The sequence below is a fragment of the Nicotiana tabacum genome, chromosome 5 (assembly GCF_000715075.1).
Source record: "Nicotiana tabacum cultivar K326 chromosome 5, ASM71507v2, whole genome shotgun sequence".
Taxonomy (NCBI): domain Eukaryota; kingdom Viridiplantae; phylum Streptophyta; class Magnoliopsida; order Solanales; family Solanaceae; genus Nicotiana; species Nicotiana tabacum.
Window position 1 is genome coordinate 134,148,094 of NC_134084.1, and position 72,089 is coordinate 134,220,182.

Here is a 72,089-nt window from a genome sequence, read left to right on the forward strand (position 1 = left end):
CGCTCGAATTACCTTCCTTTGAGAAATGGATCGACCTTCATCGTGGAGCCTTATAGCCCTTATCGCTTCAGTCGTCAATTTGGTTTTTATCAAGACATCACTGGTTGCTTAGATCAAGATTTTCGTGAGTGCTCTTAGACAAAGGATTGGAACTTTTACGAACTTGCATTTTGTCTAAAAGCAGGTCAAAAGCCACATTTCCCCCTATTATGTCCAAGATTAAGAAGTATGTCTTGTCCGATTATAAGTCTTGGTGGGAAAGAGTGCATGGAAACTTCCTTGAAAACCACTTGCAATCTTTGGTGAATACCGTTGGGTCAGTTATTGCTACGCTTTCAGAGATCATGCCTCAAGAGCATACCTCCTACTTTAAAATCCAAAGTGGTTGCACCATGAGACGTCAAGGGACCCCATATAAAGAAGTTTGTAAAAAGAAGGGACCTTCTCAGGTTTTCCAAGTCCATGGGAGTTCCTCTCCATTAGGCACCGTTGTCCCTACCTCCAACAAACACCCACCCCAAAACGAGAGTGATAGTAGTCATGGAGATCAAAACTTCAAGCAGGTGAAGCCATAATCAAACAAACAGGGAGATGCTAATTTGGGTGTAGTCGAGATTACTGACAGCATCGGTAGTGCTTCAAGGACTTTGACAGCTATCAAAGAGGTAACGATTAAAACTTTCATATTATCTTATAATATCCAAGTAATTTTACTAACCGTATATTCTTTTCCATGCAGCCAAATGGTGTTCATATTTCAATGGCGTCACACCAGAGCAAGTCACAAGGTAGTAGTGAATCTGTGGCGGAGCCAGATTCGAGGAAATCACTTCCAATACCTAAGTCAGACCTAGAGGCGACTTCCATTCCTAGTCTTGGAGCAAAATCGGGGCCTAATTTTCATCAACAATCAGCACCAACAATGTCTATCTTTGATGGAAGAAAGGTTGTCTTGACTCTTCACAAGGATTACATTTCGAATGCCTGGGCTAAAATTCATGCCAAACTCAAGGATGCTACCACAGACAATGCTTCTTCTCTTCAATTCGCGATCCAAGTGATTCTCGAGGAGATGGACGGAAAGGGTGTGGATATTTCCCCTCTAAAAGACCTATTGACGTCTTTGTTCAAGCTTGCCACTTCATATGACTAGGCACGATCAGCTCTTTCTGACAAGGTTGTGGATGTTGAAAAATTTGAGTCATTTTTAAATGCCAAGGAACATCTTGATCTTGTCTTGATTGAGAAAGGGGAGAAGGTCGAGAAATTGTCTGCCACCAGGCAGTCTCTCAAAGAGGCCAAGGAGAAGGTGAAACAGTTAAGAGCTCTTCGAGTTATTGCCAAGAAAGAGGTTGAAGAGATTGAATCTAAAGTCTCATTTTCTGAAGAGGAGTACCGTAGATGTTCTGATGTTTCCTTGACAACTGCTGATGACTTGGCCGATGTGGAGATAAAAAAACAGAACTTGGAGGCCACCCTTAAGGACTTAGTCAATTACAAGTTGTGTTTAGATTAGCCTATATAGAGTATTTTATCTGCCTCTTATTTTTTTTCTTGCATTTAGTTAACTAGCGAGTATCCTTGAAACTGAAAACTCTACCTGTTCTACTTTACATTGCTCATTTTTTATTGATGTTTCTCCTTCTTTTTTTGACCAGTACCAATAGTTACTTTCTTAGCATGATGCGTTGACGTTTACGTAACAAAACTTGGCTTTCTTTGAGACAATATTTTGAAACTAACTTTATATTGCACCGTGCTGTCAATTCCGGATTTGTGCAGTCTCACCAAAAAATTCATATCTTGGTGTAGAAACGTCGAAATAATGAACCATTTGATTTATTAAAAACTAGACTTCAAGATCTAGAAATATCCAAAATTCTCAATCAAACAACTTTAAAATCGTCCCAGATAATATTTTGAAATCAACTTTATATTGCACCACGCTATCGATTCCAGATTTGCGCAGTCTCACCAAAAAATTCATATCTTGGTGTAGAAACGTCGAAATTACGAACCGTTTAATTTCTTGAAAACTAGACTTCAAAACCTAGAACATATCAAAAATTATCAATCAAAAAACTTTAGAATCATCCCAGATAATATTTTGAAAGCAACTTTATATTGCACAATGCTATCAATTTTAGATTTGCGCAGTCTCACCACAAAATTCATATCTTGGTGTAGAAACGTTGAAATTACGAACCGTTTGATTTTTCAGAAACCAAGCTTCGAAATTTAAATCATATCCAAAATGCAACATTTAATGCCTTAGGATAGTTTTAGATATTATTCCAAAGTCAATGTAAAATTCTGACACGCTGACGATTTTAGATTGCGCGACTTCACCAAAACTTTTGTATCTTGGTATGGAAGCCTCGAGATCGGAAAATGTCTTACTTGCCATCAATAGAAATTTAAGAGCTATATTCTCACAAATATATTGGGTTCAAGTCTCACTGAATTTGAAACATTGTGCCAAACAATCTTTTCCTTATACTTGTATTTCCTTTTGACGCCTCTCTTCTCTTCCCCCCCCCTTTTTTAAGGCAGAGGGCGGACTTGGAGACCAACAAACTTGAAGCTTTGGTGAACTTAAAGACATAGAGAATCCCTAGACTTTAATGCAAATACTTGACATCCTCCTAAAATCGGCCCATTGAAGATATCAATTTATCATGGAGGGTTGCCCCCTTTAAATCAAATGGGATCAAAGTTCAACAAGAGAATGGCGTTTCAGCTTGATTTTACATTTCTCCATACATCACTCGGACAACAATTGGGGAAATATGTATCTTTTGAACTTATGCGACTGAACTTAGAATAAAACTCTAAGCTGCCTACGTACCTCAGTGAAGAGGATCAAGTCATACGTCCTAACTTTTGCCTATGCCGCCTCATTCGAAATTTTCAACCTAGCGGACTCTTTTTTTCTTTTCTTTTTTTGGGTCGTACACAGTTTATACTCTTGCGGGCCAGGAGTGTTGCAACATGCAGTTTAGGCTCATGTGTCAAGGAGCGTTTCAACTTCAAGGATAATACTTCTTTAAAAACATGCCATTGATAGGGCCAATTCTCATGCCATCTACATCAACCAACTTGTAAGCCCCACTTGATTAAGCTTCTTGTATGACATATGGCCCATACCATTTTGAAGTGAACTTCCCTACAGGTTTATGAGAAGTAATTATGGGTTTTCGTACGGCAAGGACTTGATCTCCTACTTGAAAGGATCTCAGGCGAACTTTTTTATTGAAGGCACGAGACAATTGAGCTTGATAACATTCAAGACTCTGTTGAGCTTCCAACCTCTTCTCATCAAGAGCCTCCAACTCTGCTAATCGAAGTCGAGCATTTTCTTCATCAATGATGCCTTCTTGAATAGCCAGTCATAATGAAGGTATTTGACACTCGAGTGGCAAGACGGCTTCGACTCCATAAACGAGTGAATAAGGAGTTTCTTGTGTTGGCGTGCGGTGAGTCATCCTATATTCCCATAGAGCTTCTTCCATACAGTCTTTCCAATCTCGTTTGGATTTGGAGATGACTTTCTTTAACAAGTTGCATAGTGTCTTGTTGAATGCCTCGGCTAGACCATTGACAACAACATTGTATATCAAAGAGTTACGTTGCCTGAAGCCAAAGAGCTCACAAATCTTGTTCATCAACCTATTGTCGAACGGATTTCCATTATTCGTTATTATGAACGGGAATGCCAAAGCGATAGATGATGTTTACTCGGATGAAACTTGCAATATTTTCCTTCTTTACCTCCTTAAGAGCAACAGCGTCAGCCCATTATTAGAAGCAGTCAGTTGCAGCCAAGATGTATAGGTGCCCACTAGAGGACTTTGGTAGTGGTCCAACAACATCCAATCCCCAAGTGTCAAATGACCAGGATGCAACAGTTGGGCGCAAAACTTCAGGAGGTTGATGAATAAAATTCGCATGGAATTGACAAGCCTTGCATCTTCGAGCATAGTCTAAGCAATCTTTTACCATCGTTGGCTAATAATATCCCATCCTTTTTATATGGAAGTGGAGCTTTGGTCCAGACTGGTGTGACCCACATACCCCAGAATGCGCTTCTTGCAAAGCTTGGAGTGCTTCATCTTCCCCTAAGCATCGCAAGAGTACTCCCTCGAATGGTCTTATGTATAGGGTATCTTTGTAGTAAAGGAAGCGAGGTGTACGACAATAGATTTCAATTCTTCTCCACAGATTTTCTGGAAGTATCCCATAGCATAAGTAGTCGATAATGGGTTGTCTCCATTCTTCTTTCTCAACTTCAAAAATAGCGACAAGATGCTTGAGTTCATTTTCTTCACCTTCAGCCTCATTTGGCAGCGGTGCTACCCATTTTTGGCAGACAGTAACTTGCGCTTGATCAGGCAGGGTTAAAGACGAAGCTAGGGCAGTTAAAGCGTCCACCTTCTTATTTTCTTTCCTTGGCACATGCTGAAAAGTCACATCACCGAGCCACCCCATTAAATTTTTAGCGTAATCATGATATGGGCGTAGTTCAGGCTTCTTGACCTCGTAACTACCTAAAAGCTGATTGACCACTAACTGATAGTTACCAAAGAATTGCAATTGCAACCACTTCATTTCGACAACCATTTCGAGCCCAAGTATTAGTGCTTGATACTCAGAAACATTGTTAGAGCAGAGTTGCGTCAAGGTAAAAGAGTAGGGCAGAACTTCACCTTGAGAAGTGACAAATACTACACCAGCACCAGCTCATCCGCGATGTGCAGCACCATCAAAGTACATCTTCCATGGAGGCTGAACTTTGATGACCATGGCGTCCTCATCTGGTAGTTCATCAGTTAGCTCCCAATCATCAGGTATAGGGTGATCTGCCAAGAAGTCCGCTAATGCTTGTCCTATTATAACCTTTTGAGGGATGTACATGATTTCAAATTGTTGAAACTGGAGGTACCACCTTGCTAGTCGATCACTAAGGACAGGTTTTAACATCACGAACTTGATGGGATTTGCTTTAGAAACCAAACGAACGACATGAGCTTGAAATTAGTGTTTCAAATTTTGGATTGAGAAGACTAGCGCCAAACATAACTTTTCAATTGGCGAATAATTCAACTCATTTGGTGTCATCATCCTGCTCAAGTAGTAAAGGGAGTTTTCTTTCCCTTCACTATTTTCTTGGGCCACTAGTGCTCCAACAGACCTTTCTTATGCTGAAATGTATAGTATCAGTGGCTTTCCAAGTATAGGGGCTGCCAAAACTGGAGGCTTTATCAAGTAGGATTTAATTCTCTCAAAGGCATTGCTACACGCTTGGTCCCATTTGAAAGGGACACCTTTCTTCATAAGGCGATTGAATGGTTGGCATCTCCCAGCTAGGTTTGAGATGAATCTCCTAAGGTACGCTAACTTTCCCTGCAGACTTTTCAATTCGTGAATGTCCCGAGGCTCAGGCATTTTCAAGATTGCATCTACTTTGGCTTGATCAATTTCAATACCTCGATGTGGAACAATGAAACCAAGGAACTTTCCGGAAGTAACTGCAAAGGCGCATTTCAATGGGTTCATCCTAAGTTGGTACCTCCGGAGCAACTCAAACACCATTCTCAAGTCTTTCAAGTGGTCGCCCTTCTCTCTTGATTTTACCACCAAGTCATCAACATAGCATTCAACATTCTTTTGGAGAAGATCGTCAAAAATATTCTGCATAGCCCTTTAGTAAGTAGCACCAGCGTTTTTCAAGCCAAAAGGCATTACCTTGTAGCAATAAATACTCTTGGGGGTACGGAATGCAGTAAGTTCTTCATCTTTTGGCGCCATGCAAATTTGGTTATAGCCTGATGAACTGTCCATAAATGACATTGCCTCGTACCCAGTAGTAGCATCGATCATCAATTCTGGAATGGGAAGTGGGAACTCATCTTTCGGACATGCATTGTTAAGATCCCTAAAGTCAACGCACACTCGAATCTGACTATTTTTGTTCCTTACAAGGACAATACTTGAAACCCATGTTGGGTATTTAACTTCACGAATAAAGCCAGCTTCAATTAGTTTGTTAACTTTGATTTCAATCAAGGGAACCAAGTCCGGCCTAAAACGCCTTTGAGCTTGTTTAACGGGGTGAACACCATTTTTGACTGCAAGGTGATGGACTGCTACTTTCGGGTCCAAGCCAGGCATCTCTTTGTAACTCCAAGTGAAGACATCCCTAAACTCCTTGAGTAACTCAATATAAATGCTCTCTTCATCAGCTTCTAGTAAAGCACTTAGGTAGGTGGGTCTTGGTTCCTCATCGGTGCCAAGGTTGACTTCTTTTAAGGCATCAACTATCATCTTCACTGCTTCTTCAAGTTTGGGTGGAGCGTCTTTCGCATCTTCATCTTCTTGAGGGTCCCCATCATTGAAGGATATGTGATAACATGGTGAAACATCCTCCAATTCTGCATTATCCTCCACTGAAGATGGAACACCATTCTCGCTTTGTACAGTAACATGATACGAAGAACCCACACTTTCTTCATCTTTGCCACGTTCCTTAGTGTAGACCAGAGTATATGGCTATACCTTCAGTATTGCTTTATATGAAACAACAAGTTTTGTTTGTCGCCTCATTCTAGAAGGAACCAAACTTTGGAAATCTTTAGAGATCTTCTGGATTTTGGGCGAAGCGGGTGTTCTTATGTTTTGAAAATTTCTTTGGAACTTATTCCCCTTCTTTAATGGACTCAATCTCTCAAATACAGAAGTTCTCACAGTTGATTTTCCAAGTCGATCAAAGATAGAAGGACTATTAGAAGCGGCAGATTTATCATCTACAGTGATATAATTTCTACTCGCCCTTCTTATTGAGATGCGCACTGGTAACGGTTGCTTGTATCCCAAACCTTCACATGGTTGCGTCGTTGCAGCTTTTGATGGGAGCTTCCCTAACTTTGATGGCTCATTGGGATTGTATCCACCTTTTGCAAATAGCTTGTAAGCGTTAGGATCAAAACCTTCGTCTATTCTCTTTGTAGGGAGTGCCACATTCTGCAAACGATTTTGGGCTACAAACCCTACAAGCGGCTTTGAGGACAACTTTACTACCTCAATTCGTTTTACCGGAAGAGTTAACTCCTTTAGCGTCTTGGTTTGGAGATTAGATGATGCGCCTTCGTCTTTCTTCCTTTTAGGGACATATTGGAGCACAAGACTTACTTTCTTGCCATAAGACGCAATACCTCCTTTATGAGATTTATTCACGTTGGCATATATCTCCTCAGTAACAGCTTTGGCTTCACGAGTAGTCACCTTTGGTCTTTTAGTTGTGTGCTCGTCATTCTTGCTTTTGATGTTGTCATCAACTTTTATCTCTTTCACAATGTGGTTCTTCAAGTAGAACTTTGCATCGGCGAAGTGTAACTCTGCCTCAGTGAATGGCTCATCATCAGCAACTATCTTCTTCTCGATTTCACCCTCGTAGTATTTCAAACATTGATGGTAGGTAGATGGGACCACTTTGTTCTCATGTATTCAAGCCCTTCCAAGCAAGACGTTGGATGAAGTCTTTGCATCGATCACATGTAGCCATGCACTTGACTGCATATCTTCAATGGTGATTTCCAGCCTGATCACGCCTATGGCTCTTTGCCCCCTTGCTTGGTTGAATCCTTGGATCTTCACACGACTTTCTGAGAGTTCACTCATGGGAATACCAAGTTCTTTCATAGTGCGAATTGGCAAAATGTTCACTGAGGATCCCCCATCAACCAAAATTCGATTTATTCTTTCATCGCGCATATAGCCAACCAGGTATAATGGGCGATTGTGAAGAGCGTCACCTAGTAGAAGATCATCGTTTGTGAACGTAACCTTTTCCTCACACGCATTAGCTTCTTGAGGAATAGACTCGATGAGCTTTTCTGAAGATGGTACAAATGGTAGGTCATCACTCTTTTCTTCCCCTTTATCAGCATTGCAACAAGAGGCTTCAATACCATCATGGGAAATTTTCATGCGGAACCAACATGGCAAGAAATCCTCCAAGGTCACTGGATGTCGTGGCTTTTAAGGGTAGTGCACCTCCACTTTTGCTTTCTTTACGTGCTTAGTTGGATTTCATCTCCTCGGTCTTTTCACCATTATTTTCCTTGTTGGTTGTTCTATTGATTCTTTTCGTGGTCTCCTTTTGTGGAGCCTATGACGAGTCACCAATGTCCAACCTTCATCATCCTCAGGTTGATTGACATTAGCTTTGTCATTCTCCAGTAATTCTTCATCTTTAATTTCTTTAATACTGCATAATTCATCCGGACTAAATGAGCCAAAGGTGATAGAGACTTGGTTTATGCTTGCTTTCTCATCTTCAAGCACGATCTTCTTTTTACGAGCCAAGTCCATGACTTTGTCCTTGAAGACAAAGCACTTCTCTAGAGGATGGCTTACAAGTCGGTGATATTTGCAGTAATTTGGGTCATTTGTTTTCCTAGCTTCGTTTGGTCGCTTCATCTCTGGAAGCTCAATGAGATTTAACTCGAGGAGTTCTTCGAAAATGGCTGGCACATTAGAATCCAGGAATGGGTACTCTTTCTCCTGCATTTCTTTTAGAGTCAACTTTCCACTTGGCTTATCTTGAAAAGAAGTGGATTTCATACTCTGCTTCTTGCTCACCTTTGTCGTGAACTTCATAGGTGACGTGTTGAAATTCATAGCTTTTTTGCTTTCAGACTTGGGTACGAACTTTCCCCACTTCCTGACTTCTTGCTTGTCATTCCCTTTGTGAGGTTCATAGATGAGCAACCTTTCATTTCCAGTGGAGGTCATGCTCAATTCCATGTCATGGGCACGAGTTGCAAGTTCTTCAAATGTGCCAGGCTTGATACCTTGCAAGATGTAGTGCAATCCCCAATGCATGCCTTGGATGCACATCTCTATGCCTGAAGATTCATTAAGCATGTCTTTGCAGTTGAGGCTTTCATTCCTCCAACGATTGATAAAGTCGATAACTGGTTCATCCTTTCGTTGACAAGTATTTATAAGTTCTATCATACTCATAGTGCATCTCGTACTATAAAAGCGATTGAGGAATTCTTGCTCTAGTTGATCCCAGCTATCAACAGATCCATCCTCGAGGTCTGTGTACCAATCAAAAGCATTTCCTTTTAATGAGCGGACAAACTGCTTGATGAGGTAATCTCCATAAGTACTAGCATTGTTTCATGTCTCAACGAAGTGCGCCACATGTTGCTTTGGATTGCCTTTGCCATCAAACTGTTGAAATTTTGGAGGTTGATAGCCAGCAAACATCTTCAACATATCGATCCTTGAAGTGTATGGCTTTGCGTAGGTAAAGGAGGACTTGGAAGCGACTTCATATTTGTTTTTTATAGTCCCTTCAATGAAATCCTTTAGTTGATTGATTGGAATCATCCCTTCTGAAGAGACTGGAATTTCCTTAGTGGATGCAACTTGTTGTGGGGGAGGATCAATCTCTTGGACTTCTGGGAGTTTGCCAGGTGCATGAGTGGATTCCTCTTCCATCAAGATTCCCACCCTGTCTGTTAGCTTGTCAATTCTAGCCTTTTGATTTTGCATGCATTTGGTCAAGCCAGCGATTGCTTCCGTCAAGTTTGCCAATTGCTCCTCCATAGATGAAGTGTTTGTCACTATGGCTTGCATGATTGTCGTGGACGATGGAGAGTAGCATAGATTTTCACACAGATTGATCCTTGATTGGTTCACACTATGTGGTGTAAGTGGGGAGGATCCATCACTTGAAGCATCATCATCCTCCTTCACAGTAGAGTGTTTGGATCCGGAGAGGTCAAGGAGAGCAAGAGTTTTCTTGATCTTTTCAGCGACATTGCGTTCTCCTTCAGATGCGTTTGTGGAAGATCTTGCTCCTTTTGAGGATGAAGATCCAAAAACAAGGTTTGATGCGGACGACACTTGGGGTACTTTTTGTCCTAAAGAGCTTGCTTTGCTCCTCGTAACTGGTCCGAAGCTTCCAAAGGTAACATCGAGAATGCTTTCCATATCAGCATAGAACCTGGAGTTAGCAGCCTTGGTGGAAGTTGAACTGGAGTTGATTTTCTTTGAAGCCATTACAATGTTCTCGGACTTTGGTGATTGAAAACTTGAGATGAGAGGTAGAGATTGTCCCACTGGGCGTGCCAGAATTTGTAGACAATAAATTGCATCAAGAAAATAAAATCAATACCAAAAATATTGCAACAATCGTAGTATTTTATTTCGAATATTTGAGTGTTACAATCTCTATGATTCCTCTGATTCTACTTTCCAATTGTAAGTAAATTCAAGGGCCTTTGAGCTTGATCTTGAATCTATGTTTGTTGCCACAAACGATGATCTTGTTCTTGATCTTGTCACGACTCGGATTTTTCCACCCTCGAGAGTCGTGATGGCGTATACTCGTAGAAGCTAGCCAAGCCAGGAAAATTTGGAAATCTTTAACTACTTTATTTTAAGCCTTTTAACAACTTGCATTAACAGGTGATAAATATTTAAATAATAGCGGAAGATGAAATTAAACAGAAGACTTAGATGAATATAATACCAAAATCGATACGAAAAGCCAACAAATGTCTCTACCGAGGTACCGGTGTCATAACATTCACGAACCGTCTATGACTACTACATAAAAATGTTTGAAGGAAAGAAACACAGTCTGTCTCGGATACAAGTGATAATAGAACATAGTAATAGATAGAAGAGATGGCGGGCCTGCGGATGCCTACGGGACTACCTCGGAATCTCTGTGGACTGAAGGCTGGCTCCCAAGCTACTAACCCATTGCTGCTCTGATATCTGCACAGAGTGCAGAGTGTAGCATCAGCACAACCGACCCCATGTGCTGGTAAATGTCTGGCCTAACCTCGACGAGGTAGTGACGAGGCTAGGACCGGACTCCAGATAAACCTGTGCAGTTATATAACACATGGTGGGAAATAAACAGGAATAAGCAGTTTAAATGGGAGGGGGTACATGCTTTGGGGAACATATCAAATCCAACAGCAACTTAATAAGATATGAAAGGACAATTCAATAGATACAACAATACAATAACAATATTGTTGCGGCGCGCAACACGATCCCTTATCATTTAATATTGTTGTGGCGTGCAACCCGATCCACATATATAACTGTTGCGGTGTGCAACTCGATCCAATATAATATCTATAATATCTGTTGCGGCGTGCAACCTGATCCAACATAATATATGTTGCGGTGTGCAACCCGATCCATAAATATATATAATATCTGTTGCAGCTGTAACACCCTGTAAAAATTTGGCTTAGGTATAAATGAGTTAAAGGAGTATTAAGGATATATTTTGATCATGTGAAGTCCCATCGGGATAATTATGGGTGAAAATAGTTATTTCAAAATCAAGATAGAAAGTGAGGTGCATAAGATTTGACAAAATTGACTAAGTTTACAGAAGGTTTGTATTCCAGCAGGTTTTAGTGAAATTATGTAAGGCATTTGGGAAAACTCAAAGCATAAAATTATAGGCCTTTCAAATATCTTTCCAACGATATATTGTGGAGTCCAAACGGAGCTTTTTGCAAAACGTTATGCCCGTTTTACAGAGAGGTGTGCAACCACCACGGTCCTGCCGCGTTTTACTGCGGCCACGGTGGCGAGGCAGTGTCTCAGCGATTTAGCACCGTCAGGACAAATGTCACGCTAACTGGGACATGGTGGACGACTTGGGAGGTCATTTTTTTAGCCTTATTTCGTCCCCTAGACCCAAAACATAAAAACTTGTCCTAGAAAGGAAAACTCTCAAAAACCTAACTCTTTAAAGGTCCCTCCACCACCCAAGGTAAGTTCTAATGGTTATTCTATATTTATTTCAATTCCCCAACATCTTAATAACATGGGTAAACCCTCCATATCATTAGATATTCCATTGGGACATCATTGTTGAGAGAAGAAACCCTAGAACTCGAATTCAAGGAGATTGAACGTCAAAAAGGTAATATCTTCACCGTCTAATTGATTCTATCATTGAATTAATGATTATAGACTCTAGTTCATGAGATATGAGTTGATGGGTTTGATAGAAAAGCATGAACAGTGATTGGTTTGGGTTGTTGATTGGTTATTATTGGTTATAGGTGTTGATTACGTTATGGGTGATAAAGAATGATGTTGTTTATAACCATTTGAGACTTTAGAATTTATCTAGAAGCAAGAGAATGGGTTATTGGGTGTAGAGACACCATTAATAAGGGCTATGAAGCTTTATGCCACCAAGTATTTGATAAAATGCCTAAGTGACCAAAACATGAGTACTATTGCTAATATGGAATCCCTTTGACTTATATTTATATAGATTGAAGTGGAAAGGGTTGGCGAATGTTGTATTACGCTCAAGAACAGGAAGTTAAGGTATGTGAGGCTAACTCTCTATGTTTGGGAATGTTAATGATTCTCCCTACATTACGTTTCTCTTACGACGTATCAATTGACTCAGAAATATAGTTAAGCCTAGTTCCTTGAATAGTTGTAGAACTTCTATTCTCTAGCTTCGTAACTCGTTCATGACTTTCATTCTGAACGTTGTGAGCTCAGTTCGTATTCAATATAGACTTGGGCTTGATGTCCCTAAGTCTCAGTATAGCTTACTCAGCATGTCATAAACAGTTGAAGTTTCAGTGTTCATAACCAGTTCAAGAATACATGTCTCATTCTAGTCCTATTCCGTATTCCAGTATTATGTAACTCAGTATGATTCAGTATTCCAATATTATGTAACTCAGTATGATTCAATATTCCAGTATTATGTAACTCAGTGTGATCCAGTATTCCAGTATCATATAACTCAGCGTGATTCAGTATTTCACTATTATGTATTGCAGTATGATTCTCAGTTCCTAATTTTAAATCCCTGAATGTTGAACACCTATATTTGGGCCCGAGGCCGCAGCTAATGCTTTATGCATCTTTGGTCCTAAGGCCGCAGTTTATGCTTTATGCATCTTTAGGCCTGAGGCCGCAGTTTATGCTTTATGCATTTTGGACCTGAGGTCGCAGTTATGTATAAGTATACTTGGGTCCGAGGCCGCAGTTTGTGCACACACACATATATATATATATATATATTGGTCCGAGGCCGCAGTTTGTGCACACATATATATATACACACACACACACACACACACACACACACACACACACACACACACACACACACACACACACACATATATATATATATATATATATATATATATATATATATATATATATATATATATATATATATATATATATATGGGCCTGAGGCCGCAATTTAATATTCAGATAAACAGGTTGTTCATCATTCAGAAGAGGGAGTATTCATATCCTTACTTCCTTTCAGTTCAATTATTAGTTACCGTTTAGTTATCAACTATAATATCAGTTACCAGTTATCAATTCAGTTATCAGTTATCATTTCAGTTTCAGTTTGAATAGTTATCATTTTAGTTATCAATTATAAATTCTCAGTTATCAGCTTAGTTTCAGTTTCAGCATTTATAATTCTTTCTTTCAGTTGCTTTACATACCAGTACAATTCAAATGTACTGACGTCCCTTTTGCCCGGGGCCTGCATCTCACAATGCAGGCAATGAATTACAGGTTGATGATTCCAATCGCTAGGATTCTCGTACCAACTATTTGGTGATCCCAGTTTTTTCGGGGCATTATCATTACCTTACAGTCTTCAGTATTTTTTTGAGACAGTCAGTGTTTTCAGTACTTCATTAGAGGCTTCACATACTAGAGTAACAGTTAGACAGAGTCTCGGACTTTTCATATTAAGCTATGGTGGCTACAAATATGTTTCAGAATTGTAGTAGTATTTCCGCACTTTGATTTATATCATCCAGACTTTCAGTATATTAGCATGTGTTAGTTTATCTTTCGCATTCAGTATGTTATAATACCATATGTTGATTCAGCCAGCCAGTTGGTTCGCTCGGTCACATGTAGTTAGGCACTGAGTGTCGTGTTACGTCCAGGCCCAGGTTCGGGGCGTGACATAGCTTGGTATCAAAGCACTAGGTTCAAGAGTCCTAGGGAGTCTATGAAGCTGTGTCTAGTGTAGTTTCCTTTATATGTGTGTGTCGGCCACTCATATAAATGGTTAACTACAAAGATATCCAAGATTGTCTCACTTCTTTCTACTCTAGATTGTGCCATGAAGCTTATAGCAAAAGATAACCTTCTCTTCCTATCGAATTCCAAACGTACTGGATGCCCAAGCGACGCCCATGAGAAATCTAAGGTCCTAGAGAGGATAATTTCCATTGGGCTATAATTATGGAGTACAGGTTGGTAAATATGAGACTTGAGAGGACGTTAAAAGTGGGATGCAATGGATAGTAGTTCAAATTAAAGCATAACCTTATCAGAAAGTACAAAAGCAGTTATCGTGTCTTATGGTTATCAGTTTACCTTAGTTACCAGTTATACAGTCTTTCAGTAATTTCTCAGTTAGCAAGTTTATGGTTATTCAGTACTCCAGTATTCAGTAGATATCCAATTTTCAGTGTATCAAAATTCTGGTAACCGGTGAGTAATACAGTGATGCCTATGGGTTCTCAAAGAAAATGTAACTAAGAGTGGTTATAGCTAAATCTTCGCATATTTTAGGTTCGGATTAAGACCCAAGAATCGTCGGATGGTGCAGTAAGTGATTTATTAGATGATGGTATACTCTGAAGGATAAGTTTGTGTATGGTAATCGTATGTGTTTTACCTCAGAGAACTATTTTTTTTAATTTTTGAAATGGAGCCACAAGTTGGATGATGATAGTTGAGATGTCAGACCCTAGCATTGGTCATTATAGTTTTGGACAGAAAAGAGCCTAAGGGCAAAATACCTAGGAGTCAGAAACGTTTGTTATTACCAAAGATGTGATTTCGTACAATTCATGCAAATGACTAGAAGATATGATGTATGAAATGAGAACCAAGAGCAGCCAATAGTGAATTTCAGGGAATGATTTTAAGTTGTTCATATTTATTCAAATCAGAACTAGAAAGTACCATGTTAGTGAATTTATATACGAAGTGGCTATTATTGTGAGATAAAAGATATGACAGTTCCCTTGATGTGACTATGTGTTTAGGTTGGAGGTTTATAATCTGATGTGATTTTGAAGTGTATAGAAAGTTTGGGGTTAAATATTCCAATTTTGTTTAAGACAGATGAACTTTCCCTAAGTGCAATCCATGTGCATAGTTCAAAAAGAATGATAGTGCACGGCAAAAGAATATGGTCAGATGATGAGGGAAGTTAGGAGTAACCTTAGTCTTCATTTTAGTTATTCAAAGCAGGGGAAGAAAATATGATGCTAGCAGGTGGTTAGAAAAAGGATATTAAGTAAGGGTTGAGTAGATACAACAAATTAGCAATTTCACCAGAGCTAGTCGAGGTACAATTTGATTCACTTAGCCAGGTTATCTCTAGTGATAGATGGCAGTTTGAAATACCGAACGCATGTATTAGAACCCAAAGAATTTAAGTTAAACTCGAAGTACAGTGGCAGTGGGAAAAAAAATTAGCTAGGCAGTGAGAGAAAACTACAGAAGAATAGCCTTCAGGAATTTTCGTAATATGGTTTCTCCAGGATTGACAGTGTGAGTAGAGTTAAAGCATTAAGATTGTGTATGATAGTTGTAAATACATTAACTTTCCGTTAAGTGAATAATTTCGTTTTTCCTAGTAAGAAAGATTTCTCAAAAGTAAGTTGGAAGATGAGGCGTCATTGACGTAGAGTGCAAAGAATTGCAGAAAATAAGGAAAGTTATTTGGATCCCAACAAAAAGGAAAAGGATCCAAAAGTATAAGACCTTTGGTCTAAGGGGTGATGTGAAAACCATCAGTAAGTCCAGATGGAGATTTGAAACTCGAATACTTAGCATGGGATATGAAAAGAAAATCAATTCGGTAATGAAAGAAAATTGTATAATTACCACATGGATTATGTCTAGCATGTGTAAGAAAAACAAAGTGAGTAGAATGATCATCGAGCTTAGTTATTGATGATAAAGTGATCACAGAAAAGCTATAAAATCATGCCTAGTTATGTATCACAAGGGTAGTGCCATCACATGAGACTTCGAAGTATAGACTTAGCTCACAACAATTCTATAAGTGTTTTCAGGAAGTGCTTAAGAAGATAATCAAGTGTGGGAAGTATAACTCAAGATCGAGGTAGATAAGACAACTCTGGTGAAAGAAGTTCATCGCTTAGCCTAGCTAGGAGTTCAATTTGCGTACTCCAAAGATAGTAGAGTTGTTGTCTAGAATATGACTTGTCCCCCCCCCCCCTTAGTAGGCGAAGTGAAGGAGAAATAGTTGATGATCCCTACTTGTTGTAGCTGAAAGAGGGGATTCACAGTCATAAAATGATAGCTTTGGAATAAGGGGGAGATGATAGTGCTTTGAGGTACCACGATAGATTGTATGTTCCAGACATAGATGGACTTAAAGAGGGAAGATCATGCTAAAAGCCCAGAATTTCAGGTATTCTATTTACTCAGGTACCACAAATATGTATCATGGTCTTAAGGAGATTTATTGGTGGAACGACATGAAAAAGGACATTGCAGACTTTATGGACAAGTATCCGAATTATCAGTAAGTAAAAGTCGAGCAGCAAAAAACCTAGTGTTTTTTCACAGAATACACATATTTTGAGTGGAGATGGTAAATATGGGCCTTATAATAGGATTATCTTGCTCATTTTGAAAGTATGATTTGTATGGCCGAAGGTATAGATCACCAATTGGTTGGTCGAAAGTTGGTGAAAGGGAGTTGATGGGACCAAATTTGGTCTATCAAACTATAGAGAAAGTTAAGTTGATTCAAGAGCATTTGAAGATAACTCAGAGCCGCCAAAAGTCCTATTCGAATGTGCGGCATAGAGACCTAGAGTTTCGAGTTGATGATTGGCTGTTTCTGAAAGTTTTGCCTGTGAAAGGCGTTATGAGATTTGAAAAGAAGGGGAAGCATAGTCCCTGCTATGTTGGGTCATATAGAATCTTGTGAAGGATCAGTCAATTAGCTTATGAGTTGGAGTTACCACCAGAGATAGCGGTGGTACAACCGGTATTTCACGTGCCATGTTATAACATTCAAGTTTCCAGCACTCAAATACTCATGTCAGTTCAGTACTCAAATACTCATGTCAGTTCAATACTCAAATACTCATGCCAGTTCAGTACTTAGATACTCATGTCAGTTCAATACTCAGATACTCATGAGTTCAGCACTCAAATACTCATGCTAGTTCAGTACTCAGATACTCATGTCAGTTCAATACTCAGATATTCAAGTCAGTTCAATACTCAGCTACTCATGTCAATCCAATACTTAGATATTCATGCCAGCTTAGTACTCAGATATTGATGTTATTTCAATACTCAAATATTCGTGCAAGTTTAATATTCATATATCCATGTTAGTTCAGTATTCACGTATCCATGGTAGACCAATATCAAGTTAATGAAGTAGTCATTCAGTTCAGTATCTCAACAGTTCAATAATCATGAATTCATTCAATTTAGTATGCAAGTCTTAATGAAAGTTCATGTTTCTACCAGACCCATTTAAGGTCCGAAGTTAGCAGAAGTTGCAGCGAGGACCTTCATTCGAGGACGAATAATTCCAAGGGGGAGATAATGTAACACCCCGTAAAAATTCGGCTTAGGTATGAATGAGTTAAATGAGTATTAAGGATATATTTTGATCATGTGAAGTCCCATCGGGATGATTATGGGTGAAAATAGTTATTTTAAAATCAAGATGGAAAGTGAGGTGCATAATATTTGACAAAATCGACTAAGTTTGCAGAAGATACGTATTCCAGCAGGTTTTCGTGAAACTTTGTAAGGCATTTGGGAAAACTCAAAGCATGAAAGTTGTAGGTCTTTGACATAGCTTTCCAATTATATATTGTGGAGTCCAAACGGAGTTTTGTGCAAAAAGTTATATCCATTTTACAGAGAGGTGTGCAACCACCACAGTCCTGCCACGTTTTACCGCGGCCGTGGTGGCGAGGCAGTGTCTCAACAATTTACCATGGTCAAGACCGCGGTCACGCCAACCGGGACGCGGTGGACGACTTGGGAGGTCATTTTTTTAGCCTTATTTCATCCTCTACAACTCCAAAACATAAAAACTTGTCCTAGAAAGGAAAACTCTCAAAAACCTAACTCCTTAAAGGTCCCTCCACCACCCAAGGTAAGTTCTAATGGTGGTTCTATATTTATTTCAATTCCCCAATATCTTATTAACATGGGTAAACCCTCCATATCATTAGATATTTGATTGGGACACCATTGTTGAGAGAAGAAACCCTAGAACTCGAATTAAAGGAGATTGAACGTCAAAAAGGTAATATCTTCACCCTCTAATTGATTCTATCATTGAATTAGTGATTATAGACTCTAGTTCATGAGATATGAGTTGATGGGTTTGATAGAAAAGCATGAACAGTGATAGGTTTGGGTTGTTGATTGGTTATTATTGGTTATGGGTGTTGATTACGTTATGGGTGATAAAGAATGATGTTGATTATAACCATTTGAGACTTTAGAATTTATCTAGAAGCAAGAGAATGGGTTATTGGGTGTAGAGACACCATTAATAAGGGCTATGAAGCTTTATGCCACCAAGTGTTTGATAAAATACCTAAGTGACAAAAACATGAGTATTATTGCTAATATGGAATTCTTTTGACTTGTATTGATATAGATTGAAGTTGAAAGGGTTGGCGAATATTCTCTTGTAGACAAAAACATGAGTATTACCAAGTGGTTGAATAGATGTAGAACTTCTATTCTCTTGCTTCGTAACTCGTTCATGACTTTCATTCTGAACATTGTGAGCTCAGTTTCGTATTCAATATAGACTTGGGCTTGATGTCCCTAAGTCTCAGTATAGCTTACTCAGTATGTCATAAACAGTTGAAGTTTCAGTGTTCATAACCAGTTCAAGAATACATGTCGCATTCTAGTCCTATTCAGTATTCTAGTATTATGTAACTTAGTATGATTCAGTATTCCAATATTATGTAACTTAGTATGATTCAATATTCCAGTATTATGTAACTCAGTGTGATCCAGTATTCCAGTATCATATAACTCGGCGTGATTCAGTATTTCACTATTATGTATTGCAGTATGATTCTCAGTTCCTGATTTTAAATCCCTGAATGTTGAACACCTATATTTGGGCCTGAGAATGCAGCTAATGCTTTATGCATCTTTGGGCCTAAGACCGCAGTTTATGCTTTATGCATCTTTGGGCCTGAGGCCGCAGTTTATGCTTTATGCATCTTTGAGCCTGAGGCCGCAGTTTATGCTTTATGCATTTTGGACCTGAGGTCGCAGTTATGTATACGTATACTTGGGCCCGAGGCTGCAGTTTGCGCAGTTTGTGCACATATATATATTGGGCCTGAGGCCGCAGTTTAATATTCAGATAAACAGGTTGTTCATCATTCAGAAGAGGGAGTATTCATATCCTTACTTCCTTTCAGTTCAATTATTAGTTACCGTTCAGTTATCAGCTATCATATCAGTTACCAGTTATCAGTTCAGTTATCAGTTATCATTTCAGTTTCAGTTTGAATAGTTATTAATTCAGTTATCAATTATAAATTCTCAGTTATCAGCTTAGTTTCAATTTCAGCATTTATAATTCTTTCTTTCAGTTGCTTTACATACCAGTACAATTCAAATGTACTGATGTCGCTTTTGCCCGGGGCCTGCATCTCACAATGCAGGCAATGAATTACAGGTTGATGATTCCATTCGCTAGGATTCTCATACCAACTATTTGGTGATCCCAGTTCTTTCGGGGCATTATCATTACCTTACAGTCTTCAGTATTTTGTTTAGACAGTCAGTGTTTTCAGTACTTCATTAGAGGCTTCACATACTAGAGTAACAGTTAGACAGAGTCTCAGACTTTTCATATTAAGCTATGTTGACTACAAATATGTTTCAGAATTGTAGTAGTATTTCCGCACTTTGATTTATATCATCCAGACTTTCAGTATATCAGCATGTGTTAGTTTATCTTCCGCATTCAGTATGTTATGATACCACATGTTGATTCATCCATCCAGTTGGTTCGCTTGGTCACATGTAGTCATGCACTGAGTGTCGTGTTACGTCCAGGCCGAGGTTTGGGGCGTGACAACGGCGTGCAACCCGATCCCAAATATACAGTCAACAATGATCATAATAACAGTCCCGGCAAGGGGTCAACTATAAACTACACTATCCCGGTAAGGGGATTCAACAATACAAGTATATACGTCCCGGCAAGGGAGAATCAGCTATAACCAATCTTAACTCAACTTCTACTCATCTCAATTATCACCATTTCTCAATCATAAGTATCTTCCACGAAAATAAACTTAAGTCTTTACTCATTATCAAGGATTCACCTACTATAGCATTCGTAGTATCATTTAAGAATACAACAAGTATCAATTTAGGATTCACGGTCATGTTCGATACCAACGTATAGATACTCGTCACCATGCCTATACGTCGTACTCAATAAGAAACAATTAGCAAATATGACTCAACTCCTAATCCCTCAAGCTAAGGTTAGACCGAACACTTACCTCGATGCCTCGATCACAACTCAAGTTTCAATTATAGCTTTACCCCTTGATTCCACCGCCAGTTCGCTCGTATCTAGCCACAAGTTACTTAATTACATCAATAAACGCTAAATGAATCAATTTGAATGCATGAAAATGAGTTTTCCAAAGTTTTTACCCAAAAAGTCAAAATCACCCCCGGACCCACGTGGTCAAAACCCGAGGTTCGAACCAAAACCCGATTACCCATTCCCCCACGAACTCAAATATATAATTTGTTTTGAAATCGGACTTCAAATCGAGGTCCAAATCCCTAATTTTTGAAAAACCTAAGTACTACCCAAAACACCCAATTTCTCCTATGAAAATCATTGATTTTGAGTTGAAATCATGTAAAAAGATGTTAAGGAATGAAGAAAATGAGTTAGAAATCACTTACCAACGTTTTGGAGAAGAAGGGTTGTTTGAAAAATCGCCTCTTATATTTTTGGGGTTTTGAAAAATGAAAAATGACTGAAAATCCCGTCTATTTATACTCCTCTCATACTCCTTGTGCGGACCGCACGAAATGAACTGCGGCCGCACAGGCCTCCACCACGCACCACACAAAGCCGATAGTGGACCGCACTGGGCCCCTTCCGCTGTCGCACACATTTTTGTGCGGACCGCACTGGCGGGTTCAGAGACCTGCAACAACTGTGTTTTTTTGGGCCTAAGGCATCCCAGAACCTACCCGAAACTCACCCGATCCCTCGGGGTCCAAACCAAATATACACAAAATCTCAAAAATATCCTATGGACTTATTTGTGCAATAAAATCATCAAAATAACATTATGAACATCAAATTAAAGCTCGAGATCAATGAAATTTTTTCAAAACTTCTTTAAACATCAACTTTGCGATTTAAATCCGAATCACGTCATATGACATCCATTTTTAACCAAATTTCACAGAAACGTCTTAAATCATATATAAGACCTGTACCGGGCGCCGGAACCAAAATACGGGCCCGATACCATCATGTTCTAAGCAAATTTCATTTCAATTTTCCTTAAACAATTTCAGAAAATAATTTCCTTTAAAAATTCATTTCTCGGGCTTGGCACCTCGGAATTCGATTTCGGGCATACGCCCAAGTCCCATATTTTCCTACAGACCCTCCGGGACCATCATATCACAAGTCCGGGTCCGTTTATCCAAAACATTGACCGAAGTCAAATTTATTCATTTTACAGTCAAAGCTTATCATTTTTCACATATTTTCACATTTAAGCTTTCCGGCTATGCGCCCGGACTGCGTACATAAATCGAGGTGACTCTAAATGAGGTTTTCAAGGCCTCGGAAACACAGAATTTAATTTAAAGCAAGTGATGACCTAAAAGGTCATCACAGAGCTTGAGATTGATTACTTGAACTTGACCTTGATTTGTTCTTCGTTCTTGAGCTTGAACTTGATTGCTTGAAGCTTGAAACTTGTAGAGAAATTTACAGCGTTTGATCCACGAGCTCTCTCTTGCTTCTTGTTATAACTTCTGGTCCCTTTCTTGAGTTGTGAAGACCCCTATTTATAGTTGTGAGAGGGAAGAGTTATGATAAGAACAAACTCTTTCCGACCAATCAAATTAAAGTGTGACATGGCCGCATTTGATTGGGCGGAACATGTCACTTGCACACGTGGAGCGATTTCATTGGCCTTTTAGTGTGACTTGACATGCCTTGTCATTTTGACACGTGGAATAATCCTATTGGCTCTTCTGTTTGACTTGGCGTGCCACGTCATTTGATACGTGGCACCAAACTAGGCCTCTAGGAAGATGTCATCTTGGGCTTAATGAAGTGGGCTCATTACTTTAGCCCAATGGATTAAGACTTATTTATTTAATCCATATATATTGGATTTATAATTAATCCAACTATATTAGCCCAAGAAATTATTTGAACTAATATATCTTGAATTTAAAATATAGTCCCAACTATTTTATGGATTTAATTCCTATAAAATTTATATGCCTATATATATATATATATAGGCATATATATATATATATATATATATATATATATATACACACACACATACACACACCAATGTTTGAAAAGGCTTTTCTAGGACTCATCTCAGGGCTCGCCCCGGGGCGAAACACTATCAAAATGCCTTGAGGCTCATGTGTGGGGCTTAGTTTTGTAAGGCTTACGTCCCCAAGCGCCCGATTGTACGTCCTAAACACGTGTAACGCTCAACGTCCGAGACTCGCCCAATAGTTGATATGCAAATCATGTGTTGAATTCACTAATTAGCATTGTTGACTCTCAAAATTCTTTAACAAATGAATGAGTAAAGTTGTTTTTATCTACATGATTATAAAAACTGTGAATAACTCAAATAACGAGCCATAGTATTGCATATTTACTAATTTAGAATTGTGAGGGTGAATATCATTTGAATATTTCTTCTGAAAATAGATAACCAAAATTTATATCTTTACTTGAGAGATCTTGATGTCTTAGTTCTATGTCTCTCAAAGATATTATAAATTTATTATTTTACTATTTAAAAATAATTTTATATTTACTCAAGAAGGGGTAATATTTTAAATTACAATTTTACTTAATAAAATTTTGAATATTACTTTTAAGGGGAGAAAATATGCAGTTTGATAACATTTTTTAAGAAATTAGATTTTTAATTGTTTGAAAGTTAAGACATTGTAGTTAATTTATATTTCATAGTAGCTTTAATAGTATTCCATTATTTATACTTGTAAAACATGCTAGATATTTTATTTTATATGAGTTTCTTTAAAAAAAATTATAGTTTTTTGAACTTTTTATGTGTCTTATATATTTTTTGTGTTATAATGTTATATTATTAATTCATAAATTTTCAAAAACAAAAATTTGTGGGCTTACGCCCCATGTCTCGAGGCTTTCGCCTCGCTCCGTATTAAATAAAACGCCCAGCCTCACTCTCTCACCTTTTAAAATACTGATATATACTTTCTTTCTTAAGTCATAGTAATCGTGAAACAACTCTATCAGTTGATGCTTTTTGACAATCTACACTTTAACTTAGATCAACTTGTAACCGAACTAGATTAAAAAAGTGATTTGGTTGATATAGAAGTGCGCTTGGGCTGGGCCCTTCCCAATAAGGCCCTACCGTCGGGCATAAGCGCCCTCTTGCTTCCCGTATGCGAAATGCATCGATCGAAAGGCAGGGCGACACAACCCCTAATCAACGGAGTGAATATATCTCGTATGTCTCCACTTTTTCCTGGCATGCTATGGTACCCCCAGAGTGTGTAGGAGCGAGTCGAGTCCATATCATCACAGAGCAACAACTGTGTCCGAATTTAATTTATTTATTTGGCAATTCATTCGGTGACTTAAAGTCGCAAAAAAAGCCCCTAAGGAGCATCAAATATTTCCGATGAGATCCAAGGAGCAGTTTGGACTTGTTAATTAGTTGAAGTAAATTACATCCAAAAGCCCCTAATTTAGGGACCCTAACCAAAAATTAAGACAACCAAAGTTTTTATCTTAGTCACCATTTGTCCTTTTCCATATAAATTCAGTGGGTACCTTATAAGAGCCTTAGAATAGTTTGGACTATGTCGGGTAAACTTGCCATGTTTGGTTTTGTTGTTTGACCCCAAAAAATATCAAAGAACGAAAAAGGTCTCAATCTTTCATCTTTTACTAGCAATCTATACAAGGCTATGCTGAGCACTACTGGTTTGTTCTGTGCTTTCACTAAAGACATAGGGCGCATGGGAATTCTCTGTTTCAATTGCATTTTTGTGGCCAAACACTCTGCTGCCATTTCTTTGCTTTTTCTGTCTACATTGCCTCTTATAGTTGCTGGCATAATTTTGGATACGACACAAACCTGCTGCATCTCAAACTTTAGCTAAAACAACAAGCAGTACAAGCTCACAGTTTTGCAAAGATAAAGATTTTATTTAGTCATATTCTCTTATTACGCAGGACAAAATATTTGACACGTAATTAGTATCCAAAGTTAATACTCCCTCCGTTTCAATTTAACTAACACATTTTTCTTATTGAATTATTCAAAAAAGAACGATACATTTCTATGTTTTGAAAAAAATTTAATTTTTTAAACTTTTTATTTGCCCACTTTATCTTTAATAAGAAATTTTTATGGTCACATAAATATCATGGCTCTATAAAGCTTTTGTCCCTAAGTTTTTAGTATCACATATTTCAAAAGTCTTTTTGTTAGAATTTTATACCTAAGACAAATTACATCATCTAAATTGAAATGGGGAGAGTAACTTTTCCTCTATAGAATCTAATTTGAGTTTAAGGTTTATTATAGTACAACCTCTGATTATGTATTGTAGTAGTGGTGGACGGCAAGAATTGATGGATTGACAAACAGAAAAAGGGGTCACTCACATCATTGTTACTCCTATAAGAGGAAAATCAAATACATGAGCCAAGATTAGCATATGCATGTTCAAGATTTATGATCAAATACTTACAGCAACAATAATTATTCAGTAAAATTCCAAAAAGTGAGATCTGGGGAGGGTAATGTGTACGCAGACCTTACCACTACCCCGATAGAGCAAAGAGATTGTTTTCGATAGATCCTCGGCTCAGGAAGACGGAAATAAAAACAAGAAAAAGATAATTCATTAGTAATTTCAGAAGAAACTGTAGAAATAGTAACAGAAGCATAAAAACCAAAAGATAAATGACATGCAATAACATTAGCCAGTATCTAAGGCTCGGGGCTAAGATAAACATCAAGGATAGTGTGGGCTCAACATAAACCGCAAGTCATCTAAGATCAACCCTATCCAATCCCGCCTCACCCCGGGTATGAAGTAGGGAAAGCTTTACTATCTCCTAGCCTACAACCCTAATGCTTGACCTCCGGACCTTCCTATCAAGGGCCATGTCCTCGAAATCTGCAGATGTGCCATGTCCTGCCTGATCACCTCTTCCCAATACTTCTTAGGTCGTTCTCTACCTCTTCTCGTACCCACCACAACCAACCGCTCACACCTCCTCACGGAGCATCAAGGCTTCTCCTCCGCACGTGCCAGAACCATCTGAGTCTCGCTTCCCGCATCTTGTCATCCATAGGGGCCACGCCCACCTTCTCCCGAATATCTTCATTCCTAATCTTGTCTATCCTAGTGTGCCCGCACATCCACCTCAGCATCCTCATCTCTGCTACCTTCATCCTCTAGATATGGGAGTTCTTAACCGGCCAACACTCTGCCCCATACAACATGGCCGGTCTAACCACAGCTCTATAAAACTTACCTTTGAGTATCGGTGGCACTTTCTTGTCACACAAGACTCTAGATGCAAGCCTCCATTTCATCCAGCCCGCCCCTATGCGGTGTGTGACGTCCTCGCCGATCTCTCTGTCCCCCTGAATCACCGACCCAAGGTACTAGAAGCTATCTCTCTTGGGGATGAGCTGTGATCCAAGCCTCACGTCCATGCCTACTTCCCCCGACTCAGCGCTAAACTTGCACTCCAGGTACTATGTCTTAGACCTGCTCAATTTGAAACCCTTAAACTCGAGGGTTTGTCTCCAAACCTCCAACCTCCAACCTCTCGTTAACACCGACCCTCGTATCATCAATTAGAACTATGTCATCAGTAAATAACATACACCATGGCACATCCCCTTGAATATGGTGTGTTAGTGCATCCATCACCAAGGCAAATAAGAATGGGCTAAGCGTAGAGCCTTGGTGTAAACCCATAATAACCGAAAAATACTCTGAGTCGCCTCCCACAGTTCTAACCTTAGTCTTAGCTCCATCATACATGTCCTTGATCGCTCTTATGTAAGCTACCGACACGCCCTTTGCCTCAAGACATCTCCAGAGCACCTCCCTAGGGACCTTATCATACGCTTTCTCCAAGTCGATAAATACTATGTGCAGATCCTTCTTCTTATCCCTGTACTATTCCACCAACCTACTAATAAGGTGGATAGCTTCCATAGTGGAGCGACCCGGCATGAACCCAAACTGATTGTCGGATATAGACGTCGTCTTCCTTACTCTCACCTCAATCACCGTCTCCCAGATTTTCAAGGTATGGCTTAGTAACTTGATATGATCAAATACTTAGTGCTAGTAGAATCAAGTTTCCAGGTGTACTAAAGATTTTTTCTTTCTTATTCCTTAGTTTTTTGGGGGGCACATTTGTTTCTTATTGCTTATGTTTTCCATAAAGAGGGAAGAAATTTATAGTATAAGGATATATCTTTCTTCTATTGAAATTCTAACTTGGAAAGTCTTGACCATTAAACTATACCTAGAAGATTATTGGCAATAGTTTAATTGAGAATGTGTTGGCCTAATTACTTTTAGGGGCTTCTTTCTAGTGACCCCTAAGCTTTGCTTGCATCATACTCCCACTTCACTTTTCCATAATATATATATATATATAAAGTAGGTCAACTTCCACATCTTACAATTGGTTAAACAATGTATCTTGTTTTGGTTAATGTGAATTTGGGATAAAGTATCTAATGTAGGGCAGCTCATAGATATTTGAGGTACCAATGAGATTTCATTCCACACTATTTTTGTCCAAGTTGAGAGTCTATGGATTGAGATCTCTATTGGAGGTTCGGCACAAAACCGACCTTGTCTAATCATAAACATAATTGCCCATAAGTAGCCCCACACAGGATGTAGTAACATGGATGTCTTGAATTAAATAATGCTGTTTATTTTTTTGCTTTTTTGCTGTCTTCTACTTTCCGTTATAAACATGCCACTCGGCGTGTCACGGACATGTATGTAAATGGTCCGATTAATCTGGTGGATTTCCCTTGTACGGTGGATGTTTTTAAAAAGTTTTATTGACGGTAAGGATAAATATGTTCAGATAGCATAACGGAAGATAGATATGAACAATATATCAAAGTAAATGAATATATTTGACCTCTTTCCCTTTATAATTCTTTATTCTATCTCTTGCCATTTTTTTCTACTTTCATTTTGCACCAAGCAGTGGATATTGTCTCCACTTATATCAGCAAAGTAGGAAAAAGCAATGAGACATACTTAAGACCCAACTATGGGAGCAATGGGCCTATACAAAGATTACCCAAAAGATTTTGATGGCCCAAGTCATATTCTCACTGTACTCTTGAAAAGTTTATAAGGCTTTACAAGGATAAAACGGTAAAAATTGTACGGGCGCCTATTTGGTCGCCCTCATTTAATCTATAACTAATTTTTTTAATTTTTTAATTTGTACCTATTTTTTAAACAACCTCAGCTCCCTTTCTCCTCCTCTTTCACCTCTTTCGTTTTCTTCTTCTTCTTCTTTCTTTTGCTGCTGTTGGTGCTGCTATAAAACTTCAGTTCATGGGATGGTTGCCATAAGTATGTTTATCAAATTATTTAAAAATAAATTATAATAATTACGTAAGTTAGTAGACAATAATTTGTGAATATTTCCACGTACGGGAAGTTTAAGGTCACATTTAGTGATTCTTTTCATGATAATTCTGTTCTTTTCACGTTTATTGTTTCCAAAATTTATGATTTAGATACTGTTGTCAATTTGATTATTTATCTAGTATGTTAGACAGCTTTTTCAAAAACTTCAGCTTATATAGTGCTGAAGTTTTTACAAATGAACTAAATAACTTCAGCATCTTCTGCTGAAATTTTTGAAAAAGCTTTATGACAAAACTAATGAATCCAGAACAAAAAAAACTTTAGCTTATTTAGTCCTGAAGTTTTTATAAATGAACTAAATAACTTCAGCATCTTCTGATGAAGTTTTTGAAAAAGCTTAATGAAAAAACTAATGAATCCGGGACAAAAAATTTCAGCAAATAGAGAAGAAAACTTCAGCTACTATACTTAAGTTCAGCAATTACAAACAAAAACTTCAGCAAATAGAGAACAAAACTTCAGCTATTATGCTTAAGTTCAGCAATTACATACAAAAACTTCAGCACACTTGGTTCAGCAATTTTTGCTACTTCAGGCCCGTCTACTAGAATGCTGAAGTTTTGCGTGATTGTCTTTGCTACTTCAGCCCCGTATGCTGAAATTACGCGAAAAAGTGAGTATGCTTGCAATTTTTTTTTTGCAAAGCGGGCACAAGTTAAAATGTGACCCAAAAAAGCGGGTATAGATGCAAATGCCCCGATAAAACTACAAATTGTTCAAAGGCCTGATAGGTGACACCGTGATTCAATCTTCAATCAAATGAAGGGTTTTGGATTTTAGATTTTGGAGGGTTGAAATAGCAAAAGATTGCAGAAATATAACATTTTTTGGGATGATCTTTTAACTTTTGATTCTCGGTTACCCCATGGGTAGAACTTCAAGGTCAAAAGTTAAAAGTATTATCCATGGGCAAACGAGAGTCAACACTTGTTAGATAAGAATTCAAGACAGGCGAGGGTTGTAAGCACGTGATTTTTGCCCTATGAAAGAATTACTCCCAAAAATTCAAAATAAAACGATTTTCCTTTGTGTGCAATTTTGAGAATTTTTGTGACATTTTGGATAATTATTTGTATTTATTTGTGCATGTGTATTTGTTAAATTAATAAAAAAATACAAAAATATGTCACATTTGCATTTAGGATTTAATTCTACAATTAGGAGTAATTAAGTTTGTTTTACCAGAATGAAAATTACAAAAATATGCATTGTTTGCATTTTTAGCATTCAATGTCAAATTGTGCAACTTTGTTTTAATGGGTGTTTAATTATGTATGATAAATGTTGCTAGGAATTAGTTAGTATTTTTGATAAGTTAATTTAGTTTATAACTTATTTTAGAATTTTAGTTTTATTAATTAGAAAGTAGAAGAAAATAGAGCAAAAAATATAAAGAAAATCGGAATTGGGCCTCTTTTTCAATTTCAAACCACAGGCCCAAAAAAATACCCAACCTTCCCCATGACCCGGTCCACTTCAACACGGGTCGACCCGGTCCGCCCCATAACCCCAAATGACCTAACCCCTCCTAATCTTCATTTTCATTTTCCTAACCCTAAGACTAAACTACCCCCCCCCCCATCTCTTTTTCTTCTTCTTCTCCAAAAACCAAGCTCCTCCAAGCCCTAGCAGCCATGGCTGCCCCTTCCCCTCCAGCTTCACCTCCTTCGTCTCTGAGTTTTGCCATCCTCGTCGCCTCCATCGCCGGAAATGGCGACCCTTTCGCCTTCTTCTTCTTCGTCACGTCCAAACGAGCTACTGCTTCACCGCCTCCATAAACCACCATGAACGACCCTTCACCAGTCATTCGTTGCTGCTGCTTCTGCTTCGTCAACCACGAACAGCTCCAGCCACCGCCATTTTCCTCCTCCACTGAGCTCGCTTCTGCTGCTTCTGCTACATCCATCACGTCCAAGCAAACCCCATCGCCACTGCTTCGTCTTCGCCACCCCAGCCAGCACCATCGTCTTCATCGTCGACCACCAACAGCCCAAGAACCCATTGTCTTCATCGTTGACTGCTTGTGGAGTGTTCTAAGGAGCTCCAGTCGTCCAGCCCCAGTCGTCGACATCCCTGCTCCTCCCATGAACGATGTAAGCTCCAAGCTCGACTGTGTGTCGTCCAGCATCTGCTTCAGCTTCCAGTCGTCCAGCATCTGCTTCAGCTGCGTTGCTGCGTCGTCGTCGAGCATCTGGATTCAAAACCAGTGACCCCTATTGTTCTGCTTCTAACTCCAGTCAACTAGCGCATCGAGGTTCCGTTCGAATCTGGGCTTCAAACTAGTAGATTTCCATTTTCTTGTCTCTTAGTTTTCATTCAGCGAATTCATCTTCCGTTCCTTTTCTTCTAGTGTTTGTGTTCCGATGGTTTGGGTTTGAATTCGAACCCGGGTCTTTGTTTGTATTAGAGATAATTTGTGTTCATTTTGTTTGAAGTTTGTTAGATTTTCGTCAAGTGATTTAATGTCGAGTGTTCATTTTAGTTTGAGTCATTTTCATCCTTGTTATAATGTTGTTAGATTTAATTTAAAGTTCAATTGATGCTTTGAGTTTAGTGATTTGAATCTATTTGTTTGTTATGATCAATTTGTTATTTTTGTTAAATCTGAAAGTAGGATTGTTGTTAAAAAATTGTTCAGTCAAAATAATTCCTGCTTTTTGTTGTTCATCATATGATTTCAGTTTGCATTTCATTTCCGTTAATTGTGATTCATGTTGTTTCAGTTTACTTTTGTTGTTAATATTGTTGTCTCCTTGCTCATTCATTTTTGTCTAAGTTAACCAGGATTGGTTCCCAATATGGTTAACTTATTCCCATTAATTTGATGTTGTATGATTCAATCTGTGTTCATGAGATTTGTTGTTTGAATTTGTTTAGAAATTGGTCATATTTGCTGTATTTTGGTTGGAATTGATTAGGTGAATTGGTTATAGCTGATGGGGGTAGATTGGTAAATTGCATTACGTTCAGGGGTAAAAATAGTAATTTCAGTAAGGTCGGAGGGGTAGTTTTGGAATTGAGCATTTGAACAATTATTTAATCTAAGTGCTCTGTCCACTAGGCATTAACAATATTAAAATAGTACATTGTGGGGGACAAGACATAAATTAGTGGGGAGATGATATAATTGTTTAATATAGTAGGGGACAAGACATAAGTTAGTGGGGGAATAATATAATTATTTAAATTAAGCATGGGGGACAAGATATAATGGAGTAGGGTTGATATATTTGTTTAATGTAGTGGGGGACAAAACATGTAGGCATGGGGGACAAAGGAATTAAATAAGAAAAACATTAAGTAGTGGGGACAAGGCATGCAATTAAAAGAATATTTCGGGTTAGTGGTTCAAGACAAGAGTCTTGCTATAAATAAGAGTCATTTTGACATAGAAAGGGGAGGAGAACATATTTTAGGATTTGAGGAGAACATTTTAGGAAGAAATTTTTACAAAGATAGTTTTAGAGAGGATTATTTTTGGAGAGAGGAAGACATTCTGAAAATCCTAAGAGAGTGTTGGAGAGTTTAAAAAGAGAAAACAAAAACAAAGGGAGAGACGAGTTTAGTTTCGGATTTAATACACGTGGGGTTGAGTATGTTTGTGGTGATGTGGTTTGTTGATGTTTAAGTCTTTTACAAACTTTTGGGTTTGTTCTATCGAGCTTGCTTGATTTTCTTCAAATTTTTCTGGGCCTTGAATTTGGTTCGAATTGCTGTTGTTGGGTTGCTGTTGCGTTGTTGTGTTATTACTGCTGCTGACTCCTCCTTCTCTTCTTCTTGTACTGCCATTTCCAGGTACACATTTGTACACTCTTGGCTTGAGGCGAAATGAAGTATTGACCAGGCTTTGTTCCTGTTGAATTCCTCCTGTTTAGATTTGTGCTTGAATAAAGTTTTCCTTTCTTTGTATAAAAATGTAGTTGACTGATTAATGAGTAATGGGGTTGCATATGTATAACTCTTTCATCTAAAAACGTTAGTTTAAATTAATCGAAGAATAGATAATTTGTTTTGATATTATTGTGTGTCAATCTCATGTTCTAGTATTATTAAATAATAGAATATAGAACGAAAGCAATCTCTCTTTGTACAAACTCGATTGCAATTTTCTATTTGCATTAGCCGTAAACTAATAAGTTACGTCTTTGTTAGCATGTAATTAATTGAGAGATTTTCTTTTGTTTTAGAGACGAACTTAATAGAAAAATGTAGTCACTGTAGGTTTATCCTTTTAAATAAAAATGAGACGAGCCTCGCCAAATAAAATGCACAGATTGTGGGGCCCTCACAAAATGTACGTGTTAATTACTTAGAACTCGGGATCGGCCGCTTAGCGAACTTCACGGCCTTTTTCCCAAAATAACCACGCGTTAGTCTCTTTAGGCGCGTATTTAATAATGTTACCTCCCTAAACTCGAGTGCACATTTATGTGACTCAAATCCAAATCTCATCGACGTTGAAATATGTCTCTAACCACGGGTACATTGATTGTGACGTGGTTCGAGATGCATTTCTACGACGTTGCAAATTCTTTAAAAGAATAATGAATGAGACGAGCCTCGACAAATAAAGTGCACAAGCTGTGGGGCCCTCCATACGTTTTGGTAAAATTACTTAGACTTCGGGATGAGCCGTTAGCAAAATTCCACGGCCTTACCCAAAATAATAATACGCTAATCGCTTTAGGCGCGCATTTTAATAATCTTACCTTCTTAAACTCGGGTGTGCATTTCATGCGATCCAAATCCAAATCCCAAAACATTGAATAAAAATGTGTTCCGGATTGCGCGTGCATTTCATGTGACGCAATCCAAAGACATGTTTTTAAACGATGTTCACATTCTTTTTTTAAAAAATATAATAATAAAAGCGGTAAAGAGTTAAAACTTGCACATGAGCTCATAATTGTATAAAAATCAGATAAACAAGCCGAATATGACAGTTGAGCGACCGTGCTAGAACCACGGAACTCGGGAATGCCTAACACCTTCTCCCGGGTTAACAGAATTCCTTATCCGGATTTCTGGTTCGTGGACTGTTAAACAGAGTAATTCCTTTCCTCGATTCGGGATTAAACCGGTGACTTGGGACACCCTAAATCTCCCAAGTGGCGACTCTGAAATAAACAAACAAATCCCGTTTCGATTGTCCTTTAATTGGAAAAACTCCTTCACTCCTTGTGGGGACGGAAAAGGAGGCGTGACAAGGGTTATTTATGTACTTCGCCCTCCAAATAGGATGTAGTGTTCCAACTAACATGAGATCTTGATCTCAACATCAATCCATAAAAGACACGATCAAGAACAGTTTATTCTCACAATACGTAAAATATAACAATATAAGAGGATCTTAAGAAAAGGAACACTAAGTACATCACTAATTTGAGAAAGCTTTATTTTTCTTATGAGAAGTCTCATTTATAGAAAGCTAGCTAGATTTATTCCCACAAAAAGATCTTGAAATTTCGTAGTTGGCTTCAGATATTCATTTGGGAGCAGCTGCAGCTAGGACTCGACCTTTGAAATAACCAAGCAACATTTCCCTATTAGGCATATTTTCCTTGACTTGGCTGCAGTTAAGGTACTCCTCTCTCCACGTACAAAAATGGGGAAACTTTTCACTAGTCACTAACACTACTCCAGTAGCTTCTTCAACAATTCCTACCCAAAATCCGACAAAATTGGCTGCTATGTCAACAAATCCAATTTTTTCTCCCCCAAAATACTTCTTGTCCTTGAGTTCATTGTCTAGAACTTTAAGTACCTCATAAGCTTCCTCTTTGTCTTTCTCTTGTTCCTCTCCTTTGCTCCACAAGGCTTTCCACACTGCTGGCAAGCACTGAGAAAACATAGGAATTATAAACAAAGAGAACTACAAAAAAATAGACTTTGACCTAACTCAATCTGATTTATACTTTGTGGTTTTATATTTAGAAGTTGGTCACTTTTTCACAATTATGCCAAAGGTTTGGACTACGAAAGTTATAATCGCGGGTGTAATTTTGAAGGAAAACCTTGGTAAAATTTGCCACTATATAATCAGGAAGTTACGGGTTACCGGTTCAAGTTGCAAAAATAACCTCTTATAAAAATTCATGATAAGGCTACATACATCAATCCTAATGTGATTAAGCCTTTCTTCATACTCCGTGCATAATAGAAGCTTAGTATAACAGAATGTCCTTTATCATGGGTCTAATTTGAAAAAATTGTGTAAGTAGCAACCTGCTGTTAATAATACCTAAAAGGTAATACATGAGGTAAAAATTATTCTAGATCATATAACGAGACAACAATCCATTCTCTCAGCCAGTGGTAAATGTGAGATTTTTGCTAAGGGAGTTCAGAAAAGAAAAAAATTAAAAATTAAAAGAAACTATAGCCAGTAAGATTTGAACTAGTGACCTTACAAATGTTTTAAACTCCCTTAACCATTGAGCTAGGCTTATAATACGTAGAGTCACAAGTCGGATTTTGCCTTATATATTTTCCGACAAAACCTCCTCCGTCCCCTAAATCCGCCCCTGCTCTCAACACATTAAACATTAAGAGAAGACTCATTGGCCATTTACTTAGAAGGATGACATTACCAAGGTGTAAATGTATGTATGTAGGTAGCAACATAAAGCAAGGAAATTCAACTTACCTTCTCATCGAGGAACTTAGCCCAGAAACGTGCGTCTGCTCTGTCATAAGGGTCTTTAGGCAAAATGGAAGGGCCGTCAAAGGTCTCATCAATATATTCAACAATTACAAGTGACTCAGCAATGGGTTTGCCATTATGCAACAGAACTGGGATTTTCTTATGAACAGGATTCGATTGAAGAAGCAGAGGACTCTTGTTCTGTAAATCTTCTTCTATCAACTCATATTCTACCCCCTTAATCCTTAGAGCCCATTCAACTCTGCGACTAGCAGGGCTCCCATTAATGCCCAGCAACTTTACTTCTTCAGACATATTTTTACAACTTGTACTGTATATGTTGAAGATTTTCTTGTTGGTGTACGTTGTTTTATAGCTTGAAAAGTCAAAAGAAATTTCTTAGCCACCAATCAAATTTTTTTCTTGTTTGACACTTGAAGTTGACTGATATAATGTTTGCATTTGCAGTGACGACTTAATTCGAAGTCGTGGAAGCTTCTATTCATTAAATATTGCTGGCTACTTTTGAAAATTTCTACACACACGACTTGTTTATTGATGTTTTATACCTATTTCCTCAGTTTGGTTTTTGGAGTATCTAATCAAGCAAACACGATTGCGAAAAAGTCACATAAACAAAACGTTGCAGCATTCACCATACTAGCTTGATCAATTTTTATTTATAATTTTTGTACTAAGCTCAAAGTTATGTATTTGTCTAATTTATTTTCAATCAAAGACTTGGGGCCGGCTCGACCTTTACCAGTAGTGAGGCCTGCGCCTTAGACCCCCAAATTTCGGAGGGCCCATTTTTAAAAAATAATAGATTTATAGATATTTAAAAATAATATTTAGAACTTTTAATGCAAAAGTAAAGTTCTTTATATAAAAGGAAAGAATTTTTTTTAGATATGTAAATAAAGTAACAATTTGACTCACTTAAAAATGGGTAGATGAATAATTTTTCCAACATTTCAATTTGAGTTGATTTGACAATGCGTAAAATTTTTACTCCCCTTCCTTAATTCCAAGTTAATCTTTCTTTTCCCCATATCTTCATATTTTAGAAATCTCTATATATTTTGCCTCTCTTTGGTATTTTAACTCACCTTCTTTTTCCAAGATTAATTAGTTGAAGTCTTCCATTGTACCTTTAAGCTTTCATTAGTTCTATACTTCTATTGCTCTATAAAATCTTACCTAAGATCAACAATGTCTCAAGAAAAAGATTAAATAAATTGGCTATAATATCAATTGAAAAGGAATAATTAGCCGAAATCGATTATAAAAACATTATTAACAACTTTGTATATCAAAAGTTAGAACATTAAAATTTAAGCCTCGCATTAAATTTTGGCTTTAAGCCCCTCATGTGCTTGAGCCGCCCCTGTAAGCAGATTTTGTTGTGGCGATACTAAGCGCATAGAGGAAGCTTAGTGGTCATATCCAACTATGCCTTATAAAAAGGACTAAGCGGTCGTTGCAAATATAATCCGGTTTACAAGTCCGGAATCGAATCCCACAGAGAACTAAGGCTTAGCTACAACTGTTCAATATTGCTAAGAAGACAAGCTCGAACAATTCCTAAGTTATAAATACTAAGATTCTTATATCTAATTAACTAAATAATTAAATTAGTAGATTAACAACTAAAGATACTACGGGTTGGAGAAAAAATTAATGAGGTCTAGAGTTATGATTTTCTCAATTGTCGGAATCCTTCCAGCTATGTCTTCTATAATTTCGCCTAAGTATTCTCTACCAATCATGAGTGCTCTGCGTGTTGTAATTCTCTCCCGAGTAATTACGACAATTTACTAGACATACTCTCCTGAGTTACGCTAGCTGGCTTTAATTACAGCTCACTTAGATCGCACCCAAGGTTTTGTTATCCCTAATCCTACCTTTAAACCCTTGGTTATCGATTCCTCACATACGTCGGGAGTGATGTTGTTCAACAACTACCTAAATATGCACTCTCTCCCGAGTATTACATACTAAATAGGCACAGCTAATTGAGGATCCTATCAATTAACTACAACAAGAAAGTAGTTGAACAAATAGAGATTATACTACGGCTCAATTATATAAAAACATAACAAGAATTTATCCTACAAAAGGTTCCATCAAAACCCTAGATAATAAATTAGCTATTCATAATAGTATATAAAACTACAATACTAAAAGTCATAACCAACAATGAAAAATAGGAAAAGGAAGGAACAACTCGTAGAAGAATTCTCCGCCTTGCTCCTATTGTGTCTCTGCCTCCTTAGGTCGAATCTGTGTCTCAAATCTGTTCAACCTCCTCAAAATAGCATTTTTACATGTATTTATACCAAGTAGGGTCGGGGCCAGACGAAAATACCTTCTCTCGCGCGAAATAGGATGACCACTCTATAAAATTTGCACTATCGCGCCGCATGGGGCGACACACCTTGCGGTACGGCAGTGGAAAAGTTCAGATTGCGGATTCTGACAGGCTGCAGGAAATTTTCACAGGCGCGGCGCACCACGCGCCGCGGTATTGGAAATTTGCAAAAATACAAAACATGAAAGTTGTAGCCCTTTCAAATAACTCTCCTACGATATATTGTGGAGCCCAAACGGAGTTCTGAGTGAAACGTTATGTGCATTTTACTAGACAATGCATTGCATGCCCGCTTGAGTCTTCGTTTCGTTCTTAACTATCATTTGTTGATCCCCCAACACGATCTCGGCTTTATTCCTTGGGCTTTTACTCAGACTGCAAAGCTCCAAATCACTTGAATTCATTCCATAATATCTACATAGCTCGGAATCACTCCTACAAGGCATAAAATACATAATTAGTGCAAAACACTAGCGATTAAAGCTCAAACTCAATTAAAGTGCAGTAAATTAGAGTGTAATAAGCGACTAAAATACGCAATTATAGCCTATCATCAATACCCCAAACTTAAACCATTGCTCGTCCTCGAGCAATCAAACTACACTTTATATAGACACGACCTTTTAAGCAATTTTCCTAACTCATCACGCCAAGAATATTTAAAATAGAATAAGCACAAAAACGTAACATCTTCACCTCAAGATTTGACTCACAAGTACCACACATTATTCACAACTCACCCACTTATTCTAACATAGAGGTCACTAATATTACCTTTCCTTCATGAATCAAGTGCCCTCACACAATAAAAGATAGTAGTTCCACACAATATAAAAGTTAAGAACCATTGGGAACTCAAGATAGAAAGAATTCACTCACTCTCAGAAACAACTTTCATATGCCACAAAAGATGCACCATAGGCTTGCCCGTAGTGTACTACTCTACTAATCGAGATTATTCAGTCTAGGATCAAGTAGGACTTTATTTGGTTGTAATGTAGGCTGAGGGACGAGTAAGATATATTTAGATATAAGAGTGACTACACTTCCCTAATCACTTTAATACATACATTTAACATTTAAAACCCCACTTATGTCAAACCAAAACTCCACCTTCACATCAATGTATATTAACTCCATACTTCTTTAAGCACAATTACATCAAAAGCCACCACCACAAGGAATATTCTTCACAACAATACAACTATATTTTTTCTTTCTTTCTTTTTCAATTCAAGTGGCTCTTACTTTTTTCTAAAAATAGTGCACCTTTCTCCTTATTTCATTAGTTCCACTCAAAAGCCAAACCAACCACCCCACACTTTAACTTTTACAAAGTTCATAACAATTCAAGTTCTCATGAGAGGTGAAAAACTTCAAAAGGATGGTTAATTCAAACAAATGGGTAAGGCTTGTAATGTGGTTGCCAAAGAAATAAGATTACTGTTATACCTCCTTTTTGCGCCCCCGCGAGGGGTGAAGGAGTTTTTCCAATTAAAGGACAATCGAAACGGAATTTGTTTGTTTATTTCAGAGTCGCCACTTGGGAGATTTAGGGTGTCCCAAGTCACCAATTTAATCCCGAATTGAGGAAAAGAATGACTCCATATTACAGTCCGCGAACCAGAAATCCGGATAAGGAATTCTGTTAACCCGGGAGAAGGTGTTAGGCATTCCCGAGTTCCGTGGTTCTAGCACGGTCGCTCAACTGTCATATTTGACTTGTTTATCTGATTTTATACAATTATGAGTTCATGTACAAATTTTAGCTCTTTACCGCTTTTATTATATTTTTAAAGGAATATGAACATCGCTTAAGAACATGTCTTTGGATTGCATCACATGAAATGCACCCGTAATCCGGAACATATTTTTATTCAATATTTTGGGATTTGGATTTGGGTCGCATGAAATGCACACCCGAGTTTAAGAAGGTAAAATTATTAAAATGCGTGCCTAAAGCGATTAGCGTATTATTATTTCTGGGTAAGGCCGTGGAATTTTGCTAAACGGTCCATCCCGAAGTCTAAGCAATTTTAAAACAAATATTTACCGAGGGCCCCGCAATTTTGTATTTTTATTCGGCGAGGCTCATCTCAGTCTTATTTTTTTTAAAGGAATTTGCAACGTCATGGACATGCATCTCGGACCACGTCACAATCAATGTACCCGTGATTAGAGACACATTTCGACTCCGTTGAGATTTGGATTTGGGTCACATAAATGTGCACCCGAATTTTAAGAAGGTAAGATTAATTAAATCGTGCCTAAAGAGTCTAACGCGTTATTATCTTTGGGGAAGGCATTGAAATTCACTAAACAGTCCATCCCAAATTCTAAGTATTTATTATGACCAATTATTGAGGGCCCCGCAATTTGCATTTTTATTTGGCGAGGCTCGTCTCATTATTTTTTTTAAAAAAGGATAATCTTAGAATGACTACATTTTTTATTTTTTCGTTTCATAAATGAAGAAAAGGTCCTACTTTATTTACATACTTTCGAGTTATTATAGTTAAGTTTCGAAAGTGAGTCGTTTAAAGAGTTTACATGGACAGCGCATAGAATGTTCTACATACAGACAGTAAAAGAAATAAAAGACTACATTAAACTACAACTTCAAATCTTTCTCATTTTTTGCATTCATGCTTCAAGTAGCTTACAAGATGAACCAGTGTATCAGTTTGTGTACCTGGTATTTGGAAAGCAAGGAAAGAAGATGAAGATCAGTAGAAGCAGCAGTAGTGTAAATACACAGCAACAACAGGTTCAGCAACATAGCAAAACCAGTAACGACCAGTAGAATAACCCAGTAACAGATTGAAAAACCAGCAGTACCGGAATGCAATCGCAGTCAAAGCAGAAGAGAGACGGATACAAGATGCAGTAGTTTACTGATTTTGAATAACACCCAAGGAAAGGAAAACGGAAATTATTCAAGTAAAAGTTCAAATTGTCTATCTCTTTTACTCTCAAATTCTCATTTCTCAAAATTCAATCAACTCTCTCAACTTTTTTCTTCTTCTAAAAGTCTCTTCCTTTCTCTCTCTCTAAGTTAAAGTCCTTCAAGTTCTCCCCAAAATGTTCTCTCCTAAAAAAATGTCCTCCTTAAAATGTGTCAAATGACTCTATTTATAACAAGACTCTTGTCTTGAACCCCCAACCCGAAATATTCCTCTAATTGCATGTTTTGTTCCCCATTACCATATGTCTTCTTTATTTTAAACCCTTCTCCCTCATGCCCACATGTTTTGTCTCCCACTACATTAAATAAATATATCAACTTCACCCCATTATATCTTGTCCCCCATACTTAACTTAAATAATTACATTATTCCCCCTACTACATTATGTCTTGTCCCCCACTATGTATTATTTTAATATTGTTAATGCCTAGTGGACAGAGCACTCAGATTAAATAATTGTTCAAATGTTCAATTCCAAAAATACCCCTCCGACCTTACTAAAATTACCATTTTACCCCCTGAACGTACGACAATTTACCAATCTACCCCCATCAGCTATAACCAATTCACCTAATCAATTCCAACCAAAATATAGCAAATATGACCAATTTCTAAACAAACTCAAACAACAAATCCCATGAACACAGATTGAACAACATCAAATTAATGGGAATAAGTTAACCATATTGGGAACCAATCCTGGTTAACTTAGACACAAATGAACGAGCAAGGAGACAACAATATTAACAACAAAAGTAAACTTGAAACAACATGAATCATAATTAACTGAATCGAAATGCAAACTGAAATCATATGTTGAACAACAAAAAGCAGGAATTATTTTGACTGAACAATTTTTTAACAACAATCCTACTTTCAGATTTAACAAAAATAACAAATTGATCATAACAAACAAATAGATTCAAATCACTAAACTCAAAGCAATCAATTGAACTTTAAATTAGATCTAACAACATTATAACAAGGATGAAAATGACTCAAACTAAAATGAACACTCGACATCAAATCACTTGACGAAAATCTAACAAACTTCAAACAAAATGAATACAAATTATCTCTACTATAAACAAAGACCCGGGTTCGAATTCGAACCACACCACTGGAACACAAACACAAGAAGAAAAGGAACAGAAGATGAATTCACTGAATGAAAACTAAGAGACAAGAAAAATGGAAACCTACTAGTTTGAAGCCCGGATTCGAACGGAACCTCGACGCACTAGTTGACTGGAGTTAGAAGCAGAACGATGGGGGTCATTGGTTTTGAATCCAAATGCTCGACGACGACGCAGCAACACAGCTGAAGCAGGTGCTGGACGACTGGAAGCTGAAGCAGATGCTGGACGACACACAGTCGAGCTTGGAGCTTACGTCGTTCATGGGAGGAGCAGGGATGTCGACGACTGGAGCTGGAGTAGCAGTCTTAGAGATGTTGCTGCTTGTTTGTTTTCGACGAGAATGGGGTCAGCTGGTCTGTTGAAGACGAAGCAAGAGAAATAGTAGGTGATCGGGTGGAGAAGAAGAGACAGCAGCAGCCGTGGGTGTCGAGCTCAAGATCAACGACGAAGAAGACGAAGCAGTGGCAGTGGGGTCTGTTTGGACGTAGCAGAAGCAACAGTGGTGAAGCAGGGGTGCTGGTTCATATCTGCCATGGATGTGAGACGGAGCTCGAAGGTGGTCGTTTGGTCGTTCATAGCTTGAGGACGACAATGGAGATGGTGTTGGTTGTTTGTTCGAGCTGGGGTCGTGAGGGCAATGAAGAGCGACGTGTGTGTGTGTGTGTGTGTTGAGGGTGAGGCATGAGAGGGAAAGGCAGCAGCCATGGCTGCTTGCTTGGGGAAGGTGATAGAGAAGAAGAGGGAAAGAGAGAGGGGGCGGATGGGTTTGGTCTAGGTTTAGTTTTTTTTTTCTTTTTTTTGTTTTGTGAAATGTAAGATAGAGAGATAGGGGTGTTGGGTATTTGGGTTATGGACTGGGTCGACCCGGTTTGAAATGGATCAGGTCATAGGGAAAGGTTGGGTATAAGTGTTTTGGGCCTCGGTTCAAAATTGGAGAAGAGCCCAATTCCGATTTTCTTTATATTTTTGCTCTCTTTTCTTCTTTTATTTTTCTAAAATTATATTCTAAAAATCCTTAAATTATCATATAGAACTAAATTAATTTATAAAAGCACAAATTAACTCCCAATAACAATTAACACACAATTAGGTAATAATTAAGCATAAAATTGTACAATTGGACATTAAATGCTAAAAATGCAAAAGATGCCTATTTTTGTAATTTTCATTCTTGTAAAACAAACTTAATTATTCCTAATTGTAGAATTAAATCCTAAATGCAAATGCGACATATTTTTGTATTTTTTTATTAATTTAACAAATAAACATGCACAGACAAATACAAATAATTATCCAAAATGTCACAAAAATTCTCAAAATTTCGCACCAAGGAAAATCGTTTTATTTTGAATTTTTTGGGAGTAATTCTTTCATAGGGCAAAAATCACGTGCTTACAGCTGCCCTCTTTGCCCGAAGACACGAAGGGTTTTCGTGCAAAGATAAAGTAAGCGATCTTTGCCCATCCGAGTACTCCGTGTGAAGCATTTTTTGAAAAAGATTTAACTGAACCTTTGTTTCAAAGGTTTCCTACTTATCCCTTGCTAGAAGGGAATCAGGTTAATGTAGTTCGCGAAGTTTTGGTAGCTGGGACTACCATGGGACTGTGATTTTGCTGTTACTGCTGCTGTATGCTGTTACCACTGCTTTACCGATCTCTTTATTACACCGTGCTAAAAAGAAAACAAGAAGCTAGGCTAGACTACGGATCATAAGATCTCATCTATCTTCAACTTGATCTTGTTGCCTTGCTTTCTTGTCGGCTTGTGTTTCTTCCGGTGCTTTTATTCTGAGAACTTGGGGATGACACTGGCCTTTTGCTTTTCTGAATACCAGTTTTCATCATTTTGTTCGGTCCGCTGGGGATATGGCTTCCTTCATCAAATTTTGTTATGCCGAGGATTTTTTGTTGTAACCTTCTGCCTTCCGGTGGGTTACTGATTTCAAGACCTGAAGTATAAGACTGAAATGTATTCCCTCGTTATACTGGTGGGCGACCTAGGACATGAAATAAAAAAACAGAAATGTATTCCCTCGTTATACTGGTGGGCGCCTAGGACATGAAATGAAAAAACAGAAATGTATTCCCTCGTTATACTGGTGGGCGCCTAGGACATGAAATGAAAAAACAGAAATGTATTCCCTCGTTATACTGGTGGGCGCCTAGGACATGAAATGAAAAAAAACAGAAAAGTATTTGGATTTGTTTCCTCGTTCATCCGAGAAAATTTTTGACAACGGCAGCAAATTTTCTGCCCCGGTTTTGGTGACCTTTGTGGCGTGTCTTTTTGCAACAGAAATGTATTCCCTCGTTATACTGGTGGGCGCCTAGGACATGAAATGAAAAAACAGAAATGTATTCCCTCGTTATACTGGTGGGCGCCTAGGACATGAAATGAAAAAACAGAAATGTATTCCCTCGTTATACTGGTGGGCGCCTAGGACATGAAATGAAAAAAAACAGAAAAGTATTTGGATTTGTTTCCTCGTTCATCCGAGAAAATTTTTGACAACGGCAGCAAATTTTCTGCCCCGGCGCCTAGGACATGAAATGAAAAAAAACAGAAATGTATTCCCTCGTTATACTGGTAGGTGCCTAGGACATGAAATGAAAAAACAGAAATGTATTCCCTCGTTATACTGGTGGGCGCCTAGGACATGAAATGAAAAAACAGAAATGTATTCCCTCGTTATACTGGTGGGAGCCTAGGACATGAAATGAAAAAATAGAAATGTATTCCCTCGTTATACTGGTGGGCGCCTAGGACATGAAGTGAAAAAACAGAAATGTATTCCCTCGTTATACTGGTGGGCGCCTAGGACATGAAATGTAAAGACTGAAAAGTATTCCTCTCGTTATACAGGTGGGCGCCTGACTTCAACAATAACGACTTTGAAAAATAAATCGTCATTCCTCTCTTCAGGCGGGCTCCTAACTTCAACAACAACTTTGAAAATAAAATGTCATTCCTTTCTTTAGGCTGGCAAGATTTCAACAACTTTTAAAAAATAAAACGCCTTTCCTCTCTTCAGGCGGGCTCCTGACTTCAACAACTACTTTGAACATAAAATGTCATTCCTTTCTTTTGGTTGACGAGATTTAAACAACTTTAAAAATAAAACGCCTTTCCTCTCTTCAGGCGGGCTCCAGACCTCGACAACGACTCTGAAAAATAAAATCCTATTTGAGGGCGGATGAACCCAACATATCCTATTTGAGGGAGGATGAACCCAAAATATCCTCTTTGAGGGCGGATGAACCCAACATATCCTCTTTGAGGGCGGATGAACCCAAAATATGCTATTTGAGGGCGGATGAACCCAAAATATCCTATTTGAGGGCGGATGAACCCAACATATCCTATTTGAGGGCTGATGAACCCGACATATCCTATTTGAGGGCGGATGAACCGGACATATCCTATTTGAGGGCGGATGAACCCAACATATCCTATTTGAGGGCAGATGAACCCAACATATCCTATTTGAGGGCGGATGAACCCAACATATCCTATTTGAGGGCGGATGAACCCAACATATCCTATTCGAGGGCGGATGAACCCAACATATCCTATTTGAGGGCGGATGAACCCAAAATATCCTATTCGAGGGCGGATGAACCCAAAATATCCTATTCGAGGGCGGATGAACCCAAAATATCCTATTCGAGGGTGGATGAACCCAAAATATCCTATTCGAGGGCGGATGAACCCAACATATCCTATTCGAGGGCGGATGAACCCAACATATCCTATTCGAGGGCGGATGAACCCAAAATATCCTATTCGAGGGCGGATGAACCCAAAATATCCTATTCGATGGCGGATGAACCCAAAATATCGTATTCGAGGGCGGATGAACCCAAAATATCCTCAAAACTTGAAAATGTCTTACCTCAAAACCTGCTGGGGATTATTTTGCTGGGGATGAATTTTCCTTTTCTTCCTTCCCCACTCTGGGTTGTCCGACCCTCTCGAAACTTGGTCGAAAATCTGTCGAGGATGCTTCTACATCTCGTTGATCTGCTGGGGATAACACTGGGAACCGCTGAGTAACACTGCTGGGGATAACACTACTGAGGATAACTTTGCTGAGTAAAATATGTTGTCTTACTCCTTCCAAAACTACTTCCTTTTAAGTAGGATGTTTCATTCCTCTGCAAACTGTTTCCTTTTGCAAAATTGGTTTTTTTTATTTTTATTTTTATTTTTATTTTTATTTTTATTTTTATTTTTCTTTGTTTTGCTGGATTCTTCCTTCGAAGACTACCTCCCTTAAAACTCGTTTTGCCTTTTCCCAAAAAACCGCTGAGGATACCTATTTTCACCAAACTTGTGTTGGACTCCTCGAAAATTTTTGAAATGAACGAAAATGTTCTGCCCCAGTTTGACAATCTTTCTTGCGGCACATCTTTCTGTCATCGGTAGCATTCCCTGTCCCTGCTTCAAATCAAAGAAAATTTGGTCAGTTTAAAAAGTGGCGGTTGGTTGTGATACTCCTGCTGGGGATGCCATCAACCATTCTCCATCTATGCGTTTTCTGTCCATCTCGAAGCTTGGGCTGATACCTTCCACCCTTCTTGACGATTCATTATTCCCAAACCTCTTAACCATTTTCCCGGTCTCCTTATCTGACCTCACGCATTTTCATGACAGCTGATGTAACTTGAAGATCGTGCTTGTTCATTGAGATGATCTGCTGGGGATAACACTCCAAATCTCTGTTTATTCGTGTCACTGAAAGCAACCTTTTTTGTTGGGGATATCCCTCTTCTTTTGCGGCATAGCAAGTGAAACTAGCATTTCCCCCGACCTTTTAGTCTCATCTGAATTTCCCAAATCATGCCCACTGCTCTTCGCGTTGTTCTTTGTTGATTTAGACCATTTGGGTGTTCTAATCGGATCTGGTCTTGCATAATTGGAAAGCTGATGGCAGATTTTGAAGTCATTTCTCACTTGTTCTGACCAAACAGACTCAACTGGGGAACTTTTCTATGAAAGGAGAAAGATAAACAAAAAGGGAACCGAATAAAAGACAAAGAAAAAAGATGACTCTTTAACAAGAGAAACTATAAATAAAAGCCTATCAAACGCAGATACCGACTCTAATAATCATGACATGCACATGTGGCCTATCCTCTACCGTCAATTGTCTTTCAAGACTTCATTTGGCGATTCCCCATCTGATTCTTAATCTTATTCGACTTGTAGTGCCCGAAGGGTTTTCACTATCAAGCCTCTCTCATTTTGTTTTTTCTCTCAGCTTTCCTCATCTTATGGTGTCCGTAAAGATTTTCACCGATAAGACTCTCTCATTTGTATCACTTTCCAGCTGGGGATTTGGAGCGTTGCCGATATGACTCTTTCTACTGGGGATTCTTTTCGGCTATCAATTCATGTCCAATCCATGATCCTTTTCTCTGTTGTGGATCGGGGTGCTATTCCCGACTTTCGTTTGTATGACTTGGCATCTTTCGAAGACTGGTCAAAAGGTCTTTCTTTGGACCGTAATGTGGGGTTTTGGATAGGGCTAGAAAGAAAGGGTATTAAAGGCTCAAAAACAAAATAAATTTGGGGTTCAAAATTACAACCTTCGGAATCATATTTGCTTACAACAAGCGCAACTCTTGCCCCAGTTTCTTGCTTGGGGGATTTTTATTTTTGTTATACTTTGTTACACTATGTACACTATGCACATTATGCACATTATGCACCCTATGACCGAGCTGTGAGGCGCCTACGTATCCTCTTTGAGGAATCAGGTCAAACGTAGTTCCCAATTCCTCTTTTGTTTTTCATTTACCTATTATTTTCTTTTCTTTTCTTTCTTTTTCTCATTTCTCCTTTCTCTTTTGTCGTTTTGTTGTTTTCTTTTTTTTTTTTTTTCTTTTTCTTTTCTTTATCTTCCATGCTTGTGTTTTCTAGTCGTTGCTACTGATTCCGAACGAGGGGTATGAAAGAAAAACAATAAGGCTCAAAAGGGGTAACGAAGGATGAAGTGTTTAGGTAGCGGAATAAAATGCCTTCGTCATTCCAGTCATCAAAACATGCCAAATGCAAACAACACAATTAAACAAAGATTTGTAGCCTCTTCTGATGGTGCTGGACTTGACAATTATATTCACACATTTGCTTTTTCATTTGTTATTTCTAAAGCACCATTGGGCGACACTCTCACTCTCATTATCATGAAAGGCGAATCTTGCTTTTAACGGTTTGCTTTGTGTTTTACTTGCCCTAGTTCCGTATGACTCGAGCTCCGAATAATCTCAAACCGTCCTTATTTTCTTTAAATGTTCTGATCACCTTTCCGGGGTTTTATGATTAACTATTAGGATTAGGCCCAAACTGTGTGCGCATGTCATGTCACTAGAATCGGCTGAACAAAATGATAAAAGAACTAAACAAAAAGATGACTGGAAATAATAAAAGACCGGATTTTGCATTTGACTAATGGTGAAATGGTTTAAATAACAAGACAAACAAAAACATACCAGAATAAAATCCTAAAACAAACCTGGACAAAACTACACAAACCGCTATGACAAAAATGGAAAGATAGGAGGATTTGACACAAGATAATGTCCGGATTACAACCCTAAGAATAATTCAGACAACAGAAATGACAACAAAATTAGCCATCAAAGATCCTCTCTGGCGGACCAAGGAATGGAGCGTCTTTCCAATTGCCAGGCTCGGCATCTTAGCCACTGAATTCGGCATCAACCTTACTGGGATCTCCACCAACATATAGCACTGAAAACTTTGCCATGCGCGGACCCCCAAGGATCTTAGAAGAATTCTCATACTCCTTTTCAAAACAAATCATATTCGACCTATGCATCTCACTTCGAATAGGCGATGGACTTTGGCTAGTGTCTGTTGCATCCGGATTTTGCACGACAATGTCACCTGCATCAATAAGCTTCTGAATTGCTTCCTTCAGTCTCCAACACTTCTCTGTGTCATGCCCCGGTGCACCTGAGCAATATGCTCACCTTCTAGAAAAATCAAGCTTCTTTGACAGAGGGTTTGGCATGTTTATATGAATCGGCTTCAACATGTCCAGTTGCTTCAACTTTTGGAACAAACCGGCATATGATCCTCCAATAGGGGTGAAAGCCTTTCTGTTTTTCAGCAACCTCTCATTCTTGCATGCTTGACTGGGCCGGAAACCTGATCCAGATGGATTTCGGTAGGCTTGTGAGGGTGGATAGGCATTTTGTGGAGCCGGGCACCTGGAAAGTGAAGTATGGTTTTTAGGGTCACGGGGAGAAAAGTGGTGTTGGGGAGGGGAGAAGCATTGAGAAATCATAGCCGGAGGGCGAGTGATGGAGCTACTCGGGTGGCTGGGAAAGCTGTGATAGGCGGTTATATATGGAGAGTGTAGGGGAGCGTCTGGCCTTGTGCTCGGTGTTTGGGTAAGGACAGATTCCAGGAAGCTAGGTGGTGGCGGGAGTGGTGCTATCCGAGCCATCCATGCCCGATACATGTCTGCCACATGCTGTCTCAGCATTTTTACTTCTTCTACCAACCCGTTGTTCCGTTCGACTAGTTGTTGTCGGTCATCGGTACCGACCCACTCGGTTCTGAGGTTCTGTGTCATTGTCCTTTTTTGCTTTGCAGGGAGGAGTTATCACAACCAACCACTTTTCTATATATGAATACAGAAAAGTGAAGCCATCGCGTTAGTGTTAGGGCATTTGACAGATAATCATATATCAGAGATGCAATGCACTTAAGCAGTCAAACCGTTCTATCAGAGATGCAATGCACCCGCGCTTTCCTTTATTTTTCTTTCTCTTTTTTCTATTATTATTATCATTCCTTTTTTCAATGGTGGTCGAATTTTATGGAGATTGCCTACGTATCATGACCCCGCATGAATCAGACCTTGCGTAGTTCGGCCAAAATGAAAGGTAACAACAATGAAACATTTTTTTTCCTTTATCAATTTTCATAATAAAACAAACTGGGTTTCAAATGTTTAAAGATGACCTACAAACTCGAAAATCAAACAACCCACATATTCTAATCAAAAGATTTACAAACTCAAAAACAAAAGGCCAGCTCCCTTTCTTCGTTTGACAAATGCAACCAAACGGTTATTTTTGCAAATGTGGCCCCTTCCAAATTTCACATGAATTTTGAGGCCGGGGAGGATTATTTTATGACACTTTACAAACTTGTCCATTTTTTTTACGAAAATAACCTTTCGACAACTGAAAGATACTCTAAGGCTATTTCGGCAAGAACGGTTTAAGACGCGGCCGAAGCTGGCTCGACTTATTTTTGACTAAAAATCCAAACGGTTTTTACTTGACCGCTGACTCTTTGTTTTTTTTTCAAATTACAATAAAAACTTGGTGTTGCAAACACGGCCCTTCAGCGCCTCGGGGACGAAGATTTTTAAGGCTGTGTGGGTCAACTAGACCAAATCTTAGACATGACCCAAAAGATGGTTGTTTATGCAAAGTTAGCCTTCCGGCATCCCTTTCGGAAACATTCGGCTATGTCTTGACAAAACAGCGTCACCCAACTTCTTTATGATGAAATTAAAATTTGACATATATATATATATATATATATTTTTTTGCTATTTTTTGCAAAAGGGGAGGTGGGACATCACCCGACTTATTTATGACAAAATTATAATTTTGACATGTTTTTTTTTGTTTATTTATTTGTTTTTGGCTATTTTAGCAAAAGGGGAGGCTGGACCCGATGAGGGTTGCCTACGTATCTCACATCCGGTGAGAATCAAACCCGCGTAGTTCGGGTGATCATGAATAAAGTAAATAAACTAACTCTTTTTTTATTTTTTTTATTTTTGAAGGAAAGACTTATAAAGAAGAAAGGGAGCATTTTTGCAAAGAAGGATTTCTAAAGAAAAAGATTTTATTTTTTTTTGAATTTCGAAAGAAAAACTTCTAAAGAAGAAAGAAAATATTTTTCGAATTTTACTTTCAATGAAAGAAATGCTTCTAAAAATATTTTTGAATTTTGAATTTTCTTTTCAATTTTGAAAGAAGAATGAAAATATTTTCGGATTTTTTGGAAGAAATTAAAAGAAAATATTTTTATTTTTATTTTTATTTTTATTTTTTTTAAAAAAACAATTAAAAAGACTTTTTGGATTTTTCTTTTGAAAATTGGGGGTCTAAAAAAAACTTTTCTAGAAAGGAAATAAAGAAAAATACTTTTTGGATTTATATATATATATATATATATATATATATATATATATATATATATATATATATATATATATATATATATATATATATTGCAAAATAATAAAACCACGTTCAACGCACGACTCTTTTTATTTTTATTTTTGGCATTTTCATAAACAAATAAATAAATAAAAAAATTATTTAAAAACTTTTTCATTTTCATTTTTCATGGCAAGACAAACTATTTTTCTTTTCTTTTTTTATTTTATTTTGAAAACAAGACAAAGTGAAAAAATTTTCTTTTTCGTTTCACCAAAATGACCAACCTATTCTTCCAAACTTAAAATAAAAGTCTCTTTTTTTTTTGAGTGAAATAAAATAAAACATTTTTCTTTTCTTCATTTTTCACAAGATTTTCGGCAGAATTTCGACAGTATTTGGGTATTGTTTTTTTTTTCAAAAATAAACAATTAACTCCCTAACCGCTATTTCTTTTTTTTTTCTTTCCTCAATTTCACAATATTCCTGATATTCAAAAGTCGGTCAACACACAAGTCCGAATCAAATAAATGCGCAAGTAGCAGCAAGTAAGATGCATCAGGATGGTCATTTTCATTTTTGGTACACCTGTCCTAGACAGACCCAACCCCTGTGTTGAGCCTCCAAAGTCAAATGCACGTGATGCAAACAAACGTTCCTACTAGTGATCCGACATGAAGCTGAGTTATTCTAGGTTCATAACCTGGGTATTTGTTCTAGACTGTGTACCCGAGCGGACAACTCGAGTCGAGGAGGGGGCTACGTACCGGGGACCCGCGGGATCGTCCGACTTTGTAACTTGTCTAGCCTCTTTCTTATTTCAGGTATTGACACTAACAGAATAGGGAGTCTCGACCAGCGAGCTCCTCCCCGGAGGTAAGAAGAGAAGGGTTTCGGCACAGTTTATATACAGTTCAGATAACATCAAAGCGGTAAAAGCATCATTTAGCACATTGAACCCAAACATGTAACAAAATCAGATAAACCAAATATAACAATTTATCTAAGCTCGAATTTCTAACCCTGAACCAGTGGTTCTGGGTTATTTATCCCCAGCAGAGTCGCCAGAGCTGTCACACCTCCTTTTTGCGCCCCTGCGAGGGGTGAAGGAGTTTTTCCAATTAAAGGACAATCGAAACGGGATTTGTTTGTTTATTTCAGAGTCGCCACTTGGAAGATTTAGGGTGTCCCAAGTCACCAATTTAATCCCGAATCGAGGAAACGAATGACTCCATATTACAGTCCGCGAACCAGAAATCCGGATAAGGAATTCTGTTAACCCGGGAGAAGGTGTTAGGCAATCCCGAGTTCCGTGGTTCTAGCACGGTCGCTCAACTGTCATATTCGGCTTGTTTATCTGATTTTATACAATTATGAGCTCATGTGCAAATTTTAGCTCTTTACCGCTTTTATTATATTTTTAAAGGAATGTGAACATCGCTTAAGAACATGTCTTTGGATTGCGTCACATGAAATGTACCCGCAATCCGGGACATATTTTTATTCAATGTTTTGGGATTTGGATTTGGATCGCATGAAATGCACACCCAAGTTTAAGAAGGTAAAATTATTAAAATGCATGCCTAAAGCGATTAGCGTATTATTATTTCTGGGTAAGGCCGTGGAATTTTGCTAAACGGTCCATCCCGAAGTCTAAGCAATTTTAAAACAAATATTTACCGAGGGCCCCGCAATTTTGTATTTTTATTCGGCGAGTCTCATCTCAGTCTTATTTTTTTTAAAGGAATTTGCAACGTCATGGACATGCATCTCGGACCACGTCACAATCAATATACCCGTGATTAGAGACACATTTCGACTCCATTGAGATTTGGATTTGGGTCACATAAATGTGCACCCGAATTTTAAGAAGGTAAGATTAATTAAATCGTGCCTAAAGAGTCTAACGCGTTATTATCTTTGGGGAAGGCATTGAAATTCACTAAACAGTCCATCCCAAATTCTAAGTATTTATTATGACCAATTATTGAGGGCCCCGCAATTTGCATTTTTATTTGGCGAGGCTCGTCTCATTATTTTTTTAAAAAAAGGATAATCTTAGAATGACTACATTTTTTATTTTTTCGTTTTTCTCTAAAATAAAGGAAGAAAAGGTCCTACTTTATTTACATACTTTCAAGTTATTATAGTTAAGTTTCGAAAGTGAGTCGTTTAAAGAGTTTACATGGACAGCGCATAGAATGTTCTACATACAGACAGTAAAAGAAAGAAAAGACTACATTAAACTACAACTTCAAATATTTCTCATTTTTTGCATTCATGCTTCAAGTAGCTTACAAGATGAACCAGTGTATCAGTTTGTGTACCTGGTATTTGGAAAGCAAGGAAAGAAGATGAAGATCAGTAGAAGCAGCAGTAGTGTAAATACACAGCAACAACAGGTTCAACAACACAGCAAAACCAGTAACGACCAGTAGAATAACCCAGTAACAGATTGAAAAACCAGCAGTACCGGAATGCAATCGCAGTCAAAGCAGAAGAGAGACGGATACAAGATGCAGTAGTTTACTGATTTTGAATAACACCCAAGGAAAGGCAAACGGAAATTATTCAAGTAAAAGTTCAAATTGTCTTTCTCTTTTACTCTCAAATTCTGATTTCTCAAAATTCAATCAACTCTCTCAACTTTTTTCTTCTTCTAAAAGTCTCTTCCTTTCTCTCTCTCTAAGTCAAAGTCCTTCAAGTTCTCCCCAAAATTTTCTCTCCTAAAAAAATGTCCTCCTTAAAATGTGTCAAATGACTCTATTTATAACAAGACTCTTGTCTTGAACCCCCAACCCGAAATATTCCCTTAATTGCATGCTTTGTTCCCCATTACCCTATGTCTTCTTTATTTTAAACCCTTGTCCCCCATGCCCACATGTTTTGTCTCCCACTACATTAAATAAATATATCAACTTCACCTCATTATATCTTGTCCCCCATGCTTAACTTAAATAATTACATTATTCCCCCCACTACATTATGTTTTGTCCTCCACTATGTATTATTTTAATATTGTTAATGCCTAGTGGACAGAGCACTCAGATTAAATAATTGTTCAAATGTTCAATTCCAAGAATACCCCCTCCGACCTTACTAAAATTATCATTTTACCCCTGAACGTACTGCAATTTACCAATCTACCCCCATCAGCTATAACCAATTCACCTAATCAATTCCAACCAAAATATAGCAAATATGACCAATTTCTAAACAAATTCAAACAACAAATCCCATGAACACAGATTGAACAACATCAAATTAATGGGAATAAGTTAACCATATTGGGAACCAATCCTGGTTAACTTAGACACAAATGAACGAGCAAGGAGACAACAATATTAACAACAAAAGTAAACTTGAAACAACATGAATCATAATTAACTGAATCGAAATGCAAACTGAAATCATATGCTGAATAACAAAAAGCAGGAATTATTTTGACTGAACAATTTTTTAACAACAATCCTACTTTCAGATTTAACAAAAATAACAAATTGATCATAGCAAACAAATAGATTCAAATCACTAAACTCAAAGCAATCAATTAAACTTTAAATTGGATCTAACAACATTATAACAAGGATGAAAATGACTCAAACTAAAATGAACACTCGACATCAAATCACTTGACGAAAATCTAACAAACTTCAAACAAAATGAACACAAATTATCTCTACTATAAACAAAGACCCGGGTTCGAATTCGAACCACACCACTGGAACACAAACACAAGAAGAAAAGGAACGGAAGATGAATTCACTGAATGAAAACTAAGAGACAAGAAAAATGAAAACCTACTAGTTTGAAGCCCGGATTCGAACGGAACCTCGACGCACTAGTTGACTGGAGTTAGAAGCAAAACGATGTGGGTCATTGGTTTTGAATCCAGATGCTCAACGATGACGCAGCAACGCAGCTGAAGCAGGTGCTGGACGAGTGGAAGCTGAAGCAGATGCTGGACAACACACAGTCGAGCTTGGAGCTTACGTCGTTCATGGGAGGAGCAGGGATGTCAACGACTAGAGCTGGAGCAGCAGTCTTGGAGATGTTGCTGCTTGTTGGTTTTTAACGAGAATGGAGTCAACTGGTCTGTTGAAGACGAAGCAAGAGAAACAGTAGGTGACGGGGTAGAGAAGAAGACGCAGCAGCAACCATGGGTGTCGAGCTCAAGCTCAACGACGAAGAAGACGAAGCAGTGGCAGCGGGGTCTGTTTGGATGTAGCAGAAACAACAGTGGTGAAGCAATGGTGCTGGTTCATATCTGCCATGGATGTCGAGACGGAGCTCGAAGGTGGTCGTTTGGTCATTCATAACTTGAGGACGACGATGGAGATAGTGTTGGTTGTTTGTTTGAGCTGGGGTCGTGAGGGCAATGAAGAACGACGTGTGTGTGTGTGTGTGTTGAGGGTGAGGCGTGAGGGGGAAAGCAGCCATGGCTGCTCGTGTTGGAGGGGTTTGGTCTTAGAGAAGAAGAAGAGAGGGTGGCGGATGGGATTAGCTTTAGGTTTAGGGTTTTTTTTGTTTTTGTTTTGTGAAATGTAAGATAGGGAGATAGGGGTGTTGGGTATTTGGGTTATGGACTGGGTCGACCCGGTTTGAAATGGACCGGGTCGTAGGGGAAGGTTGGGTATAAGTGTTTTGGGCCTCGGTTCAAAATTGGAGAAGAGCCCAATTCCGATTTTCTTTATATTTTTGCTCTCTTTTCTTCTTTTATTTTTCTAAAACTAAATTCTAAAAATTCTTAAATTATCATATAGAACTAAATTAATTTATAAAAGCGCAAATTAACTCCCAATAACAATTAACACACAATTAAGTAATAATTAAGCATAAAATTGTACAATTGGACATTAAATGCTAAAAATGCAAAAGATGCCTATTTTTGTAATTTTCATTCTTGTAAAACAAACTTAATTATTCCTAATTGTAGAATTAAATCCTAAATGCAAATGCGACATATTTTTGTATTTTTTTATTAATTTAACAAATAAACATGCACAGACAAATACAAATAATTATCCAAAATGTCACAAAAATTCTCAAAATTGCGCACCAAGGAAAATCGTTTTATTTTGAATTTTTTGGGAGTAATTCTTTCATAGGGCAGAAATCACGTGCTTACAATTACAAGCTCAAAGGGGTTAACTACGATACATAACAATTAGGCGGGTAAAATATACATTTCTGGTTCAACAAAGAAACGCCTATATCACTTTCAAGACTGAACAAAACTACTATTTCGCTTTGCAAACACACGGGGCAAGTTCTAGACATCAAATGTAATGCACTGAATAACGCAAAACCGTACACACACATGACACATAACTCACTCAGGATTGGATTCATTAAGACACTCTAGTCAAAGTAGTTAAGCAAAGTTAAAATCATATAATTTAAGATACTTATACAAGAGTCAAAACTGAGCCTAAGCGTCGCAATCAAAGTACTCACTATTCTCAAGGCATAACAAAGTTAAGAGATATTGCTTCATTTCAAAATACAACACAATGACTCCTACTCCAAAAAAACAAAAAACTAACTACACCCTGTTCAAACAAAACCCTTGAAAAAGAACTGCGGCACAAAGAAAAACCAAGGGGGAATTACTACACTACCTACAAAGAAAATATTTTTGTCCTTTTTTCTTGAGACTTAAATCCCTCAAGAAAATTGTCTAGGATATCCATCGTCGGGAAAAGTCCAATCTTTACTATTTAAAAAATATTCAATTAAACTAACATAACTAAAATAGCATAGAAAGTCACCCACACAATCTCCTCACCCCACATTTAAAATTGTGCATTGTCCCTAATGCACACCATACTAATAAGAGGGTAAAAGAAACTCTCTGGTAGGTCAAAGGCCGAAGCACTAGCAGCTCATGGGGTACTCAGACTTCTCCCGGGCTTGGTCCTTCGTGCGGGTTGTAGACATGTGATTTTTTACCCTCCTCAAGATTTTTCATATTTTAGTACGTAAATATTTAATTTAGGCCTAATATAGTTATTCCAACTCATTTTTACTATTTTACTTTTATTTTATTATAAGAAACGAAAATTACAAAAATAGAATCATTAATGTTTTGTAGTCATATTTAATCTTGAAAATATACCAAAAAATAATTTTGTTTTAACGGGCAATTATTTTAAAAATTATTTTTACTTAAGTAGGGTTAATTAATATTTTTGGTAATATTTCTATATGGATAGATTTTTAGTTAATTAAGCTAATTTTAAGCAAAGCTAATCATAAAAGCCCAAATTTCTAGCCCAATACCCTTAACACCTTTCTTAAAAAACCTAGAGACCTAGTACACAAAAAAGACCTAGGGACTAATTAGCAAAAAACACAAAATATAAAGACTCTAGACCTACATAAACCTAACGCCTATCAGCTAAAAGAGACAAAAAAATACGCCTAAAAACCTAGAGACTCCTAAGAATCAGCAGCGCCGCAGAACACTTTTTTGGATCGCCACCCCAAGAATCCCCATCGTTCATCTGTTTCTCCAATTGAAAAACCAAACGAACAGACTCTCCCGTGACCCGTCTGTCCTGCTTCTTCACTATCTTCATTAACAAAAACACACTGGGATTAAAGGAGAAGCAGCAGCCGAACGCTCCGACCACAAATTTTGGGGGCGTGGGATTTTTCTTTTATCTTGGTTAGGTTTTAGGTTTAGGAATTGAAAATTTTGATCAAACTTTCTTAATAATAAAGTTGGTTTTTATAGGCCGCTAGTTTAAATTTAGTTCATATAGTCCGAGGTGTGCTATCCACAATTTAATTTTACATGGTCCTTGTATTAATTTAGATATAAAGATGACAAATGCTCGTAGTTTACTTTAAGTGCATTAATTATAATTATCACAGTTATTACTAAAGCCCGGGGGTACATTTCATGTGGCTCGGTTCTAATTTCCAACAAGGTTAAATAGAACGTGTCGTGAACCACAGGTGCATTTCATGTGGCGTGGCTTGCGATATGTTTTAAATAACCTTGAATTAATTCTTTAAATAAGTAAAAGTGGTTTTCAAAAGTATAAATGTACATAGGTCTAAACATGTATTAAAATCAGATAATAGGCCAATAATAACAGTTGAGCAACCGTACTAAAACCACGGAATCCGGGAATGCCGGACACCTTCTTCCGGGTTAACAAAATTCCTTACCCGGATTTCTTTATTCGCGGACTATAGAATAGAGTCAATCTTTCCTCGATTGGGGATTTAAAATCGGTGACTTGGGACACCACAAATTATCCCAAATGACGACTCTGAATTTTAAATAAAAATAATCCTGTTTCGATTGTCACTTAAATTGGAAAAACTCACTTATACCCTTCCGGGGGTAGTAAAAAGGAGGTGTGACACGGGTACCTCACACTTAGTTCCAACCATCTGGTTTGCTGTTGCATCTTTCCAATAACTTTATTTTCCATGGTCCTAGAAGCTCAAAAATCGACATAACACAAATAATACAATAAAAAGAACAAAGCAGTAAAGTTGGGTTGCCTCCCAATAAGCGCTTGATTTAATGTCGCGGCACGACGCGAATCACTTTTTGCCTCCACTTTGAACTTATGAATTGGACCCCAAATTTTGATTCTGCTCTGTAATCATGCTCCTGGGGTGGTAGAACGAATTTGACTAGCCCAATAAAATAATGTAGTATTCTGCACTTCTCGGCCTTTGGATGAGGTGTGTAATCCCGACTTTCTAGCAAGAAGAATTCCAGAATGTAAGCATTTTGTTCCTCATTCATTGACTCCTCAAGTGGCTCGGACGACTCTATTTCCATATCATCATCCAAACACAATGTGAAAAAATGCTTGGAGTGTGGACCAATGCGCTCAACTACATGAACATTGGGACTGTCTACATTCTCAACACTAATGACAACAGAGTCAACTAAATATGTATTCTCAATATCCTTAGTTGACTCTAGTATCTCTTCTACGATATCGGCATCCTCACATTTTAGTTTGATTGATTGTTGGTGTTTTACTTTGGCCTTCTCCTCTAGCTCCTTAATTTTTGTATCTAATTCACGCTCTTCTTGGATACTATTCACAATATTGGCTTGTTGAGCATTAAAAACTTCAACCAGTTGACTCATATGAACTTTCAAGTTGTGAATAGTTTCCTCCTGCCTTTCTATCTGCAGTTGTAATTTACTATGTTGTTCCAAAATGCACTTTAACATATCTTCGATCTTCTTTAGGTCAGCTTCCCTAGGTTTTTTATTCCTATTAACTTCACTAGAAAAAGAAGAACCATCAAAGTAAGGGGTTGGGGGAAGGTAAGAAATATAAGCACAACCGTGAAAGCGACCATCTTGACCACCACACATATCACACACATTCCACACATAAGATTGAGTTGGTGCACATAACTCGCTCTCGGGAATATTTTGATAATTTTGCCTGGGTGGTTTTCTTCACAATATGCATAAGGATGATTAAAAGTAGAATTACCAACATCAAAATTCTCATAATTCCGTGATGCCATGTTTCTCAAATAAACAAATAAAACTAAAATAAAAAAATCAAATACTAAAAAAATTAAAATAAAAGTTCAAACTTGAAACCTAGCAATATGTACACCTAATTAACTAAATAATTAAATTAGTAGATTAACAACTAAAGATACTACGGGTTGGAGAAAAGATTAAGGAGGTCTAGAGTTATGATTTTCCCAATTGTCGGAATCCTTCCCGCTATGTCTTCTATAATTTCACCTAAGTATTCTCTACCGATCATGAGCGCTTTGCGTGTTGTAATTTTCTCCCAAGTAATTACGACAATTTACTAGACATACTCTCCCGAGTTACGCTAGCTGACTTTAATTACAACTCACTTAGATCGCACCCAAGGTTTCGTTATCCCTAATCCCACCTTTAAACCCTTGGTTATTGATTCCTCACATACGTCGGGAGTGATATTGTTCAACAACTACCTAAATATGCACTCTCTCCCGAGTAATACATACTAAATAGGCACAACTAATTGAGAGCTCTTCAATTAACTACAACAAGAACATAGTTGAACAAATAGAGATTATACTACGGCTCAATTATATAAAAACATAATAAGAATTTATCCTACAAAAGGTTCCATCAAAACCCTAGATAACAAATTAGCTATTCATAATAGTATGTAAAACTACAATACTAAAAGTCATAACCAACAATGAAAAATAGGAATAGGAAGGAAAAACTCGTAGAAGAATTCCCCGCCTTGGTCCTATTGTGTCTGTGCCTCCTTAGGTCGAATCTGTGTCTCAAATCTGTCCAACCTCCTGAATAGCGTTTTTACATGTATTTATACCAAGTAGGGTCGGGCCCAAACAAAAATACCTTCTCCAGTGCGAAATAGGACAACCACTCTGTAAAATTTGCACTATCGCGCTGCATGGGGCGACGCACCATGCGGTGCAGCAGTGAGAAAGTTCAGATTGCTGATTCTGACAGGCTGCAGGAAATTTCCACTGGCGTGTTGCACTGCGCGCTGCAATAGCGGGAATTTGCAAAAATGCAAAACATGAAAGTTTTATCCCTTTCAAATAGTTTTCCAACGATATACTTTGGAGCCCAAATGGAGTTCTGAGTGAAAAGTTATGTGCATTTTACTAGACAATGCATCGTATGCCCGCTTGATTCTTTGTTTCGTTCTTAACTATCATCTGTTGATCCCCCAACACGATCCAAGCTTAATTCCTTGGGCTTTTACTCAGACTTCAAAGCTCCAAATCACTTGAATTCATTCCATAATATCTTCACAGCTCGGAATCACTCCTACAAGGCATAAAACACATAACTAGTGCAAAACACTAGCGATTAAAGCTCAAACTCAATTAAAGTGTAGTAAATTAGAGTGTAATAAGCGACTAAAATATGCAATTATAGCCGATCATCAACACCCCACACTTAAACCGTTGCTCGTCCTCGAGCAATGAAACTACACTTTATATAGACACGACCTTTTTAAGCAATTTCCCGAACTCATCACACCAAGAATATTTAAAATAGAATATGCACAAAAGTGTAACATCTTCACCTCAAGATTTGACTCACAAGTACCACGCATTATTCACAACTCACCCACTTATTCTAACATAGAGGTCACTGATATTACATTTCCTTCATGAATCAAGTGCCCTCACACAATAAAAGATAGTAGTTCCACACAATATAAAAGTTAAGAACCATTAGGAACTCAAGATAGAAAGAATTTACTCACTCTCAGAAACAACATTCATATGCCACAAAAGATGCACCATAGGCTTGCCCGTAGTGTACTACTCTAATTGAGATTATTCAGTCTAGGATCAAGTAAGACTTTATTTGGTTGTAATGTAGGCTGAGGGATGGATAGGATACATTTAGATATACAAGTGACTACACCTCCCTAATCACTTTAATACATACATTTAACATTTAAAACCCCACTTATGTCAAACCAAAACTCTACATTCACATCAATGTATATTAACTCCATACTTCTTTAAGCACAATTACGTCAAAAGCCACCACCACAAGGAATATTCTTCACAACAATACAACTATTTTTTTTCTTTTCTTTCTTTTTCAATTCAAGTGGCTCTTACTTTTTTTTAAAACAGTGCACCTTTCTCCTTATTTCATTAGTTCCACTCAAAATCCAAACCAACCACCCTACACTTTAACTTTTAAAAAGTTCATAACAATTCAAGTGCTCATGAGAGGTGAAAAGGTTCAAAAAGATGGTTAATTCAAACAAATGGGTAAGACTTGTAATGTGGTTGCCAAAAAAACAAGATTATAGGCTCAAAGAGGTTAACTACGATACATAACAATTAGGCGGGTAAAATATACATATGTGGTTCAACAAAGAAACGCCTATATCACTTCCAAGACTGAACAAAACTACTATTTTGCTTTGCAAACACACGGGGCAAGTTCTAGACATCGAATGCAATGCACTGAATAACGCAAAACCTTACAAACACATGACATATAATTCACTCAGGATTGGATTCATCAAGACACTATAGTCAAAGTAGTTAAGCAAAGTTAAAATCATATAATTTAAGATACTTATACAAGAGTCAAAAACTGAGCCTAAGCGTCACAACCAAAGTACTCACTATTCTCAAGGCATAACAAAGTCAAGAGATATTGCTTCATTTCAAAACACAACACAATGGCTCCTACTCCAAAAAAACAAAAAACTAACTACACCCGGTTCAAACAAAATCCTTGGAAAAGAACTGCGGCACAAAGAAAAACCAAGGGGGAATTACTACACTAGCTACAAAGAAATGTTTTTGTACTTTTTTCTTTAGACTTAAATCCCTCAAGAAAATTGTCTAGGATATCCATCGTCGGAAAAAGTCTAATCTTTACTATTTAAAGAAAATATTCAATTAAACGAACATAACTAAAATAACATAGAAAGTCACATAGACAATCTCCTCACCCCACACTTAAAATTGTGCATTGTCCCCAATGCACACTATACTAATAAGAGGGTAAAAGAAACTCCCTGGTAGGCCAAAGGCTGACGCATTAGTAGCTCATGGGGTACTCAAACTTCTCCCGGGTTTGGTCCTTCGTGCGGGTACCTCACACTTAGTTCTAACCATCTGGTTTGTTGTTGCATCTTTCTAATAACTTTGTTTTCCATGGTCCTAGAAACTCAAAAATCGACGCAACACAAATAATATAATACAAAAAACAAAGCAGTAAAGCTGGGTTATCTCCCAACAAGCGCTTGATTTAACGCCGCGACACGACGTGAATCACTTTTTACCTCCACTTTGAACTTATGAATTGGACCCCAGGTTTTGATTCTGCTCTGTGATCATGCTCCTGGGGTGGTAGAACGAATTTGACTAGCCCAATAAAATAATGTAGTATTCTGCACTTCTTGGCCTTTGGATGAGGTGTGTAATCCCGACTTTCTAGCAAGAAGAATTCCAGAATGTAAGCATTTTGTTCCTCATTCATTGACTCCTCAAGTGGCTCGGACGACTCTATTTCCATATCATCATCCAAACACAATGTGAAAAAATGCTTGGAGTGTGGACCAATGCGCTCAACTACATGAACATTGGGACTGTCTACATTCTCAACACTAATGACAACAGAGTCAACTAAATATGTATTCTCAATATCCTTAGTTGACTCTAGTATCTCTTCTACGATATCGGCATCCTCACATTTTAGTTTGATTGATTGTTGGTGTTTTACTTTGGCCTTCTCCTCTAGCTCCTTAATTTTTGTATCTAATTCACGCTCTTCTTGGATACTATTCACAATATTGGCTTGTTGAGCATTAAAAACTTCAACCAGTTGACTCATATGAACTTTCAAGTTGTGAATAGTTTCCTCCTGCCTTTCTATCTGCAGTTGTAATTTACTATGTTGTTCCAAAATGCACTTTAACATATCTTCGATCTTCTTTAGGTCAGCTTCCCTAGGTTTTTTATTCCTATTAACTTCACTAGAAAAAGAAGAACCATCAAAGTAAGGGGTTGGGGGAAGGTAAGAAATATAAGCACAACCGTGAAAGCGACCATCTTGACCACCACACATATCACACACATTCCACACATAAGATTGAGTTGGTGCACATAACTCGCTCTCGGGAATATTTTGATAATTTTGCCTGGGTGGTTTTCTTCACAATATGCATAAGGATGATTAAAAGTAGAATTACCAACATCAAAATTCTCATAATTCCGTGATGCCATGTTTCTCAAATAAACAAATAAAACTAAAATAAAAAAATCAAATACTAAAAAAATTAAAATAAAAGTTCAAACTTGAAACCTAGCAATATGTACAACTACAACTACACCGTTAAGTCCCCGGCAACGATGCCAAAATTTGATCATGCCCAACTATGCCTTATAAAAAGGACTAAGAGGTCATTGCAAATACAATTCGGTTTACAAGTCCGGAGTCGAATCTCACAAAGAACTAAGGCTTAGCTACAACTGTTCAATATTGCTAAGAAGACAAGCTCGAACAATTCCTAAGTTATAAATATTAAGATTCTTATATCTAATTAACTAAATAATTAAATTAGTAGATTAACAACTAAAGGTACAACTTGTTGGAGAAAATATTAAGGAGGTCTAAAGTTATGATTTTCCCAATTGTCGGAATCCTTCCCGCTATGTCTTCTATAATTTCGCCTAAGTATTCTCTATCGATCATGAGCGCTCTGCGTGTTGTAATTCTCTCCCGAGTAATTACGAAAATTTACTAGACATACTCTCCTGAGTTACGCTAGCTGGCTTTAATTATAGCTCACTTAGATCGCACCCAAGGTTTCGTTATCCATAATCTCACCTTTAAACCCTTGGTTATTGATTCCTCACATATGTCGGGAGTGATGTTGTTCAACAACTATCTAAATATGCACTCTCTCCCGAGTAATACATACTAAATAGGCACAAATAATTGAGGATCCTATCAATTAACTACAACAAGAACGTAGTTGAACAAACAGAGATTATAGTACGACTCAGTTATGTAAAAACATAACAAGAATTTATCCTATAAAAGGTTCCATCAAAACCCTAGATAACAAATTAGCTATTCATAATAGTATGTAAAACTACAATACTAAAAGTCATAACCAACAATGAAAAATAGGAAGAGGAAGGATAAACTCGTAGAAGAATTTCCCGCCTTGCTCCTATTGTGTCTCTGCCTCCTTAGGTCGAATATGTGTCTCAAATCTGTCCAACCTCCTCAAAATAGCGTTTTTACATGTATTTATACCAAGTAGGGTTGGGCCCAGACGAAAATACCTTTGCCCACGCGAAATAAGACAACCACTCTGTAAAATTTGCACTATCGCACCGCATGGTGCGACGCACCATGCGGTGCGGCAGTGGAAAAGTTCAGATTGCCGATTCTGACAGGCTGCAGGAAATTTTCACAGGCACGGCGCACCATGCATCGCTGTATTGGGAATTTACGACATCACAAAACATAAAAGTTGTAGCCCTTCCAAATAGCTTTCCAACGATATATTGTGGAGCCCAAACAGAGTTCTGAGTGAAAAGTTATGTGCATTTTACTATACAATGCATTGTATGCCCGCTCGATTCTTTGTTTCGTTCTTAACTATCATCTGTTGATCCCTCAACTCGATCTCGGCTTAATTCCTTGGGCTTTTACTCAGACTTCAAAGCTCCAAATCACTTGAATTCATTCCATAATACCTACATAGCACGGAATCACTCCTACAAGGCATAAAACACATAATTAGTGTAAAACACTAGCGATTAAAGCTCAAACTCAATTAAAGTACAGTAAATTAGAGTGTAATAAGCGACTAAAATACGCAATTATAGCCTATCATCACTTAGTATAACACGTTTCCCTTTATCATGTGTAAGGGTGTACCAAAAAAATTGATAAATCGCACCCAATTGATAATACGAGTTCAATCGAGAAAAAAAAATTCGATGTGGTTTGGTATTGAAAAAAAACCCGGCCGTAATTGGTTTGGTTTGGTTTGGTTTTAACAAAAAAAAAGTCAAAAGCCAAACCAATCCAATATTACTTTGTAATTTTAAAAATATTTTTTATATATAAATATTTATTATAATGTAATTTATAAATATTTCTTAAACTTTCTCACAATTTTATCTTTTAATGTACTATTTCAAACTTGGACTTAACAATTTTGAATGGTCCAATAAGTTTTATAGCCCATAAATATAGTAACTTAAATACAATTCAAATCAATACTAATACTAACAAAATAAATTCAATTCAATACTAGAAATGATAATAGTGCTGGATATCTATTTTAGCCAGAATTACTGGATGTACTTCGTTTATCTTTTTCCTCAAAGCTTAGTCATGTAATTAATAGTACTTATTAGATGTAATTATTTTAGCATGACTTATATGATACTTTTAGATTATGTTCATTTTTATCATGGATTATTAATTAGCAATATTTGTTTTATGCTATTTTATTATCTTTGTTATTGAATATCTTAGTTCAATGCTATGACTCATCTCATACTATTGTGTTATTTTCTTGAAAATATATTATTTAATTGTATCATACTAGGACTAAAGAAATATTTCGAGCACAAGTTATATATTTTGTGCTATGAAGACTTTATTGGAAATATGAAAACCCGAGGAAATCCGGGATTGAAAAACCCGACTTGGTTGGTTTGATTTGATTTAGAGATTTAAAAACCCGACGCCATTAGTTTGGTTTGATAACTAAAAAAATTTGAACCAACCCGACCCACGTACACCCCTAATCATGGGTCTAATTTGAAAAAATTGTCTTAGTGGCAACCCGCTGTTAATAATACCTAAAAGCTAATGGAGGTAAGAATGATTCTAAATCATATACATAGAAAACAATCCATTCTCTCAGCACATTATGACATTACCAAGGTGTAAATGTATGTAGCAACATAGAGCAAGGGAATTCGACTTACTTTCTCGTGGAGGAACTTAGCCCAGAAACGTGCAACTGCTCTGTCACAAGGGTCTTTAGGTAAAGTGGAAGGGCCATCAAATGTGTCATCAATATATTAAACAATTACAAGTGACTCAGCAATGGGCTTGCCATTGTGCAACAGCACAGGGATCTTCTTATGAACAGGGTTCGATTGAAGAAGCAGAGGGCTCTTGTTCTGTAAATCTTCTTCTATCAACTCATATTCTATGCCCTTAATATTCAGAGCCCATTCAACTCTGCGACTAAAAGGGCTCCCACTATGTCCAAGCAACTTCACTCCTGACATACTCTTACAATTTCCAACTCTCACAACTGTTATTATGTTAAAAGATTTTGTTATGGTGGTATGAATTGATCTTGGTGTTCTTTTATAGCTTGAAAAATCATAAAGAAATTTCCTAGGCACCAATCAAATTTATTTCTTGTTTGACACTTGAAGTTGATTGATACAATGGTTGCATTTGCTGAATTGCGGTGACAACTTATTACCAAGTCGTGGAAGCTTCTATTCATTAATTATTGCTGGCTACTTTTGAAAGTTTCTAGACACACAGACTTGTTTATTAATGTAAAGATTGCTTGGAGCCTGGATTTTTAGCAGCTGGGACAACGATGTTATTTTCAATGCTGACGTATTCAGCTCCTTAGGCCCTATGAATCGTTTGCGGTTGTCGTCTTCTTACGTTTGGATTTGGCTTCTTATAGAAAGGTCTTCAAATATAATTTCGATTGGACTAAAAAACTAAACTATAATATTTAAAATGAATAATTTACAACAAATAAGTCCATCAAGACATTGAACTAAAACATATTCGGATATGCTTTTATTCCTCTTTAGATACTTTTGGATTTGAAAAAAGTTTTCCAAACCCATAGTCACATTTTAGTTCGGCAAATAATCCATTTAGTCGAGTTTTTGACTAATATTGTCCATTATCTTTGATGGTAGGTCTATTTTGGTCTTTCAAATATAACTTTGAGCATATTTAGTCTCTTAAGTATGCTAAAGTGGAACACCTTTAGTCCCTTATCTTTGATGGTAGGTCTATTTTGATCCCTTAAATATAACCCTGAGCATATTTAGTCCCTTAAGTATGCTAAAGTGGAGCACCTTTAGTCTCACTGACATAATCATCCAATATCAATTACGAGGTTGGTTTCGGCACTCATCGTCCTTTTAATTTACTTATCGAAAATATTTTATAAACCAACACCCAATAATAGTACAGAGCTGACAAATTTAAGATTTTAACTCTGAAACTTTTACTTCTAAAAATTTCGGTTGATTTTCCAAAAAGATAAGTTAAAATTTGAAAAAATTAGAGCTGCCCATATCACTTCTAGGCATATTATTGAAGCAAACGAATAACCAGATTGTATTCTCACTTTTAGCTTGAGCTAGAAATTATTTACATCTGGTAGCCGAAAAAGTATATAAAATTTGTATAATTTTTGTGTATTAACATACAAAATGTATATATATACAAAATAATATATAAATTTTATACATTTTCCAGGTCAAAATTTTAGAAGACACTATCTAAAAATGAAGAATTAAAATGATAATTTGCGTTATCCAATAAAAGGAGAGGAAATCTTTTGCTTCAAAGTTGAAGATTTGCTTCATGAATCAGAGTTGATTAACATCGTTAGTTTTTGAACTCATTCTGTCAATGAGACTAAAAGTGCTCCATTTTAACATACTTAAGGGACTAAATATGCTCAGGGTTATAATTTGAGGGACCAAAATAGGCCTACCCTTAAAGATAAGGGACTAAAGATGCTCACTTTAGCATACTTAAGGGATTAAATATGCTCAGGTTATATTTGAGGGACCAAAATAGACCTACCTCAAAGATAAAGGACAGTATTGGCCAAAAACTCCCATTTAGTCCTGTTATTCTATATTCTGATTTTAGTTCTTGTATATCCAACTTATCAATTATATATATAATGTGAGTGATTCTAATTCTCCCCAAAGAAATTAACAGACAATTAACTCCACCTAGGATCACTTTTGGTATTAAATCTTAGCCGGTGAAGAACCACTTGAAAGGCATGCCTCAGAGCCATATAAAAAGGCGAAGAAAGTTCGATATACCCAAACAAAAAATAAATCTTCTAAGTTCTAAGGGAGAGAGTTTCTATTCTCAATAGTACAACAAAGTTTTCAATTTGTGCACAGTATATGGCTGCCTTGTAAAATCTTCATCAATGTTTTAATGAAGATAACGAACAACAATTTATAGGAATTGAGATGATTATATGAATTCTAGTTTCAAACAAAGCTAAAGTCTTAAAATCCAATGAAATTTACTACTATGTCAACAAATCCGATTTTTTCTTCGCCAAAGAACTTCTTGTCCCTTGAGTTCATTGTCCAGATTCCAGAACTTTCAGTAGCTCATATGCTTCCTCTTTATCTTTCTCTTGCCTTCTCTTTTGCTCCACCAAGTTTTGTATACTGGTGGCAAACACTGGAAAAGGCAGAAAACTTTAGGATGATGTATTTCGTATAATTATGGGTGACAAAATGGTTCAAAGAAAATAGTTAACCACCCATATTATTCATTAAAAAATGGGTTGGTTAATAAACTATTTAAAAACGGGTCAAATATGGATAAGAACCATATTATCCATTTAGAAAATGGATAACCAATGGATAACTAATGGGTCTAACTTTTACATTTGTAAAGCCTCAAATTAGGGGTTCCTCAAGTTAGGGAGACTAAGAATTCTCCCAAAAGTGATCATATGTAAGAAGTCATGGATAATATGGTTATCCATATTATCCGCCGGTTAACCCGTTTTTTATTCGTATTAAATATGGGTCGGGTCAGATCCGTTTTTTATTATCTGTTTTCAACCCGAACCATACGGTAAGTACTTTTTTGAAAAACTATTTTTTTTTCAAGAAAGTCATTTTCTAGTTATTAGAGCACAAGTTAACTACCAGTTTACTATGTTTAGATTACTGCTTTGATCAGTTTTTCAGCCAGTAATTTGGATTTTATTATTCCTTTATTTCTCTAAAATAAATTCCTTTATTCAAGGAGTTTGTTTAGCAAGTAGTTTACTTCTCCTCTTCCAGAAGAGTTAGGTTAGGGAAGTGTTTATTTCATTATTGTATTTGTCACGACCCAAAATCCACTAAGGGTCGTGATGGCACCGGACACTGCTATCAGGCAAGCCAACCAAAATACTTAATTAAATTCTCGTTTTAAATACTTCTGAAATCACTTCTTTTATAAGTTTGAACAATATATAGTAAATTCCTCTAAATAAAAAATGAAACATTTGACAACTTTTAAATTTTTTGAATAAACCCATAGATATTCCAGAACCCGGTGTCACAAGTGCATGAGCAATTTCTAAGAAATAATGTAATACAAAAACTGTCCGGAATACAATATTGGAGAAAATAAATACAGTATTCTGAAAGAGACTTGTTGGCTGCGGGTCGTCTCGGGAAATGCAACTCACCTAAGTCTCCGTATCAACCATGCTGCTGCGCTCACTAGACCACTAGAGATGCATGTGCATGTGCAACAAAAATGCACAGAAGTGTAGTATGAGTACGAAAATAACGTGTACCCAATAAGTATCTTGTCTAATCTCGAAGAAGTAGAGACGAGAGGTCGATTTCGATACTTACTAGTGGTCCAATAATGTCATATCAATAATATATTAAATCGTGGATTTTTTAAGTCATGATTATAATCCGATAGGTTGAAGCAAGTAAACAATTCTCTCTTTTATAGGAAATTTCCAAATTCTTTTTCATCATTTAAACATATATTCTTAAGCCAGAAAGGGGCAACAACAACTTCAATAAGTTTCAAGGCAAGCAATACAAGCATGCGCAAATCATGCCGATGTCGTACGATCCGATCCAACAGAAATGTAAAATGCGCATTGCCGAGGGTCGAATGACGCGAACCATAGATACATCTATTACCCCGCTCGCGTATCGTACATGCGACGCGGTCAACATAAATAAATAAATACCCCGCTCGCGAATCATACATGCGACGCGGGCACACATAGATACACACAGTCAAATAGCCAATTAAGAGTTTATCGGGAAATGTTTATTCCAATAAAAGCCAATTCTCTTTTAATGATTTAAGAAAATTGAAGCTTAATCTGTTTAGAAATTCATTTACTAATTCGATGTGATTTAAGCAATTCAAGATGTCAATAATATTAAAAATAATTCAAGTATAGCATGATTTTGGATCCTAGACTACCCGAACAATAACATAATAGTAGCTACGCACGGACTCTTGTCACCTCGTGCGTGCGGAGCCCCCACAAATAGGAGCACATAATCAATTACCTCACCTATGGAGACAATTCCCTCTTACAAGGTTAGAAAGGAGGCTCACCTCGCTCCGAAGATCCATAACCGACATTCTACGCTCTTCCGAAACTCGAATCGATGCACAATGCTCCAAAACTAGCCAATAATTATGCAAATCCATTAATATATGTTCAATTACTCATTACAGTCCAATTTATAAAAGTTTCTAACCTCGATAGTTGACGAATACACCATCGGGCCCACATGCCCGGATTCCAAACTTTTTCAAAGTTTACCCATGAACTCACGAACTCAAATATATGATTTTCTCTTAATTCTATACCCAAAATCGTGGCCAAATTCCAATATTATCAATTTTTAGGTTTTCCTCAAACCCCCCGAATTTCTACCCATTTACATGCTAGAATCCATACATAATCGATATATTTAAATCAAGATAGGTGGGGATAGCATACCTTATCGTTGATGATGAAAATCCTCTCTTGAACCCCTCTAAGAATCGCCCAATCCAAGAAAAGAAAATGAAAAAAATGAGCCAAATCCTGTTTTTTTTAAAACACCCACTACCTCCAGCACTTTCCGCACCTGCGGTCCCTTGACCGCTTATGCGGTTTCGCAGGTGCGAGAGACCCTACCGCTTCTGCGGTTTCCTCCATGCTCCCCCTTTCCGCTTCTGCGCCCTCTCTACCGCATCTGCGGCCAAACGACCGCATCTGCGGTCCCAACTCTCTTCCGCCAATACCCCATCTGCGATCATAGGGCCGCTTCTGCGGCTCCGCACCTGCGGCCCTAGACTCGCAGGTGCGGTTACACCAGCAACTTTAGCTCTTCTTCAAACTCCAAATTCGATCCGTTAACCACCCGGAATCCACCCGAGGCCCTCGGGACCTCAACTAATCATACCAACCAGTCCCAAAACACATTACGGACTAGCTCGAGGTCTCAAATCATATCAAACAATGCCAAAATCATGAATCGACCTCCAATCCAAGCTTTATGAACTTTAGAATTTTAAACTTCAACTTTCGATGTTTAAACCTATCAAATTACGTCCGATTGACCTCAAATTTTGCACACAAGTCATATTTGACATTACAGACCTACTCTAACTTTCGAAATCGGAATCCGACCCCCGATATCAAAAAGTCCACTTCCGGTCAAACTTCTCAAAAACCTTCAAATTTCTATCTTTAGCCAAATGACTTCAAAATGACCTACGGACCTCCGAATTCGCTTCCGATCGCGCTCCCAATACTAGAATCACCATACGGAGCTATTCCTAGACTCGTAATCCCAACCGAACATCGATAACACTGAAATGCGCTTCAATCCAAACTTATAAAATTTCTTCCAAAATGTTAACTTCCACAATAGGCGCCAAAATGCTCCCGAGTCATCCAAAACGCGATCCGGGCATATGCCCAAGTCCGAAATTATCATATGAACCTATTGGAACCTTCAGATCCCGATTCCGAGGTTGTTTACTCAAAAATCCAATCTTAGTTAATTCTTTCAACTTAAAGCTTCCGAAATGAGAATTTTCTTTCCAAATCAACTCCGAACTTCCCGGAATTCAATTATGACCGTGCGCACGTCATAATACCTGAAGTGAAGCTGATCATGGCCTCAAACTGCTGAACGACGTGCTAGAGCTCAAAACGACCGGGCGGGCCATTACATTCTCTCCCACTTAAACATATGTCCATCTTCGAACATGCTAAGAACTGCGCTGGAGTTGTCTGAAATCATAGTTACACACCTTGTGTACCTACCCGTGCTACCACAACTTAGTTGAGCACATCGGCTCAAGCAAATCTAAAGATATTCTCTTTTTCACTTATGCAGATAAGC

At 37.6% G+C, this 72,089-nt stretch overlaps 1 protein-coding gene across 1 annotated transcript; it reads right to left on the reverse strand.

The window, feature by feature from the left end:
• Nucleotides 1-33,372: 33,372 nt before the first annotated feature.
• On the reverse strand, nucleotides 33,373-35,084 carry LOC107816353 (putative glutathione S-transferase). The gene is made up of 2 exons (XM_016642056.2): nucleotides 34,733-35,084; nucleotides 33,373-33,925 (listed from the first exon to the last, which is right to left on the reverse strand). The coding sequence occupies exons 1-2, from the start codon at nucleotides 35,042-35,044 to the stop codon at nucleotides 33,572-33,574; spliced, it is 666 nt and encodes a 221-aa protein (XP_016497542.1). The 5' UTR covers nucleotides 35,045-35,084; the 3' UTR covers nucleotides 33,373-33,571.
• Between the last annotated feature and the right edge of the window lie 37,005 nt (nucleotides 35,085-72,089).

Coding starts and splice junctions, on each gene's coding strand:
- LOC107816353 (XM_016642056.2), bottom strand. CDS start 35,044: ATGTCTGAAGAAGTAAAGTTGCTGGGCATTAATGGGAGCCCTGCTAGT. Junction 33,926..34,732: donor CTAAGTTCCTCGATGAGAAG/GTAAGTTGAATT, acceptor ATGTTTTCTCAG/TGCTTGCCAGCAGTGTGGAA.